The sequence below is a fragment of the Cervus canadensis genome, chromosome 6, assembly GCF_019320065.1.
Source record: "Cervus canadensis isolate Bull #8, Minnesota chromosome 6, ASM1932006v1, whole genome shotgun sequence".
Lineage (NCBI taxonomy): Eukaryota > Metazoa > Chordata > Mammalia > Artiodactyla > Cervidae > Cervus > Cervus canadensis.
Genome location: NC_057391.1, coordinates 23,829,647 through 23,901,735, shown reverse-complemented (window position 1 = coordinate 23,901,735; position 72,089 = coordinate 23,829,647). Strand labels below are relative to the sequence as shown.

The 72,089-nt window shown below is 41.7% G+C and overlaps 3 protein-coding genes and 1 pseudogene across 5 annotated transcripts in view; all 4 read right to left on the bottom strand.

Annotated features, from left to right (window-relative positions):
- Positions 1–25,036: 25,036 nt before the first annotated feature.
- Positions 25,037–32,835, bottom strand: LOC122444041 (inactive ribonuclease-like protein 9). Its single transcript, XM_043472839.1, has 2 exons — positions 32,755–32,835; positions 25,037–26,490 (listed from the first exon to the last, which is right to left on the bottom strand). The coding sequence occupies exon 2, from the start codon at positions 26,482–26,484 to the stop codon at positions 25,936–25,938; it is 549 nt and encodes a 182-aa protein (XP_043328774.1). The 5' UTR covers positions 26,485–26,490; positions 32,755–32,835; the 3' UTR covers positions 25,037–25,935.
- A 4,420-nt stretch (positions 32,836–37,255) lies between these two features.
- LOC122444251 lies at positions 37,256–41,632 on the bottom strand (annotated as a pseudogene).
- An 11,728-nt stretch (positions 41,633–53,360) lies between these two features.
- On the bottom strand, positions 53,361–53,985 carry RNASE11 (ribonuclease A family member 11 (inactive)). Its single transcript, XM_043471393.1, has one exon. It carries the CDS (start codon positions 53,955–53,957, stop codon positions 53,361–53,363), a length of 597 nt encoding a protein of 198 aa, XP_043327328.1. The 5' UTR covers positions 53,958–53,985.
- Positions 53,986–59,633: 5,648 nt separating this feature from the next.
- The window catches only part of RNASE12 (ribonuclease A family member 12 (inactive)), a 24,758-nt gene continuing 12,302 nt past the window's right edge, over positions 59,634–72,089 (bottom strand). For all 3 annotated transcript variants that reach the window (XM_043471338.1, XM_043471336.1, XM_043471337.1), the window contains 3 exons: positions 64,288–64,431; positions 60,973–61,151; positions 59,634–60,291 (listed from right to left, as the gene is read on the bottom strand). In XM_043471338.1, coding sequence (XP_043327273.1) covers positions 59,816–60,291; positions 60,973–61,151; positions 64,288–64,358 — 726 coding nt within the window. In that variant the 5' untranslated portion in view covers positions 64,359–64,431 and the 3' untranslated portion in view covers positions 59,634–59,815. The remainder of the gene's footprint in view (positions 60,292–60,972; positions 61,152–64,287; positions 64,432–72,089) is intronic.

Here is a 72,089-nt window from a genome sequence, read left to right as displayed (position 1 = left end):
AAATACTTTTCTTATGGAAGCAAAAACTGTAAATGCAGGTACAGAGTTTATTATTAGAGATAGCACAACAGCAAGTGGGAGAGCATACAGAGATAGTTTGTTTAGTTAAGATAGAAGCAAGGCAGAGATGAACATCCGGAGAGAAAGGGTGTGGACACACCACACCACCCCCCGCCAATTATCTAGTTTCTTTTTCCACACCTGATCTACCCTAGGGCCCTCCTGACATCCACACAGAACTTTTGTTCAAGATGGGTTCCAGCCCAGAGGCCTATGGGGTCATGTACGGGCATCACACAGTATGTGGTGGTGTCCCCTTTTGACCCCCAAGGAGTCTTTCTGCTTGTGTGAAATGTCTCCCTTGCCTGGAGGGTAAGAAATATGTGAACTTCTGATCCTTTACTCAAACAAGGTTTAGTCGCTCCCTGTTCCTGCCACAACGGTTACCTCAAGGTGTTCTTACCTTCAGAGACAGAGCCTGGCTTTTTACCCTGTTTCAGTCGTTACCTGCATTTCAGAGAGCAAACAGGAGACTAGTTGTACATATCTAACCAGAGCCCACCCTATCTCTGTTTCAGGAAATGCCAATAGGAGACTAGTTGTAAGTGTCTGGTCTGAAGCCAGTCTTTTTCTTTTTTTTTTTTATTATTATTTTTTTTTTCCAGTGGGTTTGTCATACATTGATATGAATGGCCAGTCTTTTTCTTGCCCCCCAAAATGCAAACAGGAGGTCAGTTGTAACTGCCTAGCCTGGGGCCCATCTATCTCCTACCTCAAGTTGACCTCTAAGTGTTTTGACTAATGAGTGAAAATAAGGTCAATGTGTGCATGAAATACACACAGAGTGTTCTATACTGTTTTTTTTTTTTTAACCTGTCAACTCTGTCCTTTGATCATGTGCCAGTTGTGACCCAGGGGTTTCACAAGATCTCCCAGTAAGAACTGGAGTCATTATTCTACTTTCCTGGTCCTCAGTAAAAACAGAAAGCTTGGGGGCAGCGCCCTAGGACATGCTGATGGTATCAGGTTATTGAGGAACAGAAGCTGGAAGGGTTGATGTGTTTCGCTGCCCTCAAAGCAGTTTTTCCAGATCACCTATTAAGTTTATTTTGGTTTTAACAATGAGAATTTAATTGGTTTGGTCAGTCAGTTCAGTTGCTCAGTTGTGTCCAACTCTGTGACCCATGGACTACAGCATGCCAGGCTTCCCTGTCCATCAAAAACTCCTGAAGCTTGCTCAAATTCATGTCTAATGAGTTGGTGATGCAATCCAACCATCTCATCCTTTCTCGTCCCCTTCTCTTTCTGCGTTCAATCTTTCCCAGCATCAGGGTCTTTTCCAATGAGTCAGTTCTTCGCATGAGGTGGCCAAAGTATTGGAGTTTCAGCTTCAGCATCAGTCCTTCCAATGAATATTCAGGACTGATTTCCTTTAGGATGAACTGGTTGGATCTTCTTGCAGTCTAAGGGACTCTCAAGAGTCTTCTCCAACACCGCAGTTCAAAAGCATCAGTAGCACTCAGCTTTCTTTATAGTCCAGTTCTCACATCCATACATGACTACTGGAAAAACCATAGCTTTGACCAGACAGACCTTTGTTGGCAAAGTAATGTCTCTGCTTTTTAATATTCTGTCTAGGTTGGTCATAGCTTTTCTTCCAAGAAGCAAAAATCTTTTAATTTCAAGACTGCAGTCACCATCTGCAGTGATTTTTGGAGCCCCCAAAAATAAAGTCTCTCACTGTTTCCATTGTTTCCCCATCTATTTGCCATGAAGTGATAGGGCCGAATGCCATGATCTTAGTTTTCTAAATGTTGAGTTTTAAGCCAACTTTTTCACTCTTCTCTTTCACTTTCATCAAGAGGCTCTTGAGTTCTTTGCTTTCTGCCACAAGAGAGGTGTCATCTGCACATCTGAGGTTATTGATATTTCTTCCAGCAATCTTGATTCCAGCTTGTGCTTCATCCAGGCTGGCATTTCTCATGAGGTACTCTGCATATAAATTAAATAAACAAGGTGACAATATACAGCCTTGACATACTCATTTCCCAATTTGGAAACCAGTCTGTTGTTCCATGTCCAGTTCTAACTGTTGCTTCTTGACCTGCATACAGGTTTCTCAGGAGGCAGGTCAGGTGGTCTGGTAGTCCCATCTCTTTTAGAAGTTTCCACATAGAAAATCCCTGGGAAGAGTCAGATAAAGACTTAGTCAAAAAGTTCAAAAGAACCATCAGAATGGAGGCACTGGAGGATTGATTTGGAGCTCAAGAGAAAGGGGATGTTCCCAACCTATAGGGATCGAACCTGTGTCCCCTGCATTGCAGGTGTACATCTCAAGTGTGTGGATATCTACCTGCTTTATTCTAGGAACAGAAATCAAAACACATATTGAAATAGATGATCACACTTGTCAGAAGTAGATAAAGAATCCCTTCAAAATGGTGGAGTAGAAGGATGTGCGCTCATCTTCTCCTGTGAGAACTCCAAAATTAAAACTTGCTGCTGAACAACCATCAACAGGAGAATGTTGGATTCCACCAAAAAAAGATACCCCACATCCAAGGGCAAAGGAGAGACCCCAGCAAGATGCTAGGAGGGGCAAAATCACGTTTAGAATCAAAACCCATACCCACTAGAGATGCTCAGGGGACTCAAACAAAACCTTGCGTGCACTAGAGGGCTCCGCAGAGACTGAGCCAGACCTGCCTTGGAGTGTTTGAGCGTCTCCTGCAGAGGAACAAGTCAGCAGTGGCCTGCCGCAGGGGCAAGAGCTCCGGCTGCAGCCGTCCTGAGCGTGACATAAGCCCTCTTGCAGGAGGTCACCATTAACCCCACCTTAGAGCCACCGAGCAGACAACCCACAAAACTGCAGAACAATTATACCAAATAAATTTTTGAACTGTTAACATAGTTCCAGGACCCACAACAGATTTCCCAACCTGTGGATCTGGCAAAGGGTCTGAGAACCCCCAGGGAATTTGACTTTGGAGGGCAGTGGGATTTGATTACAGAACTTACGCAGGACTGGGGAAACAGACTTTTGGAGGGCACAAACAAAATCTTGGGTGTGCCAGGAGAAAGGAACAGTGACTGAAGGAGTCTTTGGGGCCTAGAAAAGAAAACAACAGTCTCAAAGGCCGTTGCTGAATCATCTAACTTCAAAGAAAACAAAACAGAACTTTAGGTCCTGCCCTGATGCTCCAGGCCAGTTGCATCTATCTGGGACTTATCACCCCCTGTCCGGAAACCGTCCACCCCCTACACCGCCCAGAAGACTTATCACCTCCTGCCCAACTACAAATGTCATATCAACTAAAGAATACTCAAAATATCCCGCCGGATTAACGTTTCCCTTATCATTTCCACAAACCTCCCTATAAATATGAAGCCTCCCTGATCCCTCTTGGCGCTCAGCCTGGTGGTTAGGCCGACTGTTGCCCCTCCTTGCCTGAATAAAGGTAACCTACTTCTGTTGAGGTCGTCTTTCCTTTTCTGCCTTGGCCCGAACTATGCCTTACATTCTTGGTGCCGAAACGCAGGAGGGGGCGAGGCACTCATCCCACTCTCTCACTCTCATTCCCTCTCATTGTTTTCCCTTTTCCTGGAGTCTGGGAGCACGAACATCCAAACATCCACCGAGCTGACTTTTCTGCCAGGGCTTTTAAGTTCCCCTCGGGGACGCCTAGTGCCTTCGTGAGCAGTGCAAGCCTTGTGCTGAGGCTTTATTGGTGCTTTGCGTACCCCCAGGCCTCAGCTGTACCCCCTTTTCCCTCTCTCTCTTACTGACGACCTCTGGAATAGGGACCTCTTGCCATTCGACCACTCTACATGCAACACTCCACTCAAGCCGGCCCCTAGATTAAGGTAAGATCCAGACGGTGTTCTAGAGGCGCCCTAAAACTCAGTCCTCTCTGGGTCCTGGGGACCCCCGGCCCAGGGCCACTCTGTAGGCAACGGTGGGGGATGCTCCACCTCGACACAGAGCTCTCTTCTCACAACTCCTATTGCGACTACAGGTGACAATGCGAGCTCCCAATATGGGCCTCTGCTTGCCTTTCAGTTATGAGGTCTGTCCCAATCTGTCCCAAAAGATTCCCCTCTGACCTGTGTTCTCAAAAATCTCAAACCACTCTCACTCACTGAACTCAAAGATAACCGCTTAAAACAACTCTGTACGCAGATTTGGCCTCAACACCAATTAGACAATCAAGACTGCTGGCCTGAAGCAGGCACATTTGACTTTAACATTCTTCAAAGTCTCACTGACTTCCTTAAACGGAATGGCAAGTGGTCGGAGATCCCATATGCCCAAGCCTTTGGGGCCCTTCGAAGCAGGCCCTCCCTATGCCAGGCCTGCTCCACCCACAAGGTCCTTCTATGTACCTTGCCTCCCAAGCAAAAGGGCTCTTCTTCCTCAACTAACCGCAGACTGCGACCTTCTGCACCCCCGGAGTTCGACCCTGAGGACAAGCCCCCTCCCTACCCACCACCCCACCAACCCTCTCCTTCCCCTTCATCCAACTCACATCTCCTGACTCCAGGACACCTCTCCTGGCACCAAAACCTCTCCTGACTCCCCCTCGGCCCCACTACCCCATCTCCCCAACTCCCCCTCCCCCCTTCCTTCCCCCCCTGCCACACAGTCACGTACCCGACACGTTTCCCCTGAGAGAGGTGGCAGGACCAGAGGGCCCCACCCGAGTCCATGTGCCATTTTCATTGTCAGATATGAGCCAGATAGAAGAAAAATTTAGGATCATTTTCTGAAAATCCTACCAGATACAGAAAAGAATTCCTGAGACTCTCCCAGGCCTATAACCTCACATGGAGTGATGTATATTATATCCTAAATGCCACTCTCACCCCAGATGAAAAAGACCATATCTGGCAAGCGGCAAAAGCCCAGCTGATCATTTACATAACCAAGACCGGGACAACCCAGTTGCTCATGAGGCGATGCCTCGGTTGATCCCCACTGGACTTACCAGCCTGGTGACCCAGGTATCAGGAGACTCAATCATATGATTACCTGCATTCTAGAAGGAATGCAGAAAAATACTCATATCCATGTCAGTTATGATAAAGTCAGAGAAATCACCCAAGGGGCAGACAAAAATCCAGCCTTATTCTTGGCACGCCTCACAGAGGCAGTCTAAAAGTATACCATCCTAGATATCACTACCCCTGCTGGGTTGCTCTACAGTCACGTTCAATTCATCAGCCAGTCCACCCCTGACATCAGACGCAAGCTTCGACAAAGAGAAAAGGGCCTGAGACCTCCACCCCCCATAAGAGACCTTCTAGAAGTAGCCTTCAAGGTGTTCAATAATAGAGAGGAGGAGGCTAAGAGAAAAAAAGAACGTGAGAAAAAAGCTAAATGTGCCTTTTTGGCGGCAGCAATTAAGGGAAGAGATCAGCCTGGCCCAAGTCATCCCAGAATGGGGCTTAAGAACCCCCCTGGACCCCGCTTCCGATGCAACCTGTCAGGACACTGGGCAAAGGCATGCCCAAACCCGTGGCCCCCCACAAAAGCATGCCCAACCTGTGGCCAATGGGGACACTGGAAGATGGACTGTCCCCAGGGACGCCCTGACACCCCTGGGGAAGTCCTCACCTCCCAGACCTGGAGAGTGGAATGTCCACATGGATGCCCTGGCACCTCTGGGGAGATCCCCACTTCTCCCCAGAACCCCAGCCCAACCCTTTGAGAGTTGTTCCAATGACGGGGGCCGGGTTCCAGTCCCCCGGCCCGTGTCGCGAACACGAGCTCAGAACTTAGGGTAGGCGGGGTAGTGGCTGGAAAAAATACCTCTTTTCTAGTAGACACTGGAGTCACTTTCTCTCTCTTAACTTCCTACTCTGGCCCAACTCAAGACTCAGAACTCACAATCAAGGGGGTCTCTGGAGTTCCCCTAAGGCCAAAAATCAGTCCTCCATTACTCTGTCAATTTGGAAAATCGACCTTTATACACTCATTCCTCATTATACACTCAGTGCCCAATGGCACTCCTAGGGAGAGATTTGTTATCCAAATTGGGGGTCTTTATTACCATACCCCCCCATACAGTCTCTATATTCTGCATGTAGATGGCACCTGGACAGTCCCTATCCCTCACCCCTGACCTTCCCTCGGATCTACCCGCCTTAGACCCCCAAGTCTGGGACACTGATCACCCATCCATAGCCAAACATCATCCCCCAGTCTACATTACCCTAAAAGACCCCTCGACTATAATCACCCAACAACAGTACTCTCTCACCCCAGAGGCCCACAAGGGACTTAAGCCTATCATAGACCGTCTTCTTTAAGCCTCTATCCTAATTCCTACCAATTCACCACACAACACCCCTATTCTGGCAGTAAGGAAGGGACCAAACTCTTGGAGACTGGTCCAGGGTCTGCAAATAATCAATGAGGCCATCATGCCGACACTCCCAGTAGTCCCTAACCCTTACACCCTTCTGTCTACCACACCCCCAACTGCAGCCCACTTCACAGTATTAGATCTCAAAGACGCCTTTTTCACCGTCCCCCTCCACCCCCTCTCCCAACCCTTTTCCGCCTTCACCTGGCAAGACCCTGAGACTCACGTTACCCAACAATTAACATGGACAGTTCTCCTCCAGGGGTTCAGAGACAGTCCCCACTTTTTTGGGCAGGCTTTACAAAAGGACCTATAGACACTCGACCTAGCCCTGAGTCATCTCCTCCAATACGTAGATGACCTCCTCCTTTGTAGCCCAACCCGAAAATTCTGCCTCCAACATACTGCCAAACTCCTTGCAGCCCTGGGATCCTGGGGTTATCGGGTATCCCAATCTAAGGCCCAAATAACCCAGACAAACGTCACCTACCTGGGGCTCTCCATATCCCATCAACAAAGAACTATTCCCCCAGATAGAATCCAGGCCTTAATTAACTGTCCACTTCCAAAAATGAAAAGGGAACTCCTGTCTATCCTTGGCCTCCTAAATTTTTTCCATATCTGGATCCCTAACTTCTCCCTCATTGCAAAGCCCCTCTATGAGGCAACTAAAGGATGTCTGGATGAGCCCCTCTTTAATCCCACCTTGCTGGCCAATCCTCTTTGCCAGTTCACCCAGAGCCTCCTCCGAGTGCCAACTCTTCACCTGCCAGATCACACCAGACCATTCTTTCTCTTTGCACATTCCAACCAAGGACAAGCCCTGGGGCTTCTATGTGAGCAGGCCGGAGACACCTGGGCTCCCATAGCCTATCTATTAAAACAGCTGGACATGGTGACCAAGGGGTGGCCTCCCTGCATACAGGCCGTGGCTGCTATTGCAGCCCTCGTACCCAAAGCAAATAAACCCTCTAGACATGCCCCTTTAACAGTCTGTTCTCCACACACCTTCTGAGACTTACTATCACATCGGGCTTTCCTCTCCCTCCCGCCTTCCAGGGTACAGGTCCTACATGCCTTTCTCCTCGACCCTCAGCTCTCATTCTCCCCCTGCTCTCCCTTTAACCCTGCCAGCTTATTACCCATGTCCTTAACACAATAAAGCCTACAGTGAGCATTTTTTATCTTCACTTCATCGCTGCAGTATGTTGGATCATGTAATGGTCTTTTAGAATCAATGATGACATGGGCTTTGAATAATTCCTTGGTAGGTGCTCTGGTAGGACCTGTACCATCTAAATGCTCTTCAAATTCTTTATCTGTTAAAGAACCATTGGTTATCAGCTCGAATTGAAGTGGCTTCAGGAGCAGGAAGAGCAGAAACATGGGCTGCATGTTGATCAGAGTCCCCATATTTCCCTGAAGGGAACACAAGAGAGAAGGAGTTATGTCCGCTGTGAGGCTGTACCTTCTGTTACTGTGCAGGCCCATTCTACCACCTACTGCTGTCTGAGCTCTAAGACTTTGGGCAGTTTTAAAACTGACATCTCAGTTCTATTTCAATACCAGGAAAATATTTACTCCAAAGTGACCTTAGAGGACCTATACTTAGTCTGGAAGACTGGGTAAGAGGGAAAAGTGAAGGAAGAAGGAGAGAAAAGGAGAAAACGGTGGAGAGAGACCACAGTGAAGAGAAACACAGAGAGAAGGTAACAAGGAAGAATTGAGGAAGAGAGTAAGAGAGAGATGAAGGCCAGGAGAGAAGGGTAAATGCAGACAAGAGGTCAAGAGGGCAGTGGGGCGAGAGGCAGAAAGGAGGCTCATGTGCTCTCTCTTTCTGAAGTCAATGCATCTGTTCTCTTCCTGGGGTTAAGAGCTTGCCCTGAAAAGAGCTGCACATAATCCCCTCTTCCCCTCACCAACATCCTGCTCTTCTGAGGACCATTCTTCATCTTCTGACCTTCTCCTCTTGCTCATTTCTAAACACCAATGCCCTTCACAAGGGATCAAGCAAGATCCATCATGTAACGTGAGTACCAAATGTGTGTGGATCGGTGTTAATACCGTTACTGTCACCTCATTGCCTGGAATTGTGTGTCTGTGTTACAGTCTCCTCTGCCTCCTCTCCCCACTGAGAAGAACTCTTCCACTAAGGTGCATTACTGACCTTGAGAGTCTTTTTCCAATCTTTTCTTTAAAGTAGACTTCATATTTCCTTCTCAGGTTTTCCTATCTCTAAATTCTTCCCATCCTGTGTGCCTATGTGCCATCATGGTACCCTCATCATCAGAGACTTCATAGTCACAACTTTCCTTCCATATGTGTGTGTCTTCATGTCTATTCATCCCACTGTAGGAGCACTAATATTTCCCCAATACTTGTCATATACATGAGGAAGTGTATTTGTCACACAAATATGGGAAACTAAGTAGATGCCTTACATTTTTCAGGAATTCGACTGCTTCAAAATGAAATGGAAATATTAGTTTGGCACCTACTTCTGAGACATGTCATTATAATGCTTCATGCTAATTATGTTAAGGATTTTAAGAAAAACATTCTTTAAGGGAGCCTAAGCTGTAGTGACCTGTGGCCCAGAAAACAGACCCAAGTGCTAGACATCAGGGCACAGTTTACTATAGTGGAAAGTGTCATCATTCATAGAGGACTCCTGGGTCTATTGATCATTTTTTATTTCGATTTCAAATCTGATTATTAAGCATTAATTCTCCTAAAAGGCTTTCTTTCCAGGGAAAGGCAAGTACCTTAGGTACACTCAGTTCAGTTCAGTCACTCAGTCGTATCCGACTCTTTGCAACCCCATGAATCGCAGCACGCCAGGCCTCCCTGTCCATCACCAACTCCCAGAGTTTACTCAAACTCATGTCCATCGAGTCAGTGATGCCATCCAGCCATCTCATCCTCTGTCGTCCTCTTCTCCTCCTGCCCCCAATCCCTCCCAGCATCAGGGTCTTTTCCAATGAGTCAACTCTTCGCATGAGGTAGCCAAAGTAATGGAGTTTCAGCTTCAGCATCAGTCCTTCCAATGAACACCCAGGACTGATCTCCTTGAGGATGGACTGGTTGGATCTCTTTGCAGTCCAAGGGACTCTCAAGAGTCTTCTCCAACACCACAGTTCAAAAGCATCAATTTTTTGGCACTCAGCTTTCTTCACAGTCCAACTCTCACATCCATACCTGACTACTGGAAAAACCATAGCCTTGACTAGACACTCCTTTGTTGGCAAAGTATGTCTCTGCTTTTTAATATGCTATCTAGGTTGGTCATAACTTTCCTTCCAAGGAGTAAGTGTCTTTTAATTTCATGGCTGCAGTCACCATCTGCAGTGATTTTGGAGCCCCCCAAAATAAAGTCTGACACTGTTTACACTGTCTCCCCATCTATTTCCCATGAAGTGATAGGACCAGATGCCATGATCTTAGTTTTCTGAATGTTGAGCTTTAAGCCAACTTTTTCACTCTCCTCTTTCACTTTCATCAAGAGGCTTTTTAGTTCCTCTTCACTTTCTGCCATAAGGGTAGTGTCATCTGCATATCTGAGGTTATTGATATTTCTCCCGGCAATCTTGATTCCAGCTTGTGCTTCTTCCAGCCCAGCGTTTCTCATGATGTACTCTGCATATAAGTTAAATAAGCAGGGTGACAATATACAGCCTTGATGTACTCCTCCTTTTCCTACTTGGAACCAGTCTGTGGTTCCATGTCCAGTTCTGACTGTTGCTTCCTGACCTGCATATAGGTTTCCCAAGAGGCAGGTCAGGTGGTCTGGTATTCCCATCTCTTTCAGAATTTTCCAGTTCATTGTGATCCATACAGTCAAAGGCTTTGGCATAGTAAATAAAGCAGAAATAGATGTTTTTCTGGAACTCTCTTGCTTTTTTGATGATCCTAGGGAGCAAGCTTCTTGACCTATCTTTGCCCATGGCCTCCTTGCCTCATTGAGTCCTTGTGTAACAGGAGGGAAAGGGGCAGAGCACAACTTTTGAAAGAATGATATAGCCCAAGGACACAATATAAAACAATTAGAATCAAATGGGACCAAGATGGCAGGCAAGACTAGACCTTGATCTTCAATCAGCAAGTTAAATAACACACCCAGAGGTACCAGGACAGTTCCAAAGCACTGTCAAAAGACCAAGGAGTGGGCCGGTGGCCAGAGTCCAGGAAATCTCCACCCCTTCCCCAAAATAGTTGGAATAATCCTCCTACTCATTAGCATATGAAATTACCCAACCTATAAAAATTAATCATGCCACATTTCACAGCCTTACTTGCCCTCTGTGATGACCCACACTCTGTCTGTGGCGTATGCTTCTCTCTGAATCTGTATAAATCCACTTCTTACCTATCACTTTGTCTCTCACTGAATTCTTTCTGGGATGAGACATCAAGAATCTGAATTTCATTAGGCCCCGAAACCAGGTACCATGGGTTTTGTCTGGGTTTGAGTCCCAGCGCATGAGTTCAAGTCCCAGTCTGAGGAAGATGGTTTCACTTGTATCATCAATGCTTCAGAGAGTGGCCGTGTTAAGGACTGGGCTGGAGAGATCCTGATACTGAGAATATTCACCTCCCCTAAGAGCGTCAGAGCTTGGAATAGGAAAACAGAAAAGCAAGGTTGAGCAGCTGAGATAAGTATATTTTTGAGGTTGCCATTAAGTAAAAATAAAAATCATAAATAAAAATGGCTAAGATCATGGGCAATTATGTGCCAAGCACTAAATAAAGCACTCTACATCCTCTTCCTCCTGGTCATCATCATCCAAGCAAGCTTATGATAAAGATATTCTTTGTAATATAGTTTTTGTTTTGACTGTATTTAGTATCTCTTTGTGAAGAGATGTTGTCTGAAATCTTACTTTAGGTCTGGCAGAATCTTTTGTTTGTTTTTTTGTTTTGCTTTTTAATTCTTATTTTTTTTAACACCGAAAACATTTTGTATTGGGGTATAGAAAATTAACAATGTAGTGATAGTTTCAGGTAAAAAGCAAGTGAACTTAGCCATATATATACATAGGGTTTCCCTCATAGCTCAGTCGGTAAAGAATTTTGCCTGCAAAGCTGGAGACTCGGGTTCGATTCCTGGGTCGGGAAGATTCCCTGGAGAAGGAAATGGCAACCCACTCCAGTATTCTTGCATATTGCATAGGCAGAGGAGCCTGGCAGGCCCCAGTCCATGGGGTTGCAAGAGTTGGAAACGACTTAGCGACTAAAGAAACACCACCACCGTTCTCCCCCAAACACCCTTCCCATCCAGGCTGGCACATAATATTGAACAGAGTTCCATGTTCCATACAATAGGTCTTTATTGGTTATCCATTTTAAATATAGCAATGTGTACATGTAGGTCTGGCAGAATCTTAGTTCAAGCCCTTGCGACAAGTCAGCCTGATTTCCACGTTTCTGTTCTTCAGTGCTATTCTATGGCTCCCTTCAGTCTAGTTTCCTTACCTGACACTAGAGTGTACCTCCTTCCCTAGGCTGTCTTTGTAATCCTATAAGAGACTACCAGAAACAGACACACCACCAAAGTGACAAGTACTAAAATAATTTCTGAGCCACTAGAGAGCCGTCTATGGGGTCACAACTTCAGTCAGACACAACTGAAGCAACTTAGGAGCAGAGAGCTGTTAAAAAAAAACAGATCCACTTTCCACAAAGCCTGGCTGTGCTGCTGCAGGACAGTTTTCTGTTTTGTTTTGTTTTGTTTTGTTTTTAACTCCACTGTTCTCTTGCTAGAAGAGAAGATCTTCACTGGGACAACCTGAGTGATTTTCTAATATCGACAACCCAGAAACCCTGACCAAGGTGGAGATGGATATTAATATTTGACTCCAGGGTGGATCCAGTTTGTAGACATGTGAGCAGACAAGTGATGCTACAATCAGGTTGATTTGAGGGCACACATCACAAAGCGGAGAGAAGAGGAAATCTGAAGATAGGAAATCAGAGAATGGGCCAAGAAAGAAACAACTGATCCTAAGTGTTGATGTGAGAGAGGGTACTCTGTGTGTGAGCATGTTCAGAAGCCATTCCTCACAGCCCCACTTTCACTCTCTCATCAGCCTCCTTAAGATGGCTCTTCAGCAGAGTGATCCCATTGGGACAAACCAGGGACCTCTGTGCACATCCAGGGGACCCTGGAGTCTCTGTGGCATCTTGGGCTGGAGAGAGCAGGACAGGGTGACCATGGGCCATGGAGTTGAGGCTCCTGTAGCACCAGGGCCAGGACAGCCTTTCATTTTGTATGTCCTCTAAGCTCTTCATCCTTTGTTTATGAATTCATGCTGTGGTTTCAGGCTTCTTAAAATCTTTGCTCACCCCCAGTTATACGCATTTTCACTCACTCTATCTTATTTTTTTATGGATTTTTAAAAATTTAAACCTTTCATCCATCTGGAATTTATTTTGAAGTATAATGGGAGGTGGGGTTTTTTTTCACATGGTTTCTATGTAATCTCAGCACCAGTTCTTCAGGGAATAATGTTTATTGTCTCATCTCTAGCTTAGAAGTTACCTATGTGTTTAATAATTCTTTTTTTCTGAATATATTGTATTTTGATCCTATGTTTACTATTCGTATGCCAACTGTAAGCTTTTACTTATTATCATTAATAAAGAATGTTACTATGTAACAAAGCAATCCACGTTTATTCCTCTTTTTATCCAAAAACTTAGTACAGGGACACAGCAGAAAGTAAATTAGTGGCAGATTAGGGCTGAAGGTAGGAATAGAGATTAGCTATCAATGGTCAGAGAAACAGACAGACAGACAAGGACGAAGACAAACATAGAGACAGAGAGCACAGACCAGATAGTGTGAAGCACACTCAGGTAATGCTTTAAGAAGCTTTCTTCTGGTAACCTCACACTGCAAAATCACTTTACTTCCTGTGTGATTCATACTTGATGGCTTTTCATCCTACCTGATTGGTCAGGATCTCTGTGAATGGACCCAGAAATTTGCACTTGAAACAAATTCACGAGGTGATACTCAACCCACTAGAGTTTGAGAATCGATTTCTTACTCTACATAAAAGTGTGCTTATTATGAAGAAAACATCCTCCTAGAGTGGCAAAAGTGTGAGGCTTTTTCAGTAAATGTTTCTGGGTAGAGATTGAGATGAATTCCTTTCCCCTTTTGGCTGTTGTGAATTAGGCTGCTTTGAACGTCGGTGTACAAACAGCTGGTTAGGTCTAACTTTTCTTCTTTGCTTTTAAACTTGCTTGGGAGTTTTAAGGAAGCTTAGGTTTACAGACTGGGAAGGGCCTGAGAGAGGCTGTCTATCTAGAGCGTCTCCTCCTAAAGTGTGGGTACTGAGTCCCAGATCAGGACTCTTTATCCAAAATATTTTTAAAAATTGAGATGGGTCAAAGTTTCCTTAGGTACATGAATATATATCTCCAAGGGAATATTCAGTGGTGTTTTCAATGTAAATTACTTTAAGAAGAAAAACAGGATTTGTAAATAGAATTTAATATGAGGCATTAATGGACACTTACCATATAATAATTATACAGCCCCAACCACAGAAGAGAAAAACTAAATTTGCATCTTTCAAACTGGTAATTAGTATACTTTCAACCTCATTGCTGGTGAGAGGGTGATAAGGGGGGAAATCCTATATTCTGGTGATAGTGAAAACCTTGGCAAGTATAATAAAAATTTTTTTAAATCTGATACTTTCCCCCCATTTTAACAGCTAGAATTCTAAGTACCATAATTTAGATAGCAATGTGGACAGCAAGTTTTATTGCATAGGAACAAAAAGTTCAACTTTGAAAACATAAATGTCAATGAATTTAAGGAAAGTTTAAATTACCTTGGATATGTTCATGGACATGACAAAAATGCCACTACAATCATAACTATAAGAGCTAATATTTGAGATAATCAGTGTTCAATATTCATAGAATCATATATTCTTAGAATGGATTACTTACCAGAATATACAAATATATTAATCAATAAAATTTTACAGATGCAGAATATTCATAATATAGCAATGGGAATGTCTGGTTACAAGTGACAGGAGTACGGCTGTTCAAGATGGCAGAATAGGACATGCGCTCATCTCCTCCTGTGAGAGCACCAAAATTGCAACTAGCTGGTGGACAATCATTGACAGGAGGATGCTGGAACACCAAAAAAGATACCCCAGGTCCAAAGACAAAGAAGGAGCTGCAGCTAGATGGTAGGAGGGGTGCAATATGATAAAATCAAATCCCATACCAGCCAGGTGAGTGACCCACAAACTGGGGAACAATAATACCAAAATTCTCCCACTGTTGTGAAGGTTCTGAGCCCCATGTCAGGCTTCCCAGTTTGGGGATATGACAAAGAAACTGGGGATCTGACGAAGAGACTGGGGATCCCCAGGGAATCTGGCCTTCAAGGTCAGCAGGATTTGACTGCATGACTTCCACAGAACTGGGGAAACAGAGATGCCAGTCTTGGAGGGCACAAAAAAAATCTTATGAGCACCAAGACCCAGAGGAAAGGAGCAGTAAGTCCACAGGAGGGTAGAACCAAAACCACCTGCTAGTGTTGGAGGGCCTCCTGGGGAGGTGTGGGCTGGCAGGGGCTCAACACAGGGACAGGGGCACTGGCAGCAGCAGGCCAGGAAGGTCCCCCTTGGAATAAACCCTCTTGGAGGTCACCATTAACCCTGCCATAGAGCCTCAGGCCAAACAACTACCAGGGAGGGAGTGATACGCCACCCATCAGCAGATAATTGGATTAAAGCTTTACTGAGCAAGGCCCTGCCCACCAGAGCAAGACCCAGTTTTTCCCATCACCAGTCCCTCCCATCAGGAAGTTTATACTGGCTGCTTGGCCTCCTCCATCAGAGGGCAGACAGAAGAAGCAAAAAAGCACAGTCCCACAGCAACTAAAATGAAAACCACATTACAGAAAATTAACCATGATGAAAAGGAGAAAGTTATGTCCCAGATATAACTGGGGCACAGTTGGGTAAACAATGGAGAAGATGCAAGAAATGTTTATCAAAGACTTACAAGAACTAAAGAACAAGCAAATAGAGATGAATAATACACTAGAAGGAATCAATAGCAGACTAGCTGAGGCAGAAGAACAGATAAACGTCCTGGAGAACAGAATGGTGGAAATCACTGCCACAGAACAGAATATAGAAAAAAAGAATGAAAAGAAATGAGATAGCCTGAGAACTCTGGGACAACATTAAACACACCAAACGTTCACATTATAGGGGTCCCAGAAGGAGACAAGAGAAAAGACCTGAGAAAATATTTGAAGAGATAATAGCTAAAAACTTCCCTAACATGGGAAAGGAACTAGTCAACCAAGTCCAGGAAGCACAGAGAATCCCAGGCAGGATAAACCCAAGGAGGAACACACTGAGATGCATAGTAATCAAACTGACAAAAATTAAAAACAAAGATAAAATATTAAGAGCAACAAGGGAAAAACAACAAACAGCATACAAGGAAACTCCCATTAGCTGATTTCTCAACAGAAACTCTACAAGCCAGAGGGAATGGCAGGATATATTTAAAGTGATGAAAGGGAAGAACCTGCAACCAAGAATACTCTACTGAGCAAGACTCTTGCTCAGATTTGCTGGAGAAATCAAAAGCTTTCCAGATAAGCAAAAGTTAAGAGAATTCAGCACCACCAAAACAGCTTTACAACAAATGCTAAAGGAACTTCTCTAGGCAGGATACACAGAGAAGGAAAAAACCTACGCAAAATAAACCCAAAACAATTAAGAAAACTGTAATAGGATCATACATATCAATAATTACCCTAAATGTAGATGGATTAAATGCACCAACCAAAAGACATAGACCAGCTGGGAAGATGAAAACATGTGCATGTGCGCACTTCCACTTACCATATCACTCTGTTTGACCCCCCAAATTGTATGTAATTATTTTATATTGTTAGGTTAATCATGTTCCCATCATGGCTTGCAATTGTTATTACTTTTTATTTTTGTCTGGATATAGATTGTGAAAACTGATAAATATCTTTTCCTATTGTGATTATGTAACTACTACTCAATACCATTGTATCATAATTGATCAACAGAAAAATAATAGAACTTTATATCACCAAAACTACGATTTAACAGAAAAACCTGTAATCACTTTTTATTTTTTTATTTTTATTTTTTTCCATATTGAACAATATGATAGGTTTATTTATGTTAAGATAATTAACGTATTTGAATTTTTTCCCAGCCTAAGGTTTTTCTTAGCATTCTGTGTTATAGATAAGATGTAGCAGCAACTTAAGTATGTATACAGTGCAGGATGTTTCTGGTTAAATATTTGTAAGGTGGCTTCAGTTTACAAAGCTGTTCCATATTCATTACTTGGTTGGAGCTACACAGCAGCTCAGTGAGGGCCTGAATTCTTTGTCCTGTTTCATAGCGAGGATCACTGAGGTGCCATAGGCCTGACTGACTTGCCCACAGCCACACGTGTAAGGCAGAATTCGACCCAGGTCCTCTAACTCCACAGTCAATGATGTTGCCACCACCTCTGCCCTGAGTTCTTCCACATCCAAATCCGATACATGGATCCTTTGTAGTGCTTAGTCACCACAGGGGAAAAATGTTTCTTTTTTTTTTCATTTATTTTTATTAGTTGAAAGCTAATTACTTTACAATATTGTAGTGGGTTTTGCCATACATTGACATGAATCAGCCATGGATTTACATGTGTTCCCCATCCCGATCCCCCCTCCCACCTCCCTCTCGATCCCATCCCTCTGGGTCTTCCCAGTGCACCAGCCCTGTAATCACTTTTTAAAATCCAGATGCATATCAGAATTATCTTGAAGTTTTTTGAAAAATACAAATACCCAGGTGTTACTTTTTTTTTTCTCCAGAGCTCCAGATAAGTGTCTAATGAGCAGTCATGTTTAAAAACAACTGGACTATATGATCTTTTATCTAGTTTATCACTTTTTCTATTTCATATTCAGTGCTCCCATTTCATTTAGTTGATGTTTTCTAATTTCTTCAACTCTTTTTTTAAATTAATTAATTAATTTTAATTGGAGGCTAATTACTTTACAATATTGTAGTGATTTTTGCCATACACTGACATGAATCAGCCATGGGTATACATGTGTCCCCCATCCTGAATCCTCTCCCTCCTCCCTCCCCATCCCATCCCTCAGGGTCATCCCAGGGCACCAGCCCTGAGCACCCTGTCTCATGCATCCAACCTGGACTGGCAATCTATTTCACATATGATAATATACGTGTTTCAATGCTATTCTCTCAAATCATAACTCTTTTTTAAATATTCTTTCTCAAGCCTTTATGAAGAGTAGTAGAAAAGCTTTTGTATACACATATATAAATAATATGTACAATATATACTTTAGAAAACTTATAAATTTTTGCCCAACTAAAGATTTTATGACATTTTGATTCCACTTGTTTGACTTAGTATGAACAGAAGGCCAGATTTCTAATTAAAAAAATAGATATGCGATGACCAACAAGGTTTACTGCCTAGCACAGGAAACTATAGTCAATATCTTGTAATAACTTACAGCAGAAAATAATTTTAAAAATAATATATGTGTATATGTATAACTGAATCATCTTGCTGTGTACCTGAAACATTTTAAGTCAACTATGCGTCAATAAAATATATATATTAAGAGAGGAAAAAAAAAAAAAAAAACTAGTGACAGGAGTGCCAAAGAAACTAGTGACAGGAGTGCCAGGAAGACCTGTACTGACTCACAGAAACAGATGTCTGAGACACACAGCAGGATGAAGAAATCCAATCCTTCCCTCTTTGTTTTTTCTCTCATTCCACTCTGCTTTCTATGCTAGCTACACGCACAGGCAGGGACTCTCCACAGACGAGCAGAGACATTTATCCAACATAACAAATATCTTTTTTGATTGGCCTCATTTCTGTCACGTGCATAAATCCTTGAACGTGAACTCCCCTGACTGGTCCACCTGAAGCTCAGATCCTTCTCTGAGAAGAAAAGGCAAAACCACAAGTTAAAACCCAAGTAGCACTGCAATGGCTGACAGAAAGGCTGTTCCCCTACAACACAAACAAAGGAATGGACACCAGATACAAAAGTAGCAAATGTCCATTTGAAAAAGCTGGGGAAAAAATCAAAACACAGAAGATATCTGCAACGTGGTCCCAAATAATGTTTGAAATAAAGATTACATGGTGAGGGAGGGGAAGCCCTAAACATAACCTTATTCAACTGCTCTTTCTGAAGGGTTAATTTCTTATAGTGATCTTGAAAGCTGTCAATTTCTCAAAATTAAAATAATTCTGAGGAAGCATCATTGAAGAAATGTATCTTTAAGAGCTGGTTTGGACATGTTATTCAATATTAAGTGCCAATTTCTCAGAATGCCACATTCTCGTATCAGCAAACTCCTACCCTTTCTCAGCATCAGGTAATGTCAGTTCCTCAGTTTAGATAGTTAAACACAAGAGAGAGTCTAAACACTCAGTCCTTACAATTAGACTTACCTTTATGAGTAAACCCCAGAGTATTTCTCTATTAAATTCTGGAAGGAAAATCTCACCTTAAGCAACTTTAAGTTTATACTTTTTCACCTTATCTTCAACAAAGGAGGCAAGGATATACAATGGAAAAAAGACAATCTATTTAACAAGTGGTGCTGGGAAAACTGGCCAACCACTTGTAAAAGAATGAAACCAGAACACTTTCTAACACCATACACAAAAATAAACTCAAAATGGAATAAAGATCTAAATGTAAGACCAGAAACTATAAAACTCCTAGAGGAGAACATAGGCAAAACACTCCCCGACATAAATCACAGCAGGATCCTCTATGACCCACTTCCCAGAATATTGGAAATAAAAGCAAAAATAAACAAATAGGACCTAATGAAACTTAAAAGCTTTTGCACAACAAAGGAAACTATAAGCAAGGTGAAAAAACAACCCTCAGAATGGGAGAAAATAGCAAACGAAGCAACAGACAAAGGATTAATCTCAAAAATACACAAGCAACTCCTGCAGCTCAATTCCAGAAAAATAAATGACCCAATCGAAAAATGGGCCAAAGAACTAAACAGACATTTCTCCAAAGAAGATATACAGATGGCTAACAAACACATGAAAAGATGCTCAACATCACTCATTATCAGAGAAATGCAAATCAAAACCACAATGAGGTACCATTACACGCCAGTCAGGATGGCTGCTATCCAAAAGTCTACAAGCAATAAATGCTGGAGAGGGTGTGGAGAAAAGGGAACCCTCTTACACTGTTGGTGGAATGCAAACTAGTACAGCCACTATGGAAAACAGTGTGGAGATTCCTTAAAAAACTGGAAATAGAACTGCCATATGACCCAGCAATCCCACTTCTGGGCATACACACTGAGGAAACCAGATCTGAAAGAGACACGTGCACCCCAATGTTCATCGCAGCACTGTTTATAATAGCCAGGACATGGAAGCAACCTAGATGCCCATCAGCAGACGAATGGATAAGGAAGCTGCGGTACATATACACCATGGAATATTACTCAGCTGTTAAAAAGAATTCATTTGAATCAGTTCTAATGAGATGGATGAAACTGGAGCCCATTATACAGAGTGAAGTAAGCCAGAAAGATAAAGACCAATACAGTATACTAATATATATATATGGAATTTAGAAAGATGGTAATGATAACCCTATATGCAAAACAGAAAAAAAGACACAGATGTACAGAACAGACTTTTGGACTCTGTGGGAGAAGGCGAGGATGGGATGTTTTGAGAGAACAGCATCGAAACATGTATATTATCTAGGGTGAAACAGATCATCAGCCCAGGTTGGATGCATGAGACAAGTGCTCGGGCCTGGTGCACTGGGAAGGGGAAGACCCAGAGGAATCGGGTGAGAGGGAGGTGGGAGGGGGATCGGGATGGGGAATACATGTAAATCCATGGCTGATTCATGTCAATGTATGACAAAAACCACTACAATATTGTAAAGTAATTAGCCTCCAACTAATAAAAATAAATGAAAAAAAAAAGTTTATACTTTTTACTATCATATAGAAGCAATAATTGGAGAAGGCAATGGCACCCCACTCCAGTACTCTTGCCTGGAAAATCCCATGGACAGAGGAGCCTTGTAGGCTGCAGTCCATGGGGTCACTAGGAGTCAGACATGACTGAGCGACTTCACTTTCACTTTTCATTTTCACTCATTGGAGAAGGAAATGGCAACCCACTCCAGTGTTCTTGCCTGGAGAATTCCAGGGACGGGGGAGCCTGGTGGGCTGCCATCTAAGGGGTCACAGAGTCAGACACGACTGAAGCGACTTAGCAGCAGCAGCAGCAGAGGCAATAATTATGCTTCAGACCTTCAGACCTATAAACAAACTGAGAATGGGATCAGTATGAGAAAACCTGGAGAACAATGTGATCCTTATGGGCCATTAGAGGATCAATGGGTTCACTGAAATGCACTCCTTTTGGTGAATTCAAGACATTTCTTCCCCTTAGGGTCACTGTGATGGCTCGAGGATCTGGAGCTTTCGGAAGTGCAAAGAGTAGAGAGACACTAAGTAAGAGTTTCTCAGTAATTGAAAATCAACCTTCAGAGCACAAATGTAGAGTAATTTTAACATCTTATGTTGCAATAATGGAGTCAAAGCTAGGTCTCAGATCACAGAACTCTCTCTCGGTTGTAGCTTTCTGCAAATTTATATTTGTTCATACCCTGTTTAGCCTTTTTTGTATGATTTTGCAAAAATGTTTATAGATTTGCTGCATTGATATTTACTATATTTTCATGTAACAGCAATGTGAATTTATTTAGTTTAAAGGATTTTTACAGATCAGATGACAATGTAAGTATTTATTCATTTAGTTTTGGACATGCCAGGCACAGGCGGGATCTTAGATCCCTGATCAGGGATTGAACCAGTGCCCCCTGGAGTGGAAGTGCTGAGTTTTAACCACTGAAAATGAAAGTGAAGTCACTGAGTCGTCTCCAAGTCTTTGTGACCCTATGGACAGTGGCCTACCCGGCTCCTCCATCCACGGGATTTTCCAGGCAAGAATTTTGGAGTGGGTTGCCCTTTCCTTCTCCAGGGGATCTTCTGGACCCAGGGACCCAACCTGAGTCTCCTGCATTGCAGGCAGGCTCTTTACTGTCCGAGCCACCAGCCTGGAGCACCTGAAATGTCCTTCAGTGTGAGTTTAGAAGGAAATGACTAAGATATACAAGGCATGGCCACTGGTTTGACTGATTTCATTATCTTGTCCTTCTCACAGATTAGGATTAGTAGAAAAATAGAAGTATGGAATATGGTGGGAGAGATTATCCCATAGATTTTCTTGGGAAGAGAAAGATAAATCTAGTGAGACAATTGGCTGCATATCAGTAAAAACAGCAACATAGGTTCCAGTGTTCGTTCCATGTAGCCCATACACACACACTCTCTCTCTCTCCCCAGTGTATGTTGGACTTGAGATCAAAGTAATTTTAGAAAACATTAAGGATATTGATACAAGTACAGTAACATATTTTTTTCTTACTTAGGATTGAGTAAGGTATGTTTTTCATTTCTTTTCTTTTGGCCGTGCTGCCCATCAGACAGGATCTCAGTTTTCCAACTGGGGATTAAACCCAGGACATGGCAGTGAAAGCATGGAATCCTAGCCACTAGACTACCAGGAAACCACCAAGAATGTCTTTATTATGCAAAAGAGGTGCACAGGCATTAAGAAAATGATTGAAAGACCTGCTTACACACAGACACTGAATTACATACCCATATACACAAGTGCACAGAAAACTTTACCTGAAACAAATCACATAATAATAATAATTCCTATGGCAAAAGACAGCAAAAAATTTTTTTTTACAAACCTAGTTACATCTGGTTTAAAGTAAATTGCATTTAATTTTAAAATATGTGCAGTGTGAAAGTGCTTCTCAAACTCAGATGCAAGAAAAGTGTGAATTTTTTTTTTCTAAATTCAACATATCTGCATCAAAATTTCAACTCTCACGGGTGGCAGCAAAATTTACCTTGGTTGTTATTTTAGGTTCCTTCAAACTATTTGGCTTGCCTGGTGGCTCAACTGGTAAAGAATCCACCTGCAATGCAGGGGAGCTGGGTTCTATACCTGGGTTGGGAAGATCTCCTGGAGAAGGGAAAGGCTACCCACTCCAGTATTCTGGCCTGGAAAATTCCATGGACTATACAGTCCAGGGAGTCTCAGAGAGTCAGACACAACTGAGCGACCTTCACACACGCACATTCAACCTATTTTGGGTTTCCCTTGTGGCTCAGCTGGTAAAGAATCTACCTGCAATGTGGGAGACCTGAGTATGATTCCTGGGTTGGGAAGATCCCCTGGAGAAGGGAAAGGCTACCCACTCCACTATTCTGGCCTGGAGAAATCCATGGACTGTATAGTCCATGGGGTCACAAAGAATTGGACACGACTGAGTGACTTTCATGTTCAAACTATTTTACATAATTTAAAAAGTCAAATTATCTGAATTTGTGTTACTAAAACAGAAAGTTCAGTTTCTTTCTGTGTGTGTGTATTTTGATTGGCATCATTACAGTTTCTCATTCTGTTATAAATTATCAGTATATTGAACATAGTGTTGTTTGACTCTCACATTTCAAACAGCTAAAAATCTAAAATTTTCACTTTTTGGTATATACCCACAAGAGTTGAAACCAAGAACTGGAACAGACATTTGCACATCTCTGTTCAAAGCAGCACTATTTACAATAGGCAAATGGTGGACATGTTCATCAGTAAATGGAAGAATAAACAACATGTGTTATGTACATTTAATCAAATATTATTTAGCCCTCAAAAGGAAGGAAATTCAAACATATGCTACAATGTGGATGAAAGCTGAAGTCATTATGCTAAGGAAAATAAACCATCACAAAAGGATAAATAATTTCACCATATTCAAGTAAAATTAATATGCGTCATCTCAAGGGACACTAACAAAAAGAATAAATTGTAACAGGATAATGTTCACCTTAGTAGTTTTGTTTTATTGAGAGGAGACTGTGCTAAGGGCACAGGACAATAATCTTTTGCAATCTTAAGATGCATAAAGCTGGAATATTATTAATAAAGAATGTGAATATGTCATGTAGCAATCCACATTCATTCCTCTTTTATTCAAAAGTTTAGTACAAAGACACAGCAGAAAGTAAATGTATTCATCTGATAAACATTCATCAAATATCTTCACGAACTGTATTATCTTAGGGAATCTAGTGGGTAGGAGTCAAGATCTAGATTTTTATGCAATATTCGGTAAGAGGAACAACCTGTGTAAATAATCATTGTTCTATTTCCATGGCTTTAATTACAGAATGTGTAATGATCTGATAATTTACCTGGAGAAAAAGAAATACATTATGATGATTACATAAAAAATAAATATATTTATTGTATGTTATAGAACCCCAAGGTACTTGAGATGAACATGATGCAAATGAGATGGTCCAGGGCACATACCCAAGCTTGCCTATGTGGAGAATTTCTTCAACTGATGTTTAGAAAGGTGGTTTTGGAAGGTGTCATGGTGACCTCAAATGTTTGATGGAATCTTCATTCACTCAGAAATTACAATCAAAAGTTATGAGTTTCCACATAAAAGTGCTGTCTAGAGGCTTGATTTTCTTAGTCACAGAATTGGGGTCTGGCAGCACTGAACCCTAGGCCCTTGTTGATAAATGAGGACCTAGCTCTGAGTCTAAAGACAAGGATAGGGAATGGGACATGGAGATGGGGATGTCCCATGCATGTCCCTCTGGAAATGGGGATGGAGGACATGTGCAGACTGGATTGCAATGAAATGTGTAAGAATGATAGGCACTCTCCCTCCCATCTCTCCCCACTCCGTTTTATTCCCTTTTCAGTAAGTTATAGGGAATAATGATCAAAGGATATCAAGGAATTTTACAAAGGGAGGGAGAAGTTGTTACCAAAACTGGACAAATTTCTTTTCCCATACTGGATCTCCAGCCACTTTCGGAAGTGGAATTTTCTCAGATGAAGCCATAGCTACAGCAAGGTGAGAAAAAGAAATGGTGAATGAATGTGACTATGCCAGAAAGTTTGTATTTGTATAAATAGTGATGGCTAAGCTAAAACAAAGATGTGAGAGGGACAAATTAGAAGATTGGGATTGGCATGTACACATTGCTATAAAAAGTGGATAACTAATAAGGACCTACTGTGTAACACAGGGAACTCTACTCAATACTCTATAATGACCTATAAGCAAAAAGAATCTTAAAAGGAGTGGATATTATGTATAAGCCTAACAGATTTACTTTTCCATACACCTGAAAGTAACTGACATTTATATAGTAAATCAACTATAATCTAATAAACAGTGAAAAGAAAAGAAGTCAAGATATGGGAATTCACACAAGCAGCATTGGACAGCTGAAAAGCACTTTGGGAAGTTTGCTATTCTGAATATTAGGTATTTATGCTGAGATGATTCTTGTTATATCTATATTTTCCTGTCCCCATGAGTACTGTGTTGCATGGAAAGAAGAGAACAAGTGAAAATTCTACAAATATACCAACTAGGAATGTGAATTTCACAATGTTACAGGGGGTTCCCAACTCTTCTTTAAAACAAATATTTATTTACTTAATGTGCCAGGTTTTTGTTGTAGCATTCGAGGCCTTGATCTTCTTTGTGGCATCCAAATTTTTAGTTGGAGCTTGCGGCATGTTTACATTTGCAGCATGTAAACTCTTGGATTCGGCATGCGGGATCTATTTCCAACACCAGAACTGGAACGCAGGGTCCCTGTATTGGGAGCCTAGAATCTTAGCCACTGGACCACCATGAAAGTCCCTTCAATTCTTTTTGTTTCAAGTTGTGTCACAGAGGAAGGTCAGGCAAACCCAAAAACCCCACATAAGCATTCCAGAGACACCTAGCTACATCGATGCACTTTATTATTTCTACTGAACCAGAAATTCACATGAATACAACTTTGGAGCTTCCGTTGCGGCTCAGCTGGTAAAGAATCTGCCTGTAATGTGAGAGACCTGGGATCAATCCCTGGGTTGGAAAGATCCCATGGAGAAGGGAAAGGCTACCCACTCCACTATTCTGGTCTGGAGAATTCCACAGACTGTATAGTCCATGGGGTCACAAAGAGTCGGACATGACTGAGGGGCTTTCACTTTCACTTATCAGCAAACATTTCATAGTCCTCTTGGTGCTGGTCAGCCTTTCCCTGCAGGCACTCACCCACATGAAAAATTCAAAGTGTGCTAAATTCTGTGACCTGTTTGAATCCGTCTCAGAGCACTATGTCTTAATCCAGCCCACCTTTCCTTTGCCTAGTGTAAGGAGAAAAAGGGCAAGCAGCTAATGATGAAAGTGAATGGGATAAAAATTTCCATTCTCAAGTTTGACTTGTAAGGATCAGTAAGGGTAGGATTCTATCTTCTTGCTGTAACATCTTAGAGAATATACTTCTAGAGGGGTGGAGGGAAAGAGATTTTCCTGGTGGATGACTCTTTATATGGCCAAAATATCAATTACAGACACAGGGATAATTTCTCCAACAATATCATCCCATTGACAAGTGATAAGGACCCATCCCTGTCTGTAAGATGATGTGTATTCACAAAATGGCATCATGGTCCCACTTTTTAAAGCACAATGCACTCCAGATATTATTTGCTGGCTCCTGTGACATTTCCTAACCCCATTTGTGCATTGCACAAAAATGTTATGACAGAGCTCTTGAATGTCATTATATGATGCTTGGAGGAAGAAATGCTCTTTAACACAATGAAGCCTATTGTGAACACGTTTCATCTTCATTTCTTGATTGCAGTAGCCTTGATCAGTTAATGGCATTTCAGAATTAATAATGACATGGGTTTTGAACGCTTCCTTGGTAGGTGGTTTGGTAGGCCCTGTAGCATATAAGTCATCTATATAGTCTTCTAATTCTTCTCGTCGTTCATCTGATAAAGATGGATCATATATCCTCACAAACTGCAGTGGCTTCAGCAGCAGGAAGAGCAGAAACAGGGGCTGCATGTTGATAAGAGCCCCCATGTTTCCCTGAAGGGAACACAAGAGAGAAGGAGTTATGTCCACTGTGAGGCTGTACCTTCTGTTACCCTGGAGGCCCATTTCTACCACCTTTTGCTGTTCTGAGATCTAAGACTTTGGACCATTTAAAAATTGACAACTCAGGATCTATTTCAATACCTGTAAAATATTTACTCCAAGGTGACCTTAGGGGAGCTACACTCAGTCTAGAAGACTGTGGGTAGGAGAGGGAAAGGTGAAGGAAAATGGAGAGAAAAGGAGAAAGGCAGGGAGAGACAACAGTGAAGAGAGAGAGACAGAAGGAAACAGAAGAACTGAGGAAGAGAGCAAGAGAGAGATGAAGGGCAGGAGGGAAGGGTAAGTGAGGACAAGAGGTCGAGAGGGCAGTGGGGCAGGAGGCAGAGAAGAGGCTCATGTGCTCCCTCCTTCTGAAATAAATGCATCTGTTCTCTTCCTGGAGTTAAGAACTTGCTCTAAAGAGCTGTACATGATTCCCTTTTCCCCCTCACCAACATCTTGCTTTTCTGAGGACCATTCTTCATCTTGGGCTTCCCTCATAGTTCAGTCAGTAAAGAATCTGCCTGCAATGCAGGATACTCGGGTTTGATTCCTGGATTGGGAAGATTCCCTGGAGAAGGAAATGGCAACCCACTCCAGTATTCTTGCCTAGAGAATCCCATGGATGGAGGAGCCTGATGGACTACAGTCCACAGGGTCACAAGAGTTGGACACTACTGAGTGATTTCACTTCACTTCATTCTTCATCTTCTGACTTTCTCCTCTTGCTCATTTCTGAACATTAATACACTTGCACAAGGGATCAATCAAGACCCATCATGTCAAATGAGCACCAAATGTGTGTGGATTGGTGTAAATACTGTTACCATCATCTCATTGCCTGGAATTGTGGGTCCATGTTACAGTCTCCTCTGCCTCCTCTCCCCACTCAGAAGAACTCTTCCACTAAGGTATGTTATTGACCTTGTGAGCCTTTTTTAAATCTTTTCATTAAGGAAGACTTCATGATTCCTTCTCAGGTTTTCCTATGTCTAAATTCTTCCCATCCTGTGTGCCTATGTGCCATCACGGTACCCTCATCATCAGAGACTTCACAGTCACAACTTTCCTTTCATATGTGTGTGTCTCCATGTCTATTCACCCCACTGGAGGCTGCACTAGTATTTCCCCAATACCTGTCATATACATGGACAAGTGTCTTTACCACACAAATATGGGAAACTGGGTAGTTCCTTATATTTTTTCAAGAATTCTACTACTTAAAAAGAAATGGAAATATTTAATATAGCACCTACTTCTGAGGCACATCTTTATAACGCTTCATGCTAATCATGTTAAGGGACTTTAAGAAAAACATTCCTTAAGGGAACCATCTTACCTGTCTCCTGAGAAACCTATATGGGGGTCAAGAAGCAACAGTTAGAACCCTGTATGGCACAATTGATGGGTTCAAGATCGAGAAAGGAGTAAGACAGGGCTGTCTTCTGTTACTGTTTGTTTAACCTATATACTGAGCACATCATGAGAAATGCCGGGTTGAATGAGTTACAAGCTGAAATCAAGATAGGCGGGAGAAATATCAACAACCTCAGATATGCAGATGATATCACTCTAATGGCAGAAAGTGAAGAGGAACTAAAGAGCCTCTTGATAACGGTGAAGGAGAGTGAAAGAGCCAGCTTAAGACTAAATATTAAAACAAAAGACCAAGATCATGGCAGATGGCCCCATTAGAAGATTTCCCCTTCTATTACACCAAATAGAAGGGGGAATGTGGAAGCTGATACATTTCCTCTTCTTGGACTCCAAAATCACTGTGGACAGTGACTGCAGCCATAAAATCAGAAGACAATTGCTTCTTGGCAGGAAAGTGATGACAAATCTAGAGACAAAAGCAAAGACATTACTCTGCTGACAAAGGTCCATATAGTCAAGGCTATGGTCTTCCCAGTAGTCACGTATGGTTGTGAGAGTTGGACTGTAAAGAAGGCAAAATGCCAAAGAATTGATGCCTTCAAACTGTGGTGCTGGCAAAGACTCCTGCAAGTTCCTTGGACAGCAAGATCAAAGCAGTCAATCTTAAGGGAGATCTACCCTGAATATTCACTGGAAGGACTGATGTTAAAGCTGAAGCTCCAGATTTTGGTCATCTGATGCAAACAGATGACTCATTGGAAAAGTCCCTGATGCTAGGAAAGAGTGAGAGCAGGAGAAGAGGGTGTCAGAGAATGAGACGGGTGGACAGCATCACTAACACAATGAACATGAACTTGGGCAAACTCCAGGAGATGGTAAACGGCAGGGAGGCCTGACTTACTGCAGTCCACAGGGCCACAAAGAGTCGAAAATGACTGGGTGACTAAACAACAATAACAACATCAACAACAAGGGAGCCTGAGCATAGTGACCTGTGGTCCAGAAAATAGGCCCAAGTGCTAAACATCAGGGCACAGTCTACTATTTAGTGGAAAGTGTCATCATTTATAGAGGATTCTTGGGTCTATTGATCACTTTTTATCCCTGTCCAGATCTGACTGTTAAGCAACAATTCTCCAAGGAGGCTTTCTTCCCAGGTGAAGGCAAGTACCTTAGGTACACTAGAGAGCAGTCTTCTTGGCCTATCTTTGCCCATGGTCTTTTGCCTCCTTTATTCTTTGTATGGTCAAAGCTTCTGAGAGTGGATATGATCAGGACAGGGCTAGAGATATCCTGATACTGGGAATATTGACCTCCCATAAGAGTGCCAGAGTTTGAAATAGTAATAGAGAAGACCAAAGTTGAACGGCTGAATTAAGTACATTCTTGAGGTTGCCTTAAAGTAAAAATAAAAATCATAAATAACAATGCCTAAGATCGTAGGCAAGTATACGCCAAGCCCTGAGTTCAGCACTAACAAACATCGTCATCCAAACAAGCTTATGATAAAGCTATTCTTACAGTTTTGTTTTTGTTTTGATAGTAAACAGTATCTCTTTGTGAAGGGACATTGCTTCAAATTTTACTTTAGGTCTGGCAGAATCTTGGTTCAAGCCTTTTTCGCAAGTCAAACTGATTTTCACATCTCTGCTCCTCAGTGCTATTGTATGACTTCCTTCAGTCTCGCTTCCCCACCTGAGGCTAGAATGTACCTCCTTCCCTAGGTTGACTTTGTAACTCTAGAAGAGACTACCAGAAACACACAGACCACCAAAGTGGCCAGTACAAAACTTGTCTCTGAGTCACTGGAGAGCTGTAAAAAAACAGATCCATTTCCCACAAAGCCTGGCTGTGCTGCTGCAGGACAGTTTTCTGTTTTTTTGTTTGTTTACTCCACTGTGCTCTTGGTAGAAGAGAAGTCTTCCAATGGGGCAAACTCAAGTTATTTTCTAATACTGAAAATAACCCAGAGACCATGACCAAGGTGGAGATGGATATCAATATTTGACTCCAGGGTGGATCCAGTTTGTAGACATGTGAGCAGACAAGGGGCGCTACAATCAGGTCGATCTGGGGACACACATCACAAAGTGGAGAGAAGAGGAAATCTGAAGATGGGAAATCGGAGATTAGGCCAAGAAACAAACAACTGATCCTAAGTGTCAATGTGAGAGAGGGCACTCTGTATGTGAGCACGTTCAGAAGCCATTCCTCACACCCCAGCTTTCACTTTCTCATCAGCCTCCTCAAGGTGTCTCTTCAGCATTGTGATCCCATTGGGACAAACCAGGGACCTCTGTACACATTCCCAGAAAGGGGACCCTGGAGTCTCTGTGGCATCTTGGGCTGGAGAGAGCAGGACAGGGTGACCATGGCCAGTGGAGTTGAGGCTCCTGTAGCACCAGGGCCAGGACAGCACTTCATTTTGTATGTCCTCTAAGCTCTTCATCCTTTGTTTATGAGTTCATGTTGTGGTTTCAGGCTTCTTAAAATCTTCATTCACCCCCAAGTATATGTGTTTTCACTCACACGCTATCTTATGTCTTTATGGATTTTCAGAAAGTTTAAGCCTTTCATCCATCTGGAATTTATATTGAAGTATAAGAGGTGGTGATTTTTTTTTCACATGGTTTATATGTAATTTCAGTACTGATTATTTGGAGAATAAAGTTCATTCACTCACCTCTAAGTTAAAATTTTACCTTATGCTGTGTAAAACCTAGACAGGTGGAATGGGGAGGGAGATGAAAGGGAGGTTCAAGAAGGAGGGGACAAAAGTATACCTATGGCTGATTCATGTTGATATTTGGCAGAAAGCAACAAGATTCTATAAAGCAATTATCTTTCAATTAAAAAATAAATTAATTTTAAAAAGTTACCTTAAATATTTAACAGGGCTTCCCTTGTGGCTCAGATGGTAAAAAAACTGCCTGCAAAACAGGAGACCCAACTCTATCCCTGGGTTGGGAAAATCCCTGGAGAAGGGAATGGCTGCCCACTTGAAAATCTTTGCCTGGAGAATTCCTTGGAAACAGGAACCTGGCAGTCTACAGTCCATGGGGTCACAAAGAGTCAGACAAGACTGAGCAACTAACACTTTCACTTACGTATTTGATAATTCTTTTTCTGAATGATTCACAGGCCTGGAAAAAGTTAGTTTTCATTCCAAACAAATGAGGGGAAATGTCAAACAGTGTTCAAACTATCTTTTTAAAAAATTTTTAAATAGTAAATTTAATTTTTAAATTTAAAAATTTTCAATTTTACCATTGAAAAATGTTCAAATTGTGCTCATTTCTCATGCTAGCAAGGTAATGCTCAAAATCCTTCAAGCTAGGCTTCAGAGTTCATGAACCAAGAACTTATCTTACGTACAAGCTGGGTTTAGAAGAGGCAGAGGAACCAGAGATCAAATTGCCAACATTCATTGGATCATAGAGAAAGCAAGGGAATTCCAGAAAAACATCTACATTTGCTTCTTTGACTACGCTAAGGCCTTTGACTGTGAAATCACAACAAACTGTGGAAAATTCTTAAAGAGATGGGAATACCAGACTACCTTACCTGCCTCCTGAGAAACCTGTATGCAGGTCAGAAGCAACAGTTAGAACCAGACATAGAACAATGAATGGACTGGTTCAAAATTGGGAAAGGAGTATCTCCAGGGTGTATATTATCACCCTGTTTATTTAACTTCTATGCAGAGTACATCATGCGAAATGATGAGCTAGAGAAACCCAAGCTGGAATCAAGATTACTGGGGGAACTATCAACAATCTCAGATATGCAGATGATACCACTCTCATGGCAGAAAGCGTAGGGGAACCAAAGAGCTTCTTTGATGAGGGTGAATGAGGCGAGTGAAAGTGTTTTGTTGTGTCTATGAATGGACCCAGAAATTTGCGCTTTAAACAAATTCACAAGGTTATTCCTCTTTACTTTGAAACTTGTTTGGGAGTGTTAAGGCAGCTTAGATTATAGGCTAGGAGGGGCCTGAGAGAGGCTGTCTGTCTAAAGCATTTTCTCCTAAAGTGTGGGTCCTGACTCCCAGGTCAGAACTCTATTTACAATTTTAAAAAAATTGAGACTAGTCAAAGACTCCTTAGGTACATGAATATATATATATCTCTGAGGGGTCATTAAATGTTTTCAGCGTAAACCTCTTTAAAGAAGAAAAGCAGGATTTGTAAATACAGCTTAATATGATGCATCAATGGACAATAATCATAAAATCATTTTATAGCCCCAACCACAGAATAAAAGTGAAATTTGTATCTTTCAAACTGCTAATAATTATTACAGTTTCCAAATTCATTGCTGGTGAGAGTGTGATAAGGGGAACAATCCTATATTTCTGGTTATAGTGAAAACTTTGGCAAGTGTAATAAAAATTTTTTTTTTAATCTGATACTTTTCCCCCAATTTCAATAGCTTGAATTCTATGTACCATATTTTAGATGGCAATATGGACAGCAAGTTTTACTGCATAGGAACAAAAATTTCAACTTCGAAAACATAAATGTCCAAGAATTTAAGGAAAGTTTAAGTTGCCATGGATGTATTCATGGACACAACAAAAACACCACTACAATTGTAACTGTAAAAGCTAATATTTGAGATAATCAGTGTTCTATATTCATTGAATTTATAGATTCTTAGGATGGATTATTTTCCAGAATATACAAATATATTAATCAATGAAATTTTACAGATGCATAATATTCATAATATTATTCATAATATTCATAATACAGCAAAGGGAATGTCTGGTTTTAACCAGACCAGGGGCAGGAGTGCAAAAAAATTAACTCAAACTCAAGAGGACCTGTATTGACTCACAGAGACAGACGTCCAGGACACACAGCAGGATGAAGAAATCCAGTCCTCCACTAGACTATTGTTTTCTCTCTCACTCCACTCTGCTTTCTATGCTAAGTTCATGTGGAGGCAGGGCCTCTCCACAGAATGGCAGGGTAAATCATTAACCATCTTTATAAGACTATGTAGGGTCACGGAAAGATGTGCCATCCTCTCTAACTTTCATCCAACACAGAAAATAACCTTTCTGATTGGTCTCATTTTTGGTCCATGCTTTTTTCTCAGAAGAAAAGGCAAAACCACACAGTTAAAACCCTGACAATTGCTGACAAAAGGCTGCTCCCCTGCAATACAAACAAAGGAATGGACACCAAATACAAAAGCAGCAAATGCCCATTTGAAAAGGCGGGGGGAAATAAAACACAGAAGATATCTACAATGTGGTCCCAAATAATGTTTGAAATAAAGATTACATGGTGAGGGAGGCGGAGCCCCAAACATAACCTTATTCAACTGCTGTTTCTGAGCAGTTTATTTCTTATTGTGATCTTGAAATTTGTCAGTTTCTCAAAGTTAAAATAAATAAATCTGAGGAAGTGTCATTGAAGAAATGTGCCTTTAAGAGCTGATTTGGGCATATTATCCAATATTAAGCGCCAGTTTCTCAAAATGCCACATTTTTATACCAGCGAACTCCTACCCTTTATCAGCATCAGGAAATGTCAGTTCCTTAGCTTGAATGGTTGAATAAAGAGAGAGTCTAAACACTCAGTCCTTAGAATTAGACTTATCTTTGTGAATAAATCCCAAAGTATCTTTCCATTAAATTCAGGGGAAAAAAGTCTCACCTTAGGCATATTTAAATTTATGCTTTTACAAACATAAGGAGGCAATATTTATGTTTCAGGCCTTCATACCCATAACCGAACTGAGAATGGGGTCAGAATGAGAAAACCTGGAGAACAATGTGATCCTTACAGGTCATTAGAGGGTCAAAGTGTGTGTGTGTGTGTGTGCTCAGTCATGTCCGACTATTTGCAGCCGCATGGACTGTAGCCCGCCAGGTTCCTCTATCCATGGAATTTTCCAGGCACAAATACTGAAATTGGTTGCCATTTCTTACTCCAGGGCATTATGCCAACCCAGGGATTGAACCTGTGTCTCTTAGGTCTCCTGCATTGGCAGGTGGATTCCTTATCATCAGTGCCACTTGGAGGTCCCAGAGGGTCAATGGTTCCCCTGAAACACAGTTGTTGCTCAGTTCAAATCATGTCTTCCCCTTAGGGTCACTGTGATGACCTGAGTATCTGAGTTTCCAGAATGGACAGACACAAAGTAGAAATGAATTGTCCAAGGAGACACATGTGCTGTCAAAGCAAGAGACTTTTTGGGAAGAGGGGCCTGGATGGAGAGTAGTAGGGTAAGGAAACCCAGGAGAAATGTTCTGCCATGGGATCTCAGTGTTGGGCTTTTTGGTAATTGGGCTTACCTTTGGATCCTTCCTGGTGGAACATGTGTCAGTCAAGATGGAGTCCAGCAAGGATTCTGGGAGGTTGCTGGGCCTTATGGACAGGAGTCTCGTCTCTCCTTTTGATTTTTCCTGAATTCTTCTGGTTGGTGGTAGCTTGTTGGTTTCGCATTCCTTACTAGACCCTCTAGTTTGAGATAACTCCTGCAAGTGGTTACTATGATGCTGGGCCAGGGTGGGCAGTTACAGTTAGTGGTTCTGTTAGTGGTTCTAACATGAAAGAAATTTAATTTAAAATTTCACTTCCTGGTATATACCCAGAAGAATTGAAAGCAAGACCGTGAACAGATATTTGTACATGCATGTTCAAAGCAGCACTATTCACAGTAAACAAATGGTTGAAGTGTTCATCAGTGGAAGGATGAGTAAACAACATGTGACATATACATTTAATCAAATATTCAGTTCAGTTCAGTCGCTCAGTCATGTCCGACTCTTTGTGACCCCATGAACCGCAGCACGCCAGGCCTCCCTGTCCATCACCAACTCCTGGAGTTTACCCAAACCCATGTCCATTGAGTCGGTGATGCCATCCAACCATTTCATCCTCTGTTGTCCCCTTTTCCTCCTGCCCTCAATCTTTCCCAGCATCAGGGTCTTTTCAAATGAGTCAAATCTTCGCATCAGGTGGCCAAAGTATTGGAGTTTCAGCTTAAACATCAGTCCTTCCAATGAACACCCAGGACTGATCTCCTTGAGGATGGACTGGTTGGATCTCCTTGCAGTCCAAGGGACTCTCAAGAGTCTTCTCCAATACCACAGTTCAAAAGCATCAATTCTTCGGCACTTAGTTTTCTTTATAGTCCAACTCTCACATCCATACATGACCACTGGAAAAACCATAGCCTTGACCAGATGGACCTTTGTCGACAAAGTAATGTCTCTGCTTTTTAATATGCTATCTAGGTTGGTCATGACTTTCCTTCCAATGAGTAAGAATCTTTTAATTTCATGGCTGCAATCACCATCTGCAGTGATTTTGGAGCCCAGAAAAATAAAGTCAGCCACTGTTTCCCCAACTATTTGTCATGACGTGATGGGACCGGATGCCATGATCTTAGCCTTCAAAAGGAAGGAAATGCTTACCTATGCTACAATGAGGATGAAACCTGAAGCCATTATGCCAAGGGACATAAACAAGCACAAAAGCAGGAATAATTTTACCACAGTTAAGTAAAATTAATGTGCATTATCTCAAGGGGCTCTTAACATAAAAAATAAATTTTCATGGGAATTAAGGAAGGGATAATGTTCACTTTATTAGTGTGGTTTTATTAAGGAGAGACTGCTAATGGGCAGAGGACAATAATCTATTGTAATCTTAATATGCATAAAGCTGTAAATTACTGTTTATACCTATCTTAGAAAATCTAGTAGGTCAGGGCCAAGATCTGGTTTCTTATGCAATAAGAATAATCTGTTATAATAGATAAAAGGAACAATCTGTGTAAATAATCATTGTTCTACTTCCACGGCTCTAATTATAGAATGTGTAAAGATCTGATCTTTCATCTAGAGAAAAAGAGATATATTTTGATGGTTTCTTGCCTAGTTTCTACTATAACTAGTTACTACACCATATTCTCAAAAATATATTTCTTGTATGTTGTAGAATGTTGTATGTTGCAGAACCCCAAAATTTTGAGGTGAATATGGCCTAGATGAGATAGTCCACAGCACATACCTAAGCTAGACTATGTGGAGAACTTCTTCAGCTGATGTCTAGAAGGTTGACTTCTAGAGGATGTCATGATGATTCTCAAAAGGGTGGTGGGGTCCTCATTCACTAGACATTACAATCAAAAGTCTTGAGTTTCCATGTGAAAAGTTGTATCAAGAGACTTGATTTTCTGGTGTCCTTTACTTAGTCACTGAATGGGGTCTGGTAGCCTTGGGCCCTAGGCTCTGGTCCCTTACTGATAGATGAGGACATTAGCTCTGAGTCTGAAGATAAGGATAGGGAATGGAAGATACATGCAGATTGGATTGTAATGAAACATGCAAGAGAGACAGGCACTCCTTCTCTCCTCACTACGCCGTGTCCCATTTTCAGTAAGTTATAGAGAATAATGATAAAAAGATAATAAAGAGTTTTACAAAGAGAGAGAAGTTATAACTGAGACAGGACAGATTGATTTCTTTTCTCACACTGGATCTCCAGCCTCTTTTGGAAGTGGAATATTCTCAGATGAAGCCACAGTGACAGGAAACTGAGGAGAAGAAATAGTGAATAAATGTGACTATGCCAGAAAGTGAGGAATTGTGTGTAGTTTTGTGAACAGTGATGTCTAAGCTAAAACAAAAATGTGGGAATCCACGAAAGTAGCACTAGACAGTAAGAGTACTTTGGGGAGTTTGCTATTCTGAATATTTAGGTATTTATGTTGACATGGCTCTTGTTAGAATCTATCCTATCCTGTTTCCATGAGTATTGTGTTGTATAGAAAGAAGAGAACAAGTGGAAATTCTACAAATGTAGCACTAGGAGGAAGAATTTCACAATTTCTCAGGTGTCTCCCAATTCTTCTTGTTTCAAACTGTGTCACAGAGAAAGATCAGTCCAAACCCAGAAACTCCACATAAACATACCAGAGAACTTCACTGTGTCAATGCACTTTATTATTTCCATTGAACCACAATTCACATGAATACAACTTTGGAGCATACCTCAGCAATCATTTCCAATTCCTCTTGGTGCTGTTTATCCTTTCCCTGCAGGTATTCATCCTCAAATCACATTCAAAATGTGCTAAACTCTGTGACCTATTTAAAACCACATCTCAGAGCACTATCTTTTAATCCAGCTCACTTTGCCTGGTCTAAGGAGAAAAAAGGCAGGCAGTGAATGATGAAAGTAAATGGGATCAAAATTGCCATTCTCAAGTTTGACTTGTAAGGATCAGTAAGGATAGGATTCTATATTCTTGCTTTAACATCTTAGAGAATATACTTCTAGAACTGTAGGGAGAGGATACTATCTCGGTGGATGACACTTTACATTTTAATAATATCAATTACAGAATCAGGAATAATTTCTCCAATATAATTTCTCCATTGACAAGTGATAAAGACCCATCCCTCCCTGTGTATTCACAAAATGACATCATGATCCCACTTGTTAAAACACAATGCACTCTGGCTATTTACATTCCAGCTCCTGTGACATTTCCTAATCCCACTGCTACATTGCACAAATGTGTTGTGACAGATCTGTTAGATGTCCTCATATGATGCTTGGAGGAAGAAATGCTCTTTGACACAATAAAGTCTATTGTGAACACATTTCATCTCATTTCATCATTATAGTGGGCTAGATCAGTTAATGGTCTTTCAGAATCAATAATAACATGGGATTTGAACATTTCTTTGGCAAGTGGTCTCATAAGCCCTGTAGCATATAAGTCATCTAAAGTTTTCTAATCTTTTTTGTTGTTAGTCTGATAAAGATTCATCATAATGTCCTCATGAACTGTAGTGGCTTCAGCAGCAGGAAGAGCAGAAACAGGGGCTGCATGTTGATCAGAGTCCCCATGTTTCCCTGAAGGGAACACAAGAGAGAAGGAGTTATGTCCACTGTGAGGCTGTGCCTTCTGTCACTGCGCAGGACCCATTTTTACTACCTCTTGCTGTTCTGAGCTCTAAGACTTTGGACTGTTTTAAAATTGACAACTCAAAATCTATTTTAATACCTGTAAAATAAAAGTGACCTTAGAGGACATCAGTCTAGAAGACTGTAGGTAAGAGAAGGAAAGGTGAAGGAAGAAGGAGAGTAAAGGAGAAAGGGAGAGAGGGGGAAAAAAGGTGAGGAGAGAGAGAGAGAGAAGGTAACAAGGAAGAACTGAGGAAGAGAGCAAGAGAAAGATGAAGGCCAGGAGGGAAGGGTAAAGGACAAGCAGTGGAGAGGGCAGTGGGGTGAGAGGTAGAGAGGAGGCCCATGTGCTCCCTCCTTCTGAAGTCAATGCATCTGTTCTCTTCCTGGAGTTAAGAGCTTGTGCTGAAAAGAGGTGGACTTGATCCCCACTTCCCCTCACCAACATCCTGCTCTTCTGAGGACCATTCTTGATCTTATGACTTCTTCCTCTTGCTCATTTCTGACCATCAGTGCCCTTCACAAGGGATCAAACAAGACCCATCATGTCACATGAGCACCAAATGCTGTGTGGATTGGTGTAAATACCATTACCATCACCTCATTGCCTGGAATTGTGGGTCCATGTTGTGGTCTCCTCTGCATCCTCTTCTTGCTCAGAAGAGCTCTTCCACTAAGGTGCATTACTGACCTTGTGAGTGTTTTTCCCATCTTTTTTTTTTTTTAAGTTAGACTTCATGGTTTCTTCTCAGGTTTTCTACTCCTAAATTCTTCCCATCCTGTGTGCCCTTATGAAGATATAAATCTCATCATCATAGATTGCACAGTCATGACCTTCCTTTCCCCTGTGTGTGTCTCCATATCTAGTCACTCCACTTTGCTGCTGCTAAGTCGCTTCAGTCGTGTCCGACTCTGTGTGACCCCTTAGACGGCAGCCCACCAGGCTCCCCCGTCCCTGGGATTCTCCAGGCAAGAACACTGGAGTGGGTTGCCATTTCCTTCTCCAATGCATGAAAGTGAAAAGTGAAAGTGAAGTTGCTAAATTGCATCCGACTCCTAGCGACCCCATGGACTGCAGCCTACCAGGCTCTTTCGTCCATGGGATTTTCCAGGCAAGAGTACTGGAGTGGGTTGCCATTGCCTTCTCCACAAAGGAATGGATACAAATACAAAAGCAGCAAATGTTTGTTTGAAAAAGTCAAGGAAAAATCAAAATCTGCAACCTGGTCCCAAATAATGAAAATAAAGATTATATGGTGAGGGAGAGGGAGCCCTAAACAAAACCTTATTCAACTGCTATTTCTGAAGGGTTAATTTTTAATTGTGGTCTTGAAAGTTGTCAAATTCTCAAAGTTAAAATAAATAATTCTGAGAAAGTGTCATTGAAGACATATATCTTTAAGAGCTGGTTTGGGTGTGTTATCCAATATCAAGTGCCAATTTCTCAGAATGCCACATTTTTATATTAGTAAACTCCCATCCTTTATCAGCATCAGGAAACATCAGTTCCTTAGTTTAAGTGGTTGAGCAAAGACAGTCCAAACACTCAATCCTTATAATTAGACATACTTTTGTGAGTAAATCCCAGAGTATCTCTCCATTCAGTTCAGGAAGAAAAATCGCACCTTTGGCAGCTTTAAATTTGCTTTTCACAAACATAAGGAGGTAATATTTATGCTTCAGACTTTCATATCTATAACTAAAGTGAAAACGGGATTAGTTTGAGAAAACCTAGAAGGAAATGTCATTCTCATGGCTCATAATTCGGCACATGTCTTTCCCTTAGGGTCACTGTGAAGACTTGAGTATCTGAGCTTACAGAGGTACACAAAATGGACAGACACAAAATAAGAAGCCTTCAGTAACTGAAAATCAACCTTCAGAGCACAAATGTAGAGCAATTTCAACATCTTATTTAGCAAAATGGAATCAAAACCAGGTTTTAGATGAAAAAAATCTCTCAATTGATTGCATTTTCCTGCAAATCTATACTTACTCATGCCTTGCCTAGTTGCTCACTGTATGATTCTGAAAAATATTTTAAAGATTTTTTTCCTGTATCATGTCAAAGTGAGTTTATAAGGTACAGACCAAGATATTGCCACTGGTTTTTTTTTTTTTTTCCACTGGTTTGTTTTGATTTTATAATTTGCTCCTTGACAGATTAGGAATAGCAGGAATATGAAAGTATCAAATATGTTAGGAGAGAGGATCTCATATTTTCTTGAGAAAAGGAAAATACATCCGGTGAGACAAATGTTGTATATCAAGAAAAAGTAACACAGTTTCCAGTGTTCATTCCATATACCACAAACACACGTACACACAAAAACTCACTCCTCAATATATAGTGGACTAGAGATCAAAGTAATATTTAGAAAACAACACTAAAGATACTGATACAATTATACTATGGTATTTTTCATAATTTTGGAATTAGTAAGGAATGTCTTTGTTACACAAAACAGGTGTACAAGAATAAAGAAATTAAAGATAAAGAATGAAAGACTTCCTTACACACACATAGACTGAATTACATACCCCTATACATGAGTACACAGAAAATCTTACTGAAACATATTGCATAACAATAGTTTCTAATGGCAGAAACCACCCAAATTGAATTTTGAAAACCAACATTAGCTTAGAAAACAATTCTTAAATATGTATAATATGAAATTACTTTCCAAACTTAAATACAAGGAAAGTACAAATTTCTTCTCTAAACTCAATATATCTGCATCAAAAATTCAGCTCAACAGTGGCAGCATTTACCTCGGTTCTTATTTATGTGTCTTCTTTCTTTTATACATAATTAGGAAAATCACATCACCTGAATTTGTCCTAAAACAGAAAATTTAGTTATTTTTTATGTCAATATTGCTTGACACTATCACAGTTTCTCTTTCTGCTAAAAATTATGTGCAAGAAATTGTTATCAAGGTAAAAGCAGCCAAGAAAACATCTGAAGACTTGAGAAACTCATCAAGATTAAAAGACCCAACCACCTGAGACCTGCACACACCCTAATCTTGTCAGCAACCCCATCCTTGAGGACTGTTGTTATAAAACTCTTCATCACTTCTTCCTGGGGGCGGACACATAGTTTCTCAAGCCAGGAGCTTTGTTCCCCTTTGCCTGGCAAAGTAATAAAGCTATCCAAAGGGCAACCAAAACTGTCTCTGAGATTTGATTTGGCACTGGTGCAGACAGAAGCTGAGCTTTCAACACCAAATCTCGTCAAGACCTGTAAGTGACACAGACTAGGAAGGAGATATCTCAAACTTGAAGATCCTCTCAGAGGAGGGACAGAATGAGCCATATAGTAGACACCCTAGCACTGGGGCCTGACACTGAGAAGATGAACCCCGTTAGCTGGTTTGAAAACCAGTGGGACTTGGTCCTCTGCTAAGAAACTGAGTTTCCACTATTGAAGAGTGAGAACAAAGAGTCTTCCCTGGTGATCCAATAGCTAAGACTCTGAGCTTGCAACGTTCAAAGATTCTGAATGTTCAAAGATTCTGAATGCTGCTATGAAGATCGAAGGTCCTGCGTGCAGCAACTAAGATCCAGTGCAGCTAAATAATTAAGTAAAAAATGTTTTTTAAAAAAGAGTCAGAACAAAGATGTTCTTGTTTTCAGTCCCAGTGCAGAGACACCAAACTGATAACTGCCTAGTATTCTGACCAGCCTGCCAGGACCTACCCGGCATGCCCTCCAACACACATGGGGCTCCTGCTCAATCTCCTGCTCCAGTGCTGCTCCCCGCTGCTCAAACTCATGTCCACTGAGTCAGCGATGCTATCTAACCATCTCATCTTCTGCTGCCCCCTTCTCCTTTTGCCTTCAATGTTTCTCAGCATCAGGGTCTTTTCCAATGAGTCGGCTCTTCACATCAGGTGTCCAAAATATTGGTGCTTCAGCTTCAGCATCAGTCCTCCCAATAAATATTCAAGGTTGATTTCCTGTAGAATTTACTGGCTTGTTCTCCTTGCAGCCCAAGGGACTCTTCAAGAGCCTTCCCTAGCACAACAGTTCAAAAACATCAGTTCAGGATGGGATTAAAGTGAGGTGACTTGGCAGGGCTGGCACCTTCCACAGTGACCACGGCATATACTGACCTCACCGTGTCTCTTTCCATGATGAGTGTGTTATGGGGCATCATCAGCTTTCCAGATGCTCTGGTTCATCCCTAAGGATCCCAACTGGGGAGCTGTTATCGCTATGTTGGTGACCTGTTCCGTTTGCTGCTATCTCTTTTGGCTGATTGCAATTCAGGCCCAACTCAACCCTCTCTTTGGACCACAGTTGAAAATGAAACATTCTGGTACCTCAAGTATCATTGGCCTTGGGGAACTGGCTTGCTCACCAGTACTGAGTCACTGAGATCATAGAGAGAACTCATCTAGATGAAAAAACACCTCCATACCCAGACCACATCCCTTGACTCGCCCACTGTGGCCATCAGCTGCCTTAAATTTTCACCCATATTTGAATATCATAATCTACAATGCAGTAATTTTTTCCTGTCGCCCTTTTTACACTTTGATGAACGATGTGCCTGTTTAATCTAAACTATGCTGCCTCTGTAAAATATTTATGTATACTCTTCTGAGATCGAAAGTGCTGTTCTTCTGAGAAATAACACTACTCTCTTCTTGGAATTCTGTGGATTTAAAGATGGCTCCTGCCTGCTCACAACAGAAGAATCAGCAAAATGCTTAAAAACTGTTACATGATAATAAGTCTCCAGTGGGGCAGTCAGTAGGAGAACATGTTTAAGGGAAAATCTGTCCCACAAACTTATAGCAAAGTTTATTATACCAAAGTATGAATGAATTTCAGGATAAATTCCGTATTTCTGCCATTTTTTGTGATAAATTATTTTTCTGCTTTCTACGAAGGGAAAAAAGCATCAGTTCTTTGGCACTCAGCCTTCTTTATGGTCCAACTCTCACATCTATACACGACTTCTGGAAAAACCAGAGCTTTGACTATATGGACCTTTGTTGATGAAGTGATGTCTCTGCAAGACACTGTCTAGGTTTGTCATTGCTATTGTTTCTCTTGTCTGAAGAGACTGATCCAAAAAAGTATTGCAAAAGTTAACAAATGGGGCTGAACTTTAAAGTTTTTGAACTGTGAAGGAAACTGTCAACAAAATGAAAAGACAATCTATTAAATGGGAGAACTTATTTGTAAATGATATTTCTGGTAAGGCATTAATATCCAAAATGTATAAGGAACTCATATAACTCAATAGAAAAAAAAACAACCTAATTAAAAAAGGGGCAGAAGGCCTAAATAGACATTTTTCCAAAGAAGACGTACAGGTGGCAAGGATGAACATCAACATTCTAGGAATGAGTGAGTTAAAATGGATGGGAATGGGTGGATTTAATTCAGATAACCATTATATCTACTACTATGGGCAAGAATCCCTTAGAAGAAAAGGAGCAGCCAGTAGGAATGGAAAATGGCAATGATTTTAGAAGACATTTCACATTTCCTACAAAACTAAACATACTTATTATATGATCCAGCAGTTGTACTCAGTGGTATTTGCCCAACAGAGATGAAAATGGATATCTACTTAAAAACATGCACACAGATATTTATATCAGCTTCATTCACAATTGCCAAAACTTGGAAGCAATCAAGATGTTCTTCAATAGATGAATGGATAAATAGACTGTAGTACATCCAGAAAAATGGAATATTATTCTGTACTAAAAAGAAATAAGTTAACAAGCCATGAAAAGATATTCAGGGACCTTAAATGTACCTTAAAGTCCCACAACATTTTATGTTAATTATATCCCAACAAAGTTGGAAAAAATACGTGTGAATGTGTGCGTGTGTGCTGCCAGGGTGAGGGGAGGTGTAATGTGCTTATAAAAGGAGATCATGAGGGACATTTGCAGTGGCAGAAATGTTCTGTATCTTGACTGTGTTAATGTCAATATCCCAATTTTGATATAGTACTACAGTTTTACATAATATTGTCATTGGAGAAGCAGGTAAACAATACATAGATTACTCTTGATTATTTATTACATCTGCATGTAAATCTATAATAATCCCAAAATAAAATATTTAATTTAAAAACATAAACAGAGGGTTTTGTCATACATTGATATGAATCAGCCATAGATTTACACTGAAATGTTGTGAAGTAATTAGCCTCCAACTAATAAAAAAAAAAATTAAAAAAAAAATAAAAACATAAACAGAAAGGCTACACACTATATGCATTCCTTTACCTCAAAATTAAAGAATCATAGATATGGAGAACAAATCAGTAGTTACCAAGGGTGGAAGAGTTCCTTGGTGGTAAGGGAACAGTTCTGTATTTTGACTATCATAGTGATTACATGAATCTATACACAAGATAAAATTACATATAACTACACCCACACTCACACGTCTGTCTTTCAGGGCTCAGTCGTGTCTGACTCTTTGTGACCTCATGAACTACAGCACGCCAGGTTTCCCTGTCCTTCACCATCTCCCAGAGTTTGCCAAGTTCATGTCCGTTGAATCAGTGAAGCCATCCATCCATCTCATCTTCTGCTGCCCTCTTCTCTTGCCTTCAGTCTTTCTCAGCATCAGGGTCTTTTCCAATGAGTCAGCTCTTTGTATCAGGTGGCCAAAGTACTGGAGCTTCAACTTCAGCATCAGTCCTTCCAATGAGTATTCAGGGTTGATTTCCTCTAGGATTGACTGGTTTGATATCCTTGCAGTCCGAGGAACTCTCAAGAGTCTTCTTTAGCACCACAGTTTGAAAGCATCAGTTCTTTCGGACTGAGCCTTCTTTATGATCCAACTTTCACATCTGTACATGACTACTGGAAAAATCCTAGCTTTGACTATATGGACGATTGTCAGCAAAGTGATGTTTTTGCTTTTTAATACACTGTCTAGGTTTGTCATAGCCTTTCTTCCAAGAAACAAGCATCTTCTAGTTTTGTGGTTGCAGTCACCATCTGCAGTGATTTTAGAGCCCAGGAAGAGAAAATCTGTCACTGCTTCCACTTTTCCCCCTTCTGTTTGCCATGGAGTAATGGGACCAGATGCCATGATCTTAGTTTAGACCCTTACGTGGAACCTTATATGGAACAACTGACTGGCTCAAAATTGAAAAAGGAGTATGACAAGGCTGTATATCATCACCCTTTTATTTAACTTATATGCAGAATATATCATGCGAAATGCCGGACTGGGTGATTTACAAGCTGGAATCAAGACTGCAGAAATGTTAACAATCTCAAACAGGCAGATGATACCACTCTAGCAGCAGAAAGCGGAGAGGAACTAAAGAACCTCTTGATAAGAGTGAAGGAGGAGAGTGAAAAAGCTGGCTTAAAACTCACACTGATTGCATGTAAAAACTGATGACATCTGAATGAGGCCTATGGTTTAGTTAACAGTATTGTTATTTGATAATGCACTGTAGTTACATAGCATGCTACCACTGAGGGAAGCTGGGAAGAAAGGGACCTGGGATTGTGTACAATCATTCAGCTTCCTATGACTTAAAATTATTTTTTAAATGATAAGTTTAAAACAGTGAATGAATAGATCTTTCCATTGATGTAGAAAGAGCATCAGGACATATTTTCATGGGAAAAACAAGTCTCAGAATTAAAAATGTATAATATGATTCAATTTATGCTTAAAAAATATCTATCTGGGAGTGCACCAATCTATGCATATGTGGAAGAAAAGGCCTACGATTATACACAATAAACATATTGACTTGATTATCTCCAGGAGCTATTTTCAAAATGTTTAAAAGCTCAATGACATGAGCAGTAACCAGAATGACTACTTTAAAATTAGACACCAGAGTGGATGTGAGAGTGAAACCAGACATTTACTTTCTCCTGCTTTGAAATTTTTACAGTGAGCATGCATTGTTTTATAATTTAAACTCAATAAAAATAAGCTTTAGATATAAATATATCATAAAAGGAATTAGCATATGCCTATCAGACAACTATATATTTGGAATGACTATGAAAGTTATATAAATTATGTGTAGATGTCAATTGGGTGTCAACATGGCACATAATTCAGAAGTCTCATAGATATGTTAAAAAAAGTAAAGTAGGGAATGGAAATCCTTTACTCTCAAAGGGGTGACTACCTAATCCTTTTTCCTTGGGAAGAAAGAAAAAGAGAGGCTTCGCGAGGTCCTGGCCCTTCAATGAATATTACTGTTTGATTATGGAAACAAACTGAAAAAAAAAAGATTAAAACAGAGTGTATTACATCCAGTGTATGCATTCACTACTTCATTTTCTGACTATTGAACACTATGTGAATAATGAGAAGAGATGTCAAACTTCAAGGGATACAAGTGAAGATGTGGAGCAATTGGGACATTTCTAGTAGGAATGCAAAATAATGAAAGCATCACTACGAACAAAGCTAGTATGAACAAAGCTAGTGGGGGTGATGGAATTCCAGTTGAGCTATTTCAAATCCTAAAAGATGATGCTGTGAAAGCGCTGCACTCAATATGCCAGCAAATTTGGAAAACTCAGCAGTGGCCACAGGACTGGAAAAGGTCAGTTTTCATTCCAATCCCAAAGAAAGGCAATCCCAAAGAATGCTCAAGCTACCGCACAATTGCACTCATCTCACACAATGGCAACCCACTCCAGTACTCTTGCCTGGAAAATCCCATGGGCAGAGGAGCCTGGTAGGCTGCAGTCCATGGGGTCTCGAAGAGTCAGACATGACTGAGCGACTTCACTTTCACTTTTCACTTTCATGCACTGAAGAAGGAAATGGCAACCCACTCCAGTGTTCTTGTCTGGAGAATCAGGGACTGCAGAGCCTGGTGGGCTGCCGTCTATGGTGTCGCACAGGGTCGGACACGACTGAAGCGACTTAGCAGCAGCAGCAGCAGTAGCACACGCTAGTAAAGTAATGCTCAAAATTCTCCAAGCCAGGCTTCAGCAGTACGTGAACTGTGAACTTCCAGATGTTCAAGCTGGTTTTAGAAAAGGCAGAAGAACCAGAGGTCAAATTGCCAACATCCGCTGGATCATCGAAAAAGCCAGAGAGTTCCAGAAAAACATCTATTTCTGCTTTATTGACTATGCCAAAGCCTTTGACTGTGTGGATCACAATAAACTGGAAAATTCTGAAAGAGATGGGAATACCAGACCACCTGACCTGCCTCTTGAGAAACCTATATGCAGGTCAGGAAGCAAGTGTTAGAACAAGACATGGAACAACAGACTGGTTCCAGATAGGAAAAGGAGTACATCAAGGCTGTATATTGTCACCCTGCTTATTTAACTTATATGCAGAGTACATCATGAGAAACGTTGGGCTGGAAGAAGCACAAGCTGGAATCAAGATTGCCGGGAGAAATATCAATAACCTCAGATATGCAAATGACACCACCCTTATGGCAGAAAGTGAAGAGGAACTAAAAAGCCTCTTGATGAAAGTGAAAGAGGAGAGTGAAACAGTTGCCTTAAAGCTCAACATTTAGAAAACTAAGATCATGGCATCCGGTCCCATCGTTTCATGGGAAATAGATGGGGAGACAGTGGAAACAGTGTCAGACTTTATTTGGGGGGGGGCTCCAAAATCACTGCAGGTGGTGATTGCAGCCATGAAATTAAAAGACACTTACTCCTTGGAAGGAAAGTTATGACCAACCTAGATAGCATATTAAAAAGCACAGACATTACTTTGCCAACAAAGGAGCATCTAGTCAAGGCTATGGTTTTTCCAGTGGTCATGTATGGATGTGAGATTTGGACTGTGAAGAAAGCTGAGTGCCAAAAAATTGATGCTTTTGAACTGTGGTGTTGGAGAAGACTCTTGAGAGTCCCTTGGACTGCAAGGAGATCCAACCAGTCCATCCTAAAGAAGATCAGTCCTGGGTGTTCATTGGAAGGACTGATGCTGAAGCTGAAACTCCAGTACTTTGGCCACCTCATGCGAAGATTTGACTCATTGGAAAAGACCCTGATGCTGGGAGGGATGGAAGGCAGGAGGAGAAGGGGACGACAGAGGATGAGATGACTGGATGGCATCACCGACTTGATGATCATGAGTTTGAGTAAACTCCGGGAGTTGGTGATGGACAGGGAGGCCTGGCGTGCTGCGATTCACGGTGTTGCAAACAGTCGGACACGATTGAGCAACTGAACTGAACTGACTGATGGAAGATGGTTTGACAGTTTCTTCCAAAGCTAAACAGAGATCCACCATACAACCTAGCATTCATGCTTCTGGGTATTTACCCAACTGACCTGAAAAGTTACGTTCACATAAAAACCTGCACATGAATTTTTATAGCGTGAATCTGACCACATTTCAAATTTGACTGTATGACAAAACCTCACTGAACGGGATACAGAAAAAAGAGATCTAAATAACTTAAATCTTTTTGTAACTCCCCATTCATGTGTTGAAATCCTAATTCCTAATATAGTGGCATTGGGAGATGGGGCTTTAGGCAAGTGATTAGGACATGAGGATGGAGCCCTCATGAATGGGGTTAGTGCCCAACACTTCAGAGACAAGTTCTATTTTTTAATAATTTTTATTTACTTATTTATTGGTTGTACTAGGTCTTTGTTGCTGTGTGGGCAGCTAGTGGGGACTACTCTCTAGCTGCAGTGCTCAGGCTTCTCACTGCAGTGGCTTCTTTTGCTGCTGAGCACAGGCTCTAGGGCACACGGGCTTCAGTAGTTACGGCCTGAGGGCTCAGCAGTTGTGGTTCTCAGGCTGTGCAGCACGGGCTTACTAGTGGTGGCCCTCGGGCTTAGTCGTTCCCTGGCATGTGCGATCATCCCAGATCAGGGATCAAACCCTTGTCTCCTGCATTGGCAGGTGGATTCTTTACCACTGAGCCATCAGGGAAGCCCCGTTCACCAGTTTTATAGATTAGGACCTGTTATAGATTAGAGCCATTCGGCCTTCTACAATCTTATGAGGAAAAAAAAATCATTCAAGTTATTTATTCTAGCATTCATCTATCTACAACTATATTTCCACCCACTCTTTTCGTATGTTTCTTCCCACTCCTAGTACTATTTTCTCTTTATTCATTTTTTAGCTGTTTTAATGGATTGTCCAACAAGTTCAAGATTTTAAGTCTTCTCTTACAAGTGCCTGCATTGATCACTTCAAGCAACAGAGATATGTTCCTCTCTTAAGGTACGATCTTATTAGCCTATATCCAGTACAGGTACACATTTCTTTCATTATGCCTTTTTCCCACAGTAGCTGGTATAATGCCTTACGTATGAATGTTTCTCAATTGCTTGCCTGTAAATACACTTTACTCATTAGCCATTCTATTATTACTGTGCTTCCATGACAGGCCATCTCACATAATGTCATCACATTTCTCCCCACTGGGTCCAAAGGTCTACTCAGCCACTCTAGGCCTACATGAACATACCTTCACTTTTATAATTAATTTACAGGTGACTGCCTGACATGAAGACTAAAACTAGAAAATAAAAAAAAAATATGATGAATGTGTTTTTGAACTGTGATTAAATTTACATCAATGTAATTTGCCACACATTAAGTGATGTTCATAGCCATTATCATGTGTGTGTGCTCAGTTGTGTCTGACTCTGCAAACCCCATGAACTATAGCCTGTCAGACTTCTCTGTCCATGGGATTTCCCAGGCAAGAATACTGGAGTGGGTTGCTCTTTCCTCCTCTAGGAGATCTTCCTCACGCAGGGATTGAAACTGCATCTCCTGTGTTTCCTGCATTGACAGGTAGATTCTTCACCACTGAGCCACGTGGGAAGCCCAGCTATTATCATCAGTTCAGTTCAGTTCAGTTCAGTCGCTCAGTCGTGTCCGACTCTTTGCGACCTCATGGACTGCAGCTCGCCAGGCCTCCCTGTCCATCACCAACTCCTGGAGTTTACCCAAACTCATGTCCATTGAGCCGGTGATGCCATCCAACCATCTCATCCTCTGTCGTCCCCGTTCTCCTCCTGCCCTCAATCTTTCGCAGCATCAGGGTCTTTTCAAATGAGTCAGCTGTTATCATAGTGCCTGGTAAATAGGCCCCAAAGGAAGCAACTCATAAAAATGTTAACAATGAATATGATTTTTATAAAGACAGCTGAACAATTTCAGAATTTTCTAAAGGAAGACGAGAGAGGCTTGCTCCAAAGCAGGCCTGGGAGTGATTCAGAGGCACTCCTCTCAAAGGGCTGGATGTGTTCCCAGAGGGAGTGCGGCAATCCGCGCTGTTCTCGTCCTTTTCCACCTGGGCAACTCAGGGCTATGTGTTCCATGAGCCTTGGATGAACAGTTGCTCCACTGGGGTTGAAGCCAGGCCAGATTGAATATTGGCCTGGCTCTAGAAATCTGTCCAACTCGCCACTCTCTATCTGAACAGTGACTTTGAATACAAGACACACAAAGAAGAAAACATAGAGTTAAGTGGTGCAAAGCCTGGAAGCCAGATAAGCAGAAGACACACAGGCTATAAAAGGGAGAAGGAAAGTTGAGGTCACAATCTGATCAACAGAAGAAAACATGAAAGGTAGGTGAGGAGGGGACAGAAGATGAAAGGTAGAAGTAAGAGACATTACTCTTTGTGGAGGTGTGTTTTGGAGCCCATCTTCCCAACTTTGCTCCCCCAATACCTCCACTGACAGACTCTGCCTCCCGTGCCCAGCAGAGCTCTCAGAAGGGACAGTGAATGTGGCAGGACAAAGAGCCCAGCCCACAGTCCTATCACGAAGAACACAGGCTTCTTGGAACAGCCTGAGCTGGGGAGACAAGGAGAGCACACGCCAGCAGCATAGCCTGCGGCTCTCACATGCCCAGGGCTCTGCCAGCTTAGCTGGCCCGGCTCTCTGACCTTATGCAAGACAAGCCCCACGGCCTACGCAAACTCGCCCGTGAGGCCCCACGCTCAAAGTCATCGGAGCAACTCCAGTCTTATCTCTAACATACAGAACTCAATTGTTCTGGATTGAGGCCCAGGGATTTGTATTTAATCTCAGTTCCTTAAGTTTTAAAATGTGTTAAGGTAAAGCTAAGAGGATGGAATGGAATCTCAAAGTACAGTGGATTTTTAAAAAGACATTTATTTCTCTCTCATATATCAGACCCAAGTTGAACAATTCAGGTTGGCAAAATAACTCTGCCCCACACAATTGTTTGGGCTCATGGGCTTTTGCTCCCCTTTCTCTGTGGCTATTTCTTGAACAAATCATCATCTACATCAGCAGTCTCAACCTTTTTGGTACCAGGGACTGGTTTTGTGAAAGATAATTTTTCCAAAGACAAGGGTAGGGGGTCGGGGGTGGGAGTGGAGCAGGGGCCCTTGTGGTTTGGAAGCAGAAAAGGAACATGATGAAAACTTGATGTTGTAGAATCTGAAATCCTCTGCCTGTTGTCACCATCAGGGATCTTCAGATGCTATTATCTTGAAGGGGTGAGTGACTTTGAGGGTGAGGAGTGCTAGCACTCGGAAGGTCTGACAGTCTATGGAATCTTCACATTTGACATCTTTCAGACTTCATAGTTTGATGATTAGGTAGATTCTGGGAGATCAAAGCACCAAAGACTGAACTGGAAAGGTTTGGTCTTAATTAAGAGCCTTTAGAAAATGCTCCTGACCTGGAAAGTGGTATCTGTTCTGCCGGGTCATTGTTCTTAGTTCCTGGTAAAGGAAGAAATCTGTAATAGATTCTGAACTAGGCTGAATTTACTTTTTCTTGTTGTTGTTTGGTCGCTAAGTCATGTCCTACTCTTTCTGACCTCATGAACTGTAGCCTACCAGGCTCCTCTGTCCATGGGATTCTCCAGACAAGAATACTGGAGCAGTTTGCCATTTCCTTCTCCAGGGGACCGTCCCAACCCAGGGATCGAACTGATGTCTCCTGCGTTGGCAGGCAGATTCTTTACCGCTGAGCCACAAGAGACGCTTTACTTTTTCTTACATATTACCAAAAAACTCTCTCAGAGCTAGTATAGTTATTGTCTCTGGGGCTAATATGCCCACCTCCCAGAGCTGAACTCTATAGTAGGAAAGAAGTTACTCAAATTTGAACCAAGTTTGAGCCTAGGGGAAACCTACTAGGCTGCTCCACTACAGACAGAGCCCATCTCACGTTTGGTGAGTGGGTAGTAGCTCCAGCCTGGTTACAGGGAACTAGCCCTAGAATGGAACCCAGTGATTTGGCTCCCTTCCAGGGCCTTGCAGTCTCCTCCCACAGAGAGGAGGATCTCAAACTCCAGGCACTTCTATAAGTTTCTTCTCCAGCTGCCAAGTGAAAAATAATTGCTGAGAACATAACTATCAATATTTGGCCAAGACCATAGTGATTGTTTATTTAAGCAGCTATCATACTGACAAAGAAAATTCAGCTAAAAGTTATAAAAACATCTGTCCTAATGTTGCATATTGGTTGATTGTCAGAGTTTTGCAGTTTCAGTATGATGAGAATTCTGCACCAGATAGGAAAAACATTAGGAAAATTTATAGAGAGAGTGAGGTACAACATTCCATTTACATGCATTTATTAAAATTAGGACATTGAAGATGCTTTTTTGGGTATACCAGTCTGCCGCCTTCCCAGTCTGCCAGCTTTCTGAATAAAGTCACTATTCCTTGCCTTAAAATAAAATTAGGACATTAAAAAGGGTCTCAGGATAGAGTGAGGATGTATGATGAGGAATCAAGAATGCATACACACACATTTATGAACAAGATAACTGTCCAATTTTATGTAGAGTGTTGAACCATAAAGATTTGCAAATAGACTTGGCATAGACTTGCTATTTCCCATCCTTCTACCTCCTTTATCCCCCCATGGCTTGCCATTCCTCTCCCAGGGCCCCTGGAAATCAAGACTATGCTTGAGTAAAAATTACAGTAGAAGCTTTATTTTTTCCCTCTGTAGCAACTTGTGAAATAGACAGGGAAAAAGATGGAGGAATGGAGATTGGATAGGGCTGGAGCTTTTGACTGAATGCAACAGCTAAACCAAAGAATCTTTTCTTTTGGCATCTTTTAGAGAACAGGCAGATCCCATGGCTACATAGGTGGGCACTCACACTTGTGTGCATGCATCAACATACATTTTCTTTGAAGAGAAGCAATGATAATAATATCCCCCTGTCATTCACTATTTCTCTGAATCATCTCAGTGGCAGTACAGTTGCCTTTCAATACTCTGTACTGGTTTGGAGCTTTCTCTCCTTAATTTTGTCAAGTTGGGTAAACTCTGCTTCTTGGCTTTATAGCTGAGCAAGGATGGAATTCAGTTTGGTTCAGAGAAAGTTTGTACATGCATATATGTATGTGGGAGAGAAAAAGAGAGAATGCATCTACAGTCCAGCATCAGTTATACACTTCAACTGAATTATCTACAATTGTGGATTTGTTCCATTTCTCCAGTTGCTATAAATAATTAAGAGTTTCCTATAGTGCTGAAAGGATAGATGTGGATAATAGAAAGCAATAACCAATAATAAAAAGTTCTGTAGGATTTACAAGTTAGAGATACTAACTAACCAGCTCATCAGAGAATGACTTGTCAGCACTACCAAAATTTTCTTTAATGAAGTAACACCATGGTGTTGGCAACTGGGAGATTGTTTGCCCACAATGAACTGGCATGTAGTGGTCCTTAGTTCTGGAGTCTCAGAGCAGCTTATGCATGAAGTCTGTCCACACTTGCAGCTGGGGGCTTTGGGGACCCCGTCGACCACTTCCACGGAGCCATGGATGAAGTTATTGCTCAACTTGAATGACCCATTAGCTTCTGAAACTTTTCTCCAGACTGTCATGTCATTGCAATAATGTTTGTTATTATCTGGGTTGCGTTTGGGGGGCAAGCTATAATGTAATCTTCTGAAGGTCAATAATGAGGAAGACACATCTTTGGACATGCTGAGGCTGGTGTTTCTATATAGCACAGTCAAATTTATTAATACCTCAATGGTCTGTTTTTCCTGGTCACTTTTTGCCATGTCATATTGCACCTCTTTCTCTAAAAATTCTTCTTTAATGATCTCCATTACACTTTCTGAAACTCCTGCAAAAATCACCCCCAGGCCAAGTAGCAGCAGAAAGAAGATCTCCATCTCAGATCTAGGACAAACTCTTCTGCAATAAAAACTAAAAGATAAAAATGAAGAAAATATTAAACGAGTAGCTCTCTTTTCCTTATGACATTTCCAGGGTTGACTCCTACATGTAAGCTAAGACACCTACATCTACTAATGAAAGGATGAGAAAGGAAAAAGACAATCAGCTGTGTAGTCTGAAGATCCAACTTCAAACCCCTGTTTATCCACTAATAAGCAATTTATTCCACCTCATGTAACTAACTTCAGTTTCCTCTTGTGAAAAAAAAGAAAATATGAGAATTATATAAGATAATACGTTTAAAGTACCCAGAACCAAGTAGTCATTTCTTTTTCTTTTCACCCCATCTATAATCTCACTGGTAAAGTCTGTAATCTCTGCAGTGGGTCCCAATAATCTCACTTAACATTTTCCTCACTATTGCTGTGAATCCCCCAGCCTCACACAGTACCTGGTGCATGGCAGGCACATGAACAAACCACCATGATATTTACCCATCTCTCATTTCTTTTCCCACTGATTCTCAGTCATGGAATTTCTGTCTTTACCAGTTCTTTTGGCAAGTTGATCCTGTGGAGAAAGATTCCAGCTTGTTGCAAGGCAGGAAGTGAAACTGTATTCCTTTCCTGGGAGTTTCTCTTACTAGGTCTAACAACGGAAGGGGGTGCAAGAAGGAGAAGGCAGAATTGTCTGAGATAGAAGGAGGAGACAAAGTGGAACCAGTGATGCTCGGAGAACTGAATGCAGTGCCCACTTGGCTGTCAGAATCCCAGTGCCCTTGGGCAGTACCATTGCTTCTTCTCTTGTGAAATCTTCTTCATTTATTTCTACTTCAACCCAGAGTAATTTTTGTTGTTGTTTTTGAAACCCTACAGCATAGATAATATTGTGTTTGATTTTATACATTTTTTTTTTGAAGTTAGTTGGTACAGTTTTTCTCCTTTTTATTCAGTTCAGCTCAGTTCAGTCGCTCAGTTGTGTCCGACTCTTTGCGACCCCATGAATTGCAGCATGCCAGGCCTCCCTATCCATCACCAATTCCTGGAGTCTAGAAATTTCTTGAGCCTGGAAAATAGCCTCTGCTTCTTTTCATTCTCTACAGGGAGAATGAACTATATATGTCCTAGTTTCTCACAATGTTTGCCAACAACATAACATGGTTTGACTGCTGTAGAAAGTCCTTTACTTGAGGTCAGTGCTGGAAAATTCACAGTGAGAATCCCAGAAGGAATGGTTATTTGGGGTAATAATTCTTTCTCTTGCTCTATAAGGACCACCCCCTTTTTTTCCCTCTTTTTTTCTCTCCCACCTCTAAAAGCCTCCTTCCCTTATACTTGTATCTACTGTATTATCTCCTAATCACTAGTTCTTGCCCCTCCAATTCCTTCAATACGCTACTTTTCTAAAAACACACTTGCAGTGACACTATTTCAGGAACATTGAGATACTTCTCATTGTCTCTACAAGGTAATCTAATCTTCCGAGTCCACTTGGTCAAAATTCTATTTTAATCCCAACCTGCCTCTCAAGGATGATCACCCATTATTTTGGTATACACACCTGTTCCAGTCAAATCAGTATGACCCACTCTCCTGTGAGTACACCCTATTCTGTCCTGTGTGTGAAATTAGAGCAAACACCCAGTACCAAAAATACATGAGCCTTAGTAATTGGGTTGATTGATTATTGATAGATTATTAAGAATTCAGTGGATGTTTTCATGTGTGTGCCTTGAGCACAGACTTGGCACAGGTTGAAGGGAGGAGAGAAGAAGGATTTGAACTGCTTCCTAAATATCCTCTACCATCACATCAATCAGTTCAGTTCAGTTCAGTTCAGTTGCTCAGTCGTGTCCGACTCTTTGCGACCCCATGAATCGCAGCACGCCAGGCCTCCCTGTCCATCACCAACTCCCGGAGTTTACTCAAACCCATGTCCGTTGAGTTGGTGATGCCATCCAACCATCTCATCCTCTGTTGTCCCCTTCTCCTCCTGCCCCCAATCCCTCCCAGCATCAGGGCTTTTTCCAATGAGTCAACTCTTAGCATGAGATGGTCAAAGTACTGGAGTTTTAGCTCACATCAATAGTGAGGTGCTAATAGGAAAACAGGAGACAACAGGATAAAAATAAACAAGAAGCGCAGAACAGAAACACCCAGTTTTTCTAAAACATTTTACATGGGAAGAATTCACAGCCACTTGGGTTTGATTGGGGTTGCTGGTACCCATTTTAAAAAATATGCCCCTGACTCCTTTCAAACTACAAATGTCTAAAATGTCACAATTCATTTGAATTGGGATTTGATCCTTGGAAAATGAAAATACGCCAAGGATAGTTACTTACTTTAATGGGAATGCATTATCTGCAAGATTTTGTTTTCAAATACAAAGAAGGAGGTTAGGGGAGAAAGGGAAGGAAAAGTACTGAGAAGGAAAGAAAGGACAATTAAGCCTAGCGAGAGAGAGAAAAAGGAATCAGAAGTCAGAACATAGAAACATAGGCCTAAAGCATTTCAAAAAAGCAAAAAGCAAAACCCCATTTCAGCTACATTTTCCCAGGAAATGATTCTGCTACCAGGACCCAACCTGTCACACGGTAGGGGCCAGCTATGCCCTCTCAGCATCTGTTCTGACACTGGGGGCTCTGCTTCCCTGGTGACACCCACACTTTCATAAAGACAAGGGCCATGGGATTCATTACTCGCAGAGAAATGAGTAATGAAACTCAGCTGCAAAAGAGCTACCCCAGAGATGTAAGCCTCTACTTACAAGGTTGCCAAGTGTTCTTTACAAATGATTGTTACACCCTTTCCTCCAAACGTGTCGCCAGTCTGTTAGAACTTGATGTTTAACAATGACAGAGTTACCAACTAGCATAGGTTGATCTGACCTTGAATTAAGTACAAATAAATAATTGAATAGTTTGAAGTCTCTCAACTGAAAAGATAAGAACAGACCAGGCCCTCTAAAGCTTATGCATTGCCTGTGTCTGCTTTAGCTCAGTGTATGAGTAATCTGGCTCTCACAGGATTAAACTGTCATAGCTCAGATTTAGTGACCCCATAACCCGGCCCTTACTTGCCTATTACCCTTTTTTTTCTTACTACTCCCTATCTCTGACAACTCCAAAAAGATTCTAGATTCCCTAAGAAATACAACTGTGGAGTAATAGACCTGGCAGCTGCTGCTGCTGCTAAGTCACTTGAGTCGTGTCCGACTCTACGTGACCCCATAGATGGCAATCCACCAGGCTCCCCCGTCCCTGGGATTCTCCAGGCAAGAACACTGGAGTGGGTTGCCATTTCCTTCTCCAATGCATGAAAGTGAAAAGTGAAAGTGAAGTCACTCAGTCGTGTCCGACTCTTCGCAACCCCAAGAACTGCAGACTACCAAGCTCCTCGGTCCATGGGATTTTCCAGACAAGAGTACTGGAGTGGGGTGCCATTGCCTTCTCCGAATATACCTGGAAAGAAGCTTAAAGATTATCTATTTCGATCTCTTCAGTTTACAGATGAGGAAACTGATATAGAGGAACAGAACTTAATCAAATCCCCAGAATTAGGCGTCTCTATTTCCCTTCCTTCTCTTCTTTTGTCCTCTCATTTTAAAGACCCTCTGTCCATAGCAAATGAGGAGAAGCTAAACAAACAGTCCAGTTGTAAGAACTAAAAGGGGAAAGAATGATTTGTCTGAGTCAAAGTAATCTCTGTTCCTTCTGGGGACACAAAGAGGAAACAGACGGAACCCCAAGAGTCTTGATCCCTCCCTGGGAAATCTTTATCCATTTCTTTCTAGACTCTAAGGGAAATGGTTTCTCACCAATTAGGCTTCTTCTGATCTCCTTTTCCTTTTCTTTCAAGGCACAGAGGCAGCTGTTGAGTAAGGGCAGGTACAGCTTGAGTTATACACGTCATCCTTAAAGAAGACCTTAAGAGATGGAGAGGGAGGTGGGAGGGGGGATCGGGATGGGGAATACGTGTAAATCTATGGCTGATTCATATCAATGTATGACAAAACCCACTGAAAAAAAAATAAATAAAGGAAATCAGTTCTGAATAAAAAAATAAAAATAAAAAAAAATACACACACACACACACACAAGAGATGACCCCCCTACTCCCTCTACATTTAGGATAAAGTCTAGGATGAGTGTGAGATGAATGAAGTACTCACTTTGCAGGTACAAACTGTTAAAAGCCCAATAATCAAGATAAACAGTATTTTATTGCAACATTTAAAAATAAATTTAATGCATATGACACAAAAGAACCTATCTATGAGACAGAAACGAGCTTCACAGGTGGCGACAGTGGTAAGGAACCCATCTGCCAATGCAGGAGATGTAAGGGACAAGGGTTTGATCCCTGGGTCGGGAAGATCCCCTGGAGGAGGGCATGGCAACCCACTCCCTTTTCTTACCTGGAGAATCCCATGGTCAGAGGAGCCTGGTGAGTTACAGTCCTTAGGGTCACAAAGAGCCCGAAACAACTGAAGCGATTGAGCACTCACACATGAATCAGAAACAGACTCACAGACATAGAGAACAAATTAGTGGTTGCCAGAGGGAGGGGACAAGGAAGGGATGGATTGGGAGTTTGAGGTTAGCAGCTACAAGCTATTATATATATATATTTTTTTCCATTTATTTTTATTAGTTGGAGGCTAATTACTTTACAATACTGTAGTGTACAATATTGTCATATATTGACATGAATCCGCCATGGATTTACATGTATTCCCCATTCCGATCCCCCCTCCCACCTCCCTCTCCACCCGATTCCTCTGGGTCTTCCCAGTGCACCAGGCCCTTAGAATGTATAACAAAAAGGTCCAACAGTATCAGCTCAGTTGCTCAGTCATGTCCGGGTCTCTGCGACCCCATGGACTGCAGCACACCAGGCTTCCCTGTCCATTCCCAACTCCCGGAGCTTGCTCAAACTCATGTCCATCGAGTCAGTGATGCCATCCAACCATCTCATCCTCTGTCATCCCCTTCTCCTCCTGCCTTCAGTCTTTCCCAGAATCAGGGTCTTTTCCAAGGAGTCAGTTCTTCGCATCAGGTGGCCAAAGTATCGGAGCTTCAGCTTCAGCATCAGACTTCCAATGAATATTCAAGACTAATTTCCTTTAGGATTGACTGGTTTGATCTCCTCGCAGTCCAAGGGACTCTCCTATGGTACAGGGAATGATATTCAATATCCTAGGATAAACCTTAATAGGAAAGAATATATGTATAACTGAGTCACTTTTCTATACCGCAGAAAGGACCACAACATTGTAAATCAGCTATACTCCAATAAAAACAAAGAAACAAAGAAATAAATTTAATGCAAGATAAACCCTGCTGAACAAATATCAAAATTTTAAGTAACAGGATATGACCCTACACTGTTATAACTCATGCACCCCATCTCATCCTAAATCCAACCCTGTCAGAATGGGTCTTAATTTAAAATTCAGATATTTTGCTCATCAGAAATTTTTATATTGATCCTTAAAATTTTATTTGACTCTATGACTCTGGGGATTTTGGTGTTCCTCAAATTTTGGGTGTCAAATGAGTACCTTACTTCCCTTACCTAATTTCAGGCCTGCGTAAGATTCACTCTTTGTTCTCATCAAATGACCCACAGAAAAAGGAGAAGGAATTAAAACACATATAGAGTTTATGGTTTAATTCAGTAGATTTTTTTTTAATTGAATCAGAATAAAAAGATTCCAGCTCAGCAATAATGGAAGGATAAATGCATTTCACTCTAGGCATGGCCCCATGTCCACAGTGTGCAGGAAAACCAGCACCAGTGCCTCTGACAGAGGAGATGAGAGGACGGCAGACTCTGATGCTGGTCTCAGATTATTCAGGGTATCTCTGGATTTTAGACGGCCCCATGTCATCACAAGTGACAACAATAAACCCCTCTGTGGTGAAAACGCGGTAGTTGCAGGCAGGATATCTGGTACCTTCAATGAGCTTACAGACTGTCATTTTGAACTCGATTTCACTCAGGAAGCAGAGACCGGGGTGGTGGTTTTGGCAAGGCACCCTCCTGGGAGAATTGCAAACATTGTTGATATTTCGAGGCCTCTCATGGATGAAGAAATGCTCTTTTTTGCAGGTGTTGTTGGGTTCCTTGATGACTCTTTGTATGATCATGTGGTTGCAGTACCTTATCAGAATGTCACTCTGAGGGTAATCCACATGCAACTGCTCTAAAGTTGCTGCCACTGCATCCTCATCCAGCTCATTTTCCCAGAAGAGAAGCAGCAAGAAGATTATCACCATTAGTATCATCAGAGGTATGAGATCCTTCACATGTTTTGGCTTAATTCCTATAGAGGAAGAGAAGACAGCAAACACTGGAGAGTGATCAGATTCCACCAGCCCCATCCACTGACTTTCCCCCCTGTGCATGCCTGCTCAGTCACGTTCAACTCTTTTCGACCCCATGGACTGTAGCCCACCAGGCTTCTCTGTCCATGGAATTTTCCAAACAAGAATACTGGAATAGGTTGCCATTTTCTACTCCAGGGATCTTCCCGACCCAGGGACTTTCTCCCCTAGCCTTTGATATTTTAATAGCCTTCTCTCTGTTAATAAAAACCATGCTAACCCTGCAATGTTCAGCTAGAGGTACAGCTCCCCAGGAAAGCCCTTTCTGATCATTTCAGCTCTCAGGCTGGCATTGATCAGTTCTCTAATTATTCCTGGGTTTTGGTGGTGGTGGTGGTGGTCTCCATAGCTTCTTAATAGTTGGTATCTCATCACCTGTTTCTCCTGAATCCATCAGAGTGCTTAATACAAAGCAAAACATACCGAAGCTATTAAAAGTACCCCATATCTGATTGTTTTATTCCTATTACTAAACAACTTTCTCTCCCATAATTGTCTTAGCCTTGATCCTACCCAATTCCATGTGCTTTTTTAGCACTGTCTACTGATCCTTTCCTCCCAATTCCTCCCCAACCTCTCCTTCTGTCGATCTTACTTGGTTTTGTGCTAGACCCTCTCACCTTTGGTTTTTGCTGTAGCTCTCATAGACAACATATCCTTGTGATCATGGAACTCAGAAAGTCCTTTGTGTCTCACTGTTCCCAGACAATAACTGGTAGGGAGCCAGCTGAGTGTGGGCAGGTCCAAGTGGAAGGAGCAGAAAGGGAGGCGCCTGTAGGAGGGGAGTGTGCTTGGCTGCCTTCAGGAAGAGAAGTTACTTTCAGAGGGACAGTTGGGGAAGGCAGGTCCTGTTTGTGTCCTCATTAAACAAGCAGTGACTTTTCAAAACACTTATTAAAGTCCTCAGTCTAGTTATTTTCCAAATTTTCATCAGTCCTTACTACAAACTTGTGAAGTAGTTGTTATCTCCACTTCATTAATGAAGAAGTAAGTTGCAGAAAGTTTCAGGCAGAGATACGATATGGCAAAAATAATAAAAATCTCACCATCTCAATCCTTAAGCCTTGAATTCCAGTTTCAGCAAATTTCATTCCCATGTGGTGTCCAGGACAGGGCAGAAACAATTCCCGGACATTAACATGAGTCTTGATAAAGCCCTAGGCTCTCAGAGAGCATGGTAATGATTTCTGAACTCTGCTGAACTTATGAATCTCTGAGGCATTTTTAAATGCCACCTTGCGGCATTCTGCCTCAGTTAGTGTTGGGTAAAACCTGAGTGTTGAGTATATTAAGCGTTTCCCAGTGACTCTAATATGCAGCAAAATTTGAGAACCACTGAATTATAGTATACATTGGACACCTACATGGAAAATTAGTAGATAAGGGCTTAAGTAAAATAGTGGCTCAGGTATCGAGACAATAGAATTATTTTTGTTGCCAAAATCTTACAGTCTTTGATATAGGAATGGGAAAATGGACTTAATTTTGCTCTTTCTTGCTCTGAAATGATTTCTCTCTTGGAAAGACAGCTACATAGTCTCCTTTGTATGTATCTGTATATGTCTTTCTAAATGTCATGTCGAAAGCTATTTGGGGGTTAAAATTTGTCTAGGAGACAGTCCTGGAAAAGTCTTCAAAGAATGTGTCTCTTTCTATGCAATAAAAATAAAAGCATAATTCCAGACCATGAAGATGAACATGCAGGAGGTTTTTATTTACTTTCCCAAAATTTTCACTCTGGCTGTCCTTTCACAATTCAAATTGTCCTGTTTTGGTATGTGCTGCAAAAATGCCACAAAGATATAAGTGCATAATTAATTGTTTGTGAAATTTTCAATTAACAAATTTTGATTTGCACATCTTACAAAAACATTTCTGTTGTATAAAAAGAACTCTATCTATTTATTGTCACATGTTCACTGTTTCCTGCCAGGATTTCCAAGTTGCTAAAATATAGATGTGATACTAAGTTCACAGGCAAGGAATCAACTCTTGTTACAAAATTTATCCTCAACTAATGCAACTAGGCCTATCTCTTATTTCAGAGTATTACCCTTTCGCAATAGAGTTGAGGCTTGGTTTAAATGTTTTATAGTGCTGGCAGCCAAATGGAGAAAACATTTGTAATGCCTAAAACTAACCAAAGATTAACACCTAGACATAAGGAATTCCTTCTTTCAGTGGTTCAGTTCAGTCGCTCAGTCATGTCCAACTCTTTGCAACCCCATGGACTGCAGCACACCAGGTTTCCCTGTCCATTCCCAACTCCTGGAGCTTGCTCAAACTCATGTCCATCAAGTCGGTGATGCCATCCAACCATCTCATCCTCGGTCATCCCCTTCTCCCCCTGCCTTCAATCTTTCCCAGCATCAGGGTCTTTTCCAAGAAGTCAGTTCTTCGCATCAGGTGGCCAAAGTATTGGAGTTTCAGCTTCACCATCAGTCCTTCCAATGTATATTCAGGACTGATTTCCTTTATATCAACAATAAAAAGACACAAACACTCCAGAGGAGAAAAGATTGTCAAGAGTTATGAAAAGTCGATTTCAGAAGAGGAAGTCAATGCTTAACTGTGTTGGTAATCTAATAAATGGAAATTAACATAACCAAGATATAAGTGGTTTTTAACCACCAGATTATCAACAACTAGAATATCTAACATCAAGTGCTGGAAAAAATGTTAGTAGGCTTGAAAAATTGGTGTAGTGATATTGGAAAGTAATCTGGAAGTATTTGGTGAAATTATGAATGGGTATAATCTGAGACCGTGTAATCTTATCACGAGCATAGACTCCAACAGAGTTCTTCCAGATGGAATATGTGCAGGGATGTTCATCACAGCATGATAAGTGGCAGAAAAGAGCTAAAGGTAACTTAAATGTCCCGCATGACAGAAATGGACAGGTAGAGATGTTTTAGATACATAAAATAAAATAGTATATAACAGCTTCAAATAATGCACTAGTTTTACAAATAGCAACATGTATAGAACTCCAAAACATGGTGCTGGGTGAAAAAAAAATCACTGCCAGTTGATTTAAATTGAAAACATGCATGCTCCAAAATAATATATTTTCCAAGGATATACAATATCTAAATAGGATGGAAGAATGTGGATTACATCCTCTAAGACAGATGCCCATGAGAATGAGAGAAATAGAAGCAAGGATAAGGGATAAAAAGGAAAAATAATAAAATTGAATAAAACCAGAGAGGCTGTAAACAGAATATGATCAACTTAGTTCTGAAGAGGGAAGGGAGGGAAGAAGAAAAGAGGGAAAGAAGGAAGGATGGAGATGGAAGGGGAAGAGGAGAAGAAGGAGGCAGGAAGGAAGAGGGGGGCAGGGAGGAGGAAGAGGGGAGAAAGAAGGGAAGGGATTATCAGATGATCGCGCTCAACCTAAAGTTCCCACCACTCTCCCTTTGCTAAGTCTCAGGTCTATCTCAGAAGACTGCAGGAGGCAGATAGTTGCTGGAAACTAATATCAGAGCCAGGATGTAAAACAACGTAAGTAATTCCTCTCATGACTCATCCTGTCAAATTAATGAGCTCTACTCCAGGACAGCTAGAAACTGACCCACGTCCCACATTGTCTGTGACAAGGCAGTGGCCTCAAAGGGACAGTAGAGGAAGCAAGCACTTACTCTGGATGCCTTCAGCTGCCATGTATGAAGTTTGGCTGTGTAGAGGCCACCAGTGGAGAGAACGCATGGAGGGAGAGAAATGAGCAAAGACCTCCAGCTGCTTCACCTCCCTCAGGAAACTGTGGAGCTTATTCATGTCCCACAGATGTGGTTGGCTACCCTTGCAAGACTTCTGCAGTTGCCCAATGCCTCGCTCACCTTAAAGCCATGTAGCAGATTGGATTTCTCCCCAAAATGACCACAGTATATTTCTATCCCACAGTCTCTTCCAGAACCTTACCACTCCCTTACCAAGATGTAGAGTCTCTGTCCTTTCCTGAGAATAAGGGTGGGCTTCTGTGCCTGCTCCCATCATGTAGCATCACGTGACCTCTCAGCCGAGGTCACAAGCTTCCACTGGGCCGTGGTTCTCCGAGGATGTTGACTCTGGGTGTCCTGCAGAAAGAAGTCTGACTGTTGAGACCACACGGGGGGAGGCCATACAGCGAGAGAGATGCCCAGACTGCTCCACCCGTTTCAGTTCCCTGTGCATGAAACCACATACAGAACCTCAAGCAAGAACTGCCTAGTGAAGTTCAACCTCCAGATTTAGGATTGAATGAGTGTTGTTGTTTTTGGCCACCATGTGGGATGATCTGTGAAGCAGCAATTGACAGGCAGACTAAAGATCTCACCATTCTGCCAAATCTCCCCAAGCAAATCCAATTGCACCAACTTTTAGCAAATAGTACTATAGACACCACTGAAGTTTTCTTGGATATAGAGATGCCCAGGATGTTTTCCCCCCGCAGGATCCAAGAACGTTCCAGACAGACCTAGGCTCACTTGCTCTCTCCTGCAGAGGAAACGTGATGGAACAGACGTTTGGAGGTTGCTTTGACTTTCCCTGGGAGTATGGGAACCCTCCCTGGGTGCAGGGCCTCAGTTGTCACACAAACAATAATGCAAAACTAGTTTTTAAAATCTCCATCTGCTGTAAAACTATCAAAGTTCCCTTTTAACTCCCCCATCTCTCTCCATCTCTGACTTGAGAGCCTCACTTCTCCATGGTGCCAGCTCTTCTGTGTCTCCTGGATTCCACCTGTCCCTCTGCCCCCACCTTCCCATCAGTACCTTGTAACCAAATCAAGACCCCTCCCAATGGATACGTGTATATGTATGGCTGAGTCCCTTCACTGTTCACCTAAAACTATCACAGCTGTTAATTGGCTGTACCCCAATACAAAATTAAAAGTTTTTTTAAAATAAACAAATAAATAAAAATTTGAGGTAAGTCTGATGAATCATATTTTTTTAATCAGGTTTCCCAGGTGGCGCTAGTGGTAAAGAACCCGCCTACCACTGCTGCAGACATCAGAGACACAGGTTCCATCCCTGGGAGAAGGGTAAGGAAACCCACTCTGGTATTCTTGCCATAGACAGAGGAGCCTGGAGTGCTATAGTCCATAGGGTCACAAAGAGGTGGACATGACTGAAACGACTTAGCACACACGCATGGGTAATTTACTGCTGTACACCAAAGTGATTCAGTTATACGCATGTACACATTCCTTTTTACATTCTTTTCCATTAAGTCTGATGAAGTAAGTGAAAAGTTATGTGATGAAATACAAAGTATGATTTCATTTTTGTGAAAACAAATATGTTCTTGAATGTTCTTCAAAAATGCCTGGCAAGATATCAGCGGGGGAAAAAAAGGCCCTTCCTGATAATTGATTCACTTAAAAAATCAGTGCAGGATTGTAAGTAATAAATATTTTGCTGCCTAACAGGTATAGATCTTATTCTACAAACTTAGGCAAGAAAATTTGCATCACCTTATTGCTTCTATATCAAATTAAAGTTAATTCTAAGTCTTCTGTCTTACTAATCTGGGGAGAAATTCAATGTGGTTGTTATTATGGCTTTTTTCCTCCCAGGGATCCAGGGGCATCTAGAAACATCTATCAGCCAATAGCACTAACCAGGAGACAAACATTCTTATCAACTTCCCTTAAAAAACTCCTTGAGTACAGGGTTCACACTCAGAATTCTTGACTCTTGGTTGTGCTAAGACTTAGTTTCCTCAGTCACTGTTTATATGGTCACTGTTTATATATTTTTGTCACCTATTATAAGGAAATTTTATCATTCACATGTGATTTGTCTACCTGTGCCAGACACTATTTTAGACACTAGGGACATATCAGTGAAAAGACAAAGATCACTATTCCCCTCTGAGTCTGAATCAATCCTTAATATGAAAATTTATAATTAAAATATAAGAGCTGCACATTATTTCGGGGTAGCCAAATATCTTTCATGTAATAAAGGAAAGTTCTTCTTTAGAGAAGAAGAATAACCAATACAAACCTAGACAGCATATTAAAAACCAAAGACATCTCTTTGCCAACAAAGGTCTATATAGTCAAAGCTATGGTTTTCCCAGTAGTCATGTATGGACATGAGAGTTGGACCATTAAGAAGGCTGAGTGCTGAAGAATTGATGCTTTCTAATTATAGCGCTGGAGAAGACTCTTGAGAGTCCTTTGGACTGCAAAAAGATCCAACCAGTCAATCCTAAAGGAAATCAGTCCTGGATATTCATTGGAAGAACTGATGCTGAAGCTGAAACTCCAATACTTTGGCCACCTGATGTGAAGAGTTGACTCATTGGAAAAGACCCTGATGCTGGGAGGGATTGGGGGCAGGAGGAGAAGGGGACAACAGAGGATGAGATGGTTAAATAGCATCGCTGACTCAATGGACATAAATTTGAGCAAGCTCTGGGAGATGGTGAAGGACAGGGAAGCCTGGCGTGCTGCAGTTCATGGGATTCCAAAGAGTTGGACACCACTCAGTAACTAAACAAGAACAATAACTAATGGAAATGAAAAGAATGACAAAATCAGTGGGAGCTGATAAGAGCCACATTAGTGACAAATTCACACCCCATCCATATCTGTTCTAGCTGTGTTTTCTGTATAGGTCGGGGGTCTCCTGCCTGGGGTGTTTGCTCTGGCCACCCCCTCTGCCGGATCCCCGATGTCTGTCCGTCACAGACGCTCTGCTCACTCACTCTCCTTCCCTCAAGTCTGCCAGTGAGGCCCACGCAGACCAACCCACCTGAAATTCTAGCCCACACATGCCTGACCCACACTCACATGTTCTACTTTTTTCTTTTCTATTTCATTTATACCCTCTAATATATTATGTAATTTACATTTTTATTTTGATTGTTGTTATGATCAGTTTGCTGCCACTTACAAGCAGGCTCCATGTCAGGAGTACTCTGAACAAGCTCCCCTCAGGAAGGAAAACATTTCCAACTCCTTGGCCCCTCCCCTGGATTTGACTCACAACCGTTAAAACAGCGTGTTGTGGAGTAGCACCAAGGGCTGGTGCTTAAACGCCCTCCAATAAAGAACCCGGGAAGCTTGTCTCAGGAGTGCTAAGAACGGAGTGCCGGATGAAGGAGGCATGAGGCCTGGAGGACACTTTTTGCTCACCTTACTGACTGGATGAGCTTAAGCCGCTGTGTGTATGTTCTGAACCATTCTGGACTCTGGAAACTCAGAATTCCTGTGGATTCTGAGGAATTGTCTGTACAGAGTGGGGCCTTGGGGCCAATGCCCTTGGAGACTGTTTACAGTACTGTATTTGTCTTTGACAAATGAAGTTTATTGAAAGAAAAACAGTTTATTAATACATACATATTTGTATATAGCCCTTGGACCTACTGATAGGGGAAAGAGATCAAAGATATATAAGTATCAGTCCTGAATATTCGTTGGAAGGACTGAAGCTGAAACTCCAATACTTTGACCATCTGATGAAAAGAACTGACTCACTGGAAATGACCCTGATGCTGGGAAAGATTGAAGGCAGGTGGAGAAGGGGACGACAGAGGATGAGCTGGCTGGATGGCATCACTGTCTCGATGGACATGAGTTTGAGCAAGCTTCGGGAGTTGTTGATGGACAGGGAAGCCTGACATGCTGCAGTCCAGAATGCAAAGAGTAGGACACGACTGAGCGACTGAACTGAACTGAACTGAACTGATATATATAGAGAGAGATGTAAGCTTTAGAAGAAAACTTTTGAACAACTTACTATAATTAGTATATTTGTTAGAATATATTTATTGATTCTAAATACTACTAATCAGCCAAGGCCCTTTCCTATTCCAAGTATCCTTTTTGGAATATCCTTTATTAATTTTGTTAGCTTATGTGCAAATCCCTAGACTTTGTGTAAGTCCTAATACACAACTTGTTTTGAGGGAAAAAAAGAGTCTAAAAAGATCACCTTTACACACTTCCCAAATGGCTGCTAATGACAGAAAGCTCAAAGTAATAGTAGTCTAAACAAAATGAATGTTTATTTCTTGTGTAAATAAAGTGAAGTCATTCAGTCGTGTCTGACTCTTTGTGACCCATGGCCTGTAGTTGGCCCAGCTCTATAGGATTTTCCAGGCAAGATACTGGACTGGGTTGTAATTTCCTGACCCAGGGATCGAACCTGGGTCTCCCACATTTCAGGCAGACTCTTTACCATCTGAGCCACCAGGAGAAAGCCTTAGGTAGTTAGCCTACAATTGGTGAGGTGTTCCAAAATGGTGGTTCTTCTCTCTCATTGTGTGGGTTCTGCGTCATGGTCCCGAAGGCTGCCCTGTCACAACTTTCCAGTCTGCAGTCCAGCCAGCCAGCAGGGAGAAGAAAGGCAGGGAAGGGGCTTGCACTGCCTTCTGAGGACACATCCCAAAGTCTGGCACACTATTTCCAGTTATATCTCATCAGCAATAGCTTGGTCAGACCCAACTGCAAGGGACACTGGGAAACTTAGGGTTTATTCTGGGTGGGCATGTGCCCAGCTAAAATTCTGGCTCCCTATTACTACAAGAGAAGGAGAGGAGAAACACTGGAAGGACTTCCCTGATGGTTCAGTGGTTAAGACTCCATGCTCACAATGCAGGGAGCACGGGTTTAATTCCTAGCTGGGAAACTAATATCCCACATGCCACCTAATGTGAGCAAAACACCAAACAAAAAACACTGGAGGGCCACCTTGCCTTCAGGCAAATGTCCTTCTGTAAAATGTTAATGAGTGAACTTCAAGAAAAAAGTTTCACGATCTAAAGTTAGAGGAAACACTTCATTATATCCCTTCCTTTGCATTCACGAGATTCACAGAGCGTGAGGTTCTGAGAAGCTCAGCTTTAGAGAAGCTTGACTAGTTTCATTTAATTCAAGATTTTTCAAATTGATTTGAGCTTGGAGCTTTATTTGAGGGACACTACTATTAGCAGTCAAAGCAACAGGGTTCTGTGAAAGATCACTTGGGGAAAAAGTACATGGGATGAGGAGACATAGATGGCAAGCTAGGAGCCAGGCATCTGAGTGGTAACAAAGGAAATAATAAGCCAAAGGGAATGTAACCTAAATAGACCCAATATTTTAGATTTGGGAGATTGCCCTCCCTTGTATAGCAATAATCCAAGCTCCATGCTTCATCACTATTAGAATTCTAGCTCCCTTCTGCAACTGTTCAAGATCTCTGGGGAGCGCTTTAATCTCCTGTGCAAAACAGATGCTCTGGTTTTCTTCTTGGTTCATCCCTGGCTTCTCAAAGTGCTTCTCCATGGGGCTGCAGCTGTTTCTGGCCTGTTTCACCCTTCTCCCAAAGCCTGGACACAGACCTGCCCTATATTCACTAATACACACAAAACACAAGGATATGGAGTTTAACAGACTTCCTGAACATTTTTAATTACAAAAGAGAAAAAAATACCTTAACCCTGATTCGTACATCTGCTAGTCCTGCCATCCGTCAGCAGGCCCTTCACCAGGTGTCCTTTTCAAATTGTCCTTTTTCTTGGCCACTCTGATATGGGGTATGCTTACTCCCCTCATCATCCCATACTTTATATGTCCTCTTCCTCAAGTGCTGGGCCTCCATGCCTATTCACAGCAGTGACCACAGAGTTTCAAAGGAGCTCGGCCTGAGGGGTGCTCATTACTCCATAAGAAGAGGCAAGGGGCCCCCTTGAAGATGTATCTTCTGAGTACTTTACCATAAAACTGAGGAAACACAAATTGCCCATGCCAAAGAATGGGAATGGAAGGAAGGTGGGGAGCATATTGTGGAAGGGGATGACCTCACAGTCAGTCCTCAACCACTCCTTAATCTACCACTTCCTGGCTCCCACAGATTAAAAAAAAAAAAGAGGTGCAGGTGGTGGTTTCTAAGTGAAACCCATCAGAGTCCCTTGGCTACTGATGAAAAATACAGAAACCTGGGCTTTACCCTAGACCCATAGAATCAAAATCTCTGGAGATGAGGCCCTGGATTCTGCATGTGTAATTAGTAGCCCATCACTGGTGATTATAATGCTCCCTGATATTTAAGGATCACCACACTAGATGAGCCTCGAGTTGGTAAACAGTATCATAATTTGTAGAGTGGCACCCACCCCACAGTTAAGCTGAGTTTTCCATTATGATGTGGATTACTCAACACCCTAATAGGAAACCATGATGTCTAGGTCACTTTTCCTCATTCAGAGCTTCCACAAGGCACAGGGTATGCACTTGTCTCACATCACACGACTCAGCCTGCTCCTCAGAATGCTTCTTCCCTGGATCCTGGGAAGACCTATGTCAGAACAGACCATTGGAGGAAAAAGGATTCATCTGTATTTCTCAGTTAGAGGCCTTAACTACTCGTGTTCAAGACAGTTCATAGGGATCCTAGAGATAAACTGGGGAGATCTGAGTTCTACCAGGGAGGGAGAGTCCAGGGTCAGGTAGGGAGGAAGGGAGTAGTAAGAACGTGTGTGTGTGCCTTGGAAGTGGGGGTGACTGACAGAGAAAGAGTTGTGAATACCTTGAATTTAGGAAGCTTGCTTAAAGCAGAAAGTACTCCTCACCCCCACTCTCCACCATTCTCTAGCTCTCTCTCCCTATTTCTTCATCACCTAGATGTCCACCTTTTAGCACTACTCTTAAGACAGAAGGTGGGAAGTACTTCTGAGTTGGGATCTGTTTTCTTTCTTCACTGTTCATTTTCACCAAGCAGCCCTCCCAAACCATTTTCACCTACTACTCTGATGGGGACAACAGTCAGATGATAGATAGCTCAAGCTTCTTTCTAACCTTGGAAGTGGAGTTCGCAATTTCTGCTGGTTCCCACAAACTCTTAGGCGTTTGACATAAGCCCACCTATCAAGCAATATCTCTTGACTGCCAAGCAAAGGGCATGGGACTTTATCAGTTCCTCCAGGAATTTTATGAATTAACCACTTTCATCGTATCCTTGAGTGCCAGACAAAGCTTTCCTCCCAGCTTCCTGTACACAACTTAGCAGTAGTGACTACTATGTGGTGTGGCAGAGAATGTATTTGGCACACAATGCAGTGTGCTTCTGGAGAGCCCGAACAATGTATTTGCTTGCTCTAGCACACTGCCTGGTACCCACAGGAGGTCAAAAAACGTTATGGAATGGATGAAAGATTTCAGATCTTTTTCTTCTTCTGTATCACTTCTCAGAGTCACAGTTCCTTCATCTCTAAAATAGAGGTGGTAGAAAAGAATAAAGGAAGAATTTGGCTATAAGGTCAACAAAGGTTGTCCGGCCTCTCCAGACGTTCTTGTGCAATAAGACTCTTTCCACATCACTCATTATTAGAGAAATGCAAATCAAAACCACAATGAGGTACCATTTCATGCCAGTCAGAATGGCTGCTATCCAAAAGTCTACAAGCAATAAATGCTGGAGAGGGTGTGGAGAAAAGGGAACCCTCTTACACTGTTGGTGGGAATGCAAACTAGTACAGCCGCTATGGAGAAGACTGTGGAGATTCCTTAAAAAACTGGAAATAGAACTGCCATATGACCCAGCAATCCCACTCCTGGGCATACACACTGAGGAAACCAGATCTGAAAGAGACATGTGTACCCCAATGTTCATCGCAGCACTGTTTATAATAGCCAGGACATGGAAGCAACCTAGGTGTCCATTGGCAGTTAAATGAATAAGAAAGCTGTGGTACATATACACAATGGAATATTACTCAGCCATTAAAAAGAATACATTCAAGTCAGTTCTAATGAGGT

Excerpts from the sequence above, each read along its gene's own strand:
- LOC122444041 (XM_043472839.1), bottom strand. The coding sequence starts at position 26,484 with ATGGGGGCTCTTATCAACATGCAGCCCCTGTTTCTGCTCTTCCTGCTG.
- RNASE11 (XM_043471393.1), bottom strand. The coding sequence starts at position 53,957 with ATGGAGATCTTCTTTCTGCTGCTACTTGGCCTGGGGGTGATTTTTGCA.